The following is a 72,089-nucleotide window of genomic DNA, read 5'->3' as shown; positions in this document are numbered from 1 at the left end:
ATGTGTAGGCAATCTAAGGTCAACCTTTCTATTATGTAATGTTCTAGAATCTTCTGCAAGCCATTTTGGCAAGTTTAAATAGGGTGTTTAGGCTTAGGTTAGAGGAGAATTTGAGAGCAAAACTTAGAGGACTGAGAAATTTTGATGTATATGTTTCTGGAAATGCAAATCTAAATCTAGATTGTGGGTCTTGAATGTATTTTGTATGTAGTTCTAACCAAAATAGTCTTAAAACTAAGCATGTATGCTGATAATTTGAGGGAAAAAAAAAAATCTTGTTCCCTCTCTCTTTGGTTTTGTTCTCTTTGTGTGTATTTTTCCATTTTGTTAACTCTACAAGGTGGTTTGGATTGTTTATCATTAGTTCTTTCTTCACTCCTTGAATCAAGTGGTATCAGAGCTCATGGTTCATTCTTGTGGATGTTGAATCATGTAGAAACCTAAATGAATTTGGGTTGTAGAGTTGTAGATCTATAGATTTGACCTATAACTTGTTGAGGGTTATGATATTGTAGGAACTTGATTGTAAAGATGGTTTGAGGTAGAGGAAATGTTGAAAATATCATGATGGATACATTGAGACAAATTGCACCAAGATTAGATGTTGTAGAGACAACCCAAAGAAGAGGAGTGAACCTTGATGATGTGAGTAATGATGAATAGCAGCACCAAACCCCAATCAAGAACCTAAAGAAGATCAAGATGAGGAAATATTGTTGAGATTATTGTCTAGGGTACATCCAAAGCTAGTTGTAGAAGTTATTCCTTATGATGGAAAATTGGACACCAATGCTATGTCTGATGGGATCTATGATATGGAGAAGTTATTTGAGTAACAAAACAATCCAAATAATAGGAAGGTGAAACTTGTATTTACTAGGTTGAAAGGTCATGCTTCATTATAGTGGGAGAATTTGCAAATTGATAGAAAAAGGAGAGGAAATGAGAAGATCAAGAGTTGGCTGAAAATGGTGAACACATTAAAGGAAAAATTCCTTCATGTTGATTATCCAGCTAGCTTGTTGAGAAAGATGAAAATTTTGAGAAAAAAAGACATGAATGTAAAGGAGTATATTAAGAAATTCTTCAAATTGAACATTAGATCTAGACATGAGGATGATGATTTTGAGAAAATTGCAAGATATCTAAATGAATTGAGATATGACATTCAAGATGAAATAAGTTTTGTGAAATTGGAAAGCGTAGAAGAAGCATACCAATATTCCTTGAAAGATAAGGATAACTTGTCAAAGATGCATGAACAAATACAAAGAGGTAGAGGTGGTAGATTATAGAGAGGAAGAGGTAGATCTTATGGAGAAGGTGACATATCTAATAGTTCTATGTAGGATAAGGGTGAATCTAAATGGTAGAATGATGATAAAGTAAGATCGAGTGAAAAGGTGGTGATTCCTACCAAGGAGGTACTAGTTCTTACTGTGGAAGAGGTAATTATTATTCTACAGGTAGTTTTCAAGGTAATTATTTAAGATGTGGTAAAGAAGGGCATAGATCCTTTGAATGTAGATCCTCTAAAAGTGAGCAAGGTAACAAAAATGTTGTGATTCAAGGAGACATTACAAGTTCACTATAAGGACCCTCATTGTATGTACTTATCAAACATGAATCTTCTGTTAAAACTATTATAAGAGATTGAATTGAATATGAAATAATCCTTTATGATGTGAATGTCTTAATGAAATTTAGATTAGTTGATACATCCATGTTTTAATACTTAGTGATTCATAAGCTACTACATTATCTCAACTATTTAAACTTTAAAATTTCACTAATGATAAGATGAGGTGTTTTCACCCAAAGATGATGACATTGATTATGGTACCTCCATGATTGAGTTATATGCAATTTAGACGGTTCAATATGCACTATGGGTGATGTTATGATGTCTAGGTATATGCATGCCTAATGATGATTATTCTAGTATTTTAATCTAAATTAATGAATAAGTTATGTTATATTGATTATGTGATTTCTGATGATAAAATGAGAGTTTAAACAGTTAGTCATATGAAAGATTCATGTTTTAATTTATGTGATTTCCCTAATAAGTTGTATATATATGTATGTATGTATGTATGTATGTATGTATGTATGTATGTATGTCTGAGATTTTCTTGAGCTACTGATGTGTGCAATGAGTGTGCAGAGATATTTTAGCCAAAAATTATAATAGAAAAATGGAACTAAACCCTATGTACCAATTGTGGAAACTAGGGTTGAGTCTAACAAAAGATGCAGACCCCATTATTCATATTTTGTTTGTATCATGGATTGAAAGAATGTATCATTTTGTAATCTTTAAGTGTTAATGTTTTGTAACAGTGATTTTTCAGTGTCACTTGACACTCATGAATTTTATATGCATTTCAACATGATAGTTAGGGTTACCAAGTAACCTAAAGATCAAATTTGGTCTAGGTTAGTGACCTTTTTAGTAATTAGTTAGTAATCAAGATTAATTACCCTAATTAGGCTTAGTGAATAATTTACTTTTTTGAAGGTTGTTAGAAAGTCCTAAAAATTCCTAAGTTTTCTTACGTCCCAAATTAGTCCTTAAGGCCAAAAAATCATGAAATATAAGTACCTAAGGGGTATGGGTATGGGTTGGGAGCATTTTCCATCCCCCCTAGCCCCTTTTGTTGACTTTTATGGTCACTCAAAAACCCCATTTTTTGTTTACTACGAAAATTAAATGTTTTCATCATAAGTTGGATAACATTAAATCCATCTTGAGGTTAGCCTATGTCTAGTTGAGTTAGAAGACTCTAGAACTTTTAGGCAAGTGAGGGAGTTATTTCTTTTTGGGTGGTTGAGTTTAGGATCTTATTTAGAGGCAAATTTGAGAGGGTTTGAGTGTTCAACCAACCTCTAGTTTTAGAGGGCATATAAGGATTGAAGGAGAAGGAGAGGAAATGAAGCTCATCTCAAATTTGTTCATTTTCCATGACCCATTTTTGAAGGTAGGAATCCCTTAGCTCATGTTGTTCATTTTTTTTTGCATGCTTAAGTTATTCTATTTGCATATATATATTCGTGTGTGTGTTGACTATGTTTGGGAGAGATTGAAATAGGTATTCTTAAATATTTTTCCTTTGTTTTTTGAAGGGATTGTATGGGCTATATTGGCATTACTCACCCTTGGATAGGGAAAAAGTGGCCATGTATGAGAAGAGGTCTTTAGTTGGACTCCAATAGTGTAGAGTCTCTTCTCAAGATAAGAAGAGGGAGAGAGGGTAGGGTATTATGGGACCCTACTTGTCAGCACAAACCAAATTTTGAGTTTTGAAATTTAAGAATAAAAGAATGGTAGTTCTTGAGTTTATAGCCCTGAAAGGGCACCTATTATGGTGTTGTGTCTGATGTCTCTTGTTCAAAAAATCCACCTTCTCCCTAGTCTTGTTCAATGTTGAACCTATAGTGCAAACCTAGATGGTAGAGAATATTGAATTTTTCTTCATGTTGAGTTTGGTTGTCGCCTAGTTAGTTTTCATTCTCTCCATGAGCATTGTGATGTGTTACAGATTTTGTAATGGTTTCCCTATTGTGGAGCCAAGGAGGAAATTTATAATTGTATTAAAATTTAGTTATTTTGAGAGATTTCTCCTCAAGATTGAGAGTGAAATCTTGTGTAAAAATGTTATTTCAACTTATTGTGGAAATGGCAACGATATTGGGTTTTCTTCCTAGTTCTTTCCTAGTAGAGCCTTTGAATTAGGTGGTTCAAAAAAACTAAAAGATTGAGTAATATTCTTGCATATGAGTTTTCTAATATTTTAGTTTTCTTTGCATACATGCTACTTAAAAATTAGATGTAATGATGTTTACCTTATTGCAACATTTTTATGTTTAATAATCATATTCGTTTGGTTTGGATTCATTAGATAAACTGATGATAAATAGTCATGCAATTAAAAGTTCAAAATATGTCAAAGAGAATTTGGTGATACAATTTGTATTTTATTTTTTAAATTTCATAAGTATTAGGAAGCATAATGCTCCTTTTCAAATGTTCAAGTATTAAATTTACCATCTACATTATAAATCAACTTAGAAGAAACAAATACCCTCCCTTCATTAATAAATAAATTTGAAATTTCCATACATAGACAAAAAAAAACACATCTCCAAGAGAAAAAGAGATCACTGGATTTTGTATGGTAGAAAGAATAATTATTTTCCTTGCAACAGAGAATCTAAAAGATTCCATTAATATCCTTGTTGATTTTTATGAACATTTTTTAAATTTGAATAAATAAATAAATAATAAAAGGAAAGGAAATAACATAGGTCAATATCCTAAATATCCTAAGTTTCTAACTACTTAACTTTACATCATAACTCCTTCTAACCTACGCTCACTTACCAAAAAAACTAAAAAACTTTTAAGAATAAATGCTTATCCCCCCTTACCCATTTTAGGCATTGATAAGAGGGCTAAAGGATCTGCATTAAAGAGAAACACTTGCCCCTATGTGAGTTGTCACATCATCTTCCTAGAAAATGAGATTTGGGGAAAATTTGATTCTAGCAGGTTATTTTAAAGTTCAAACTATTCATACCTTTTTACCTTTTCTACCTTCCTCTTACCCTAGGTGATCATCCTCCTTGGGCTGCATGAAGGAATGATTTGATTATAGTTTAGTTTTCAAAATGTGTTTAAAAGGGATAAAAATATGGGGAACTTTCACTTTGTTCGTCCTCCATGCATTTTTTTTCTCTGCCAACATGTAAGTTGTCTTGACCTTGGTCTATGTGTAGGCCTTTCCACTTGGACATGCACTTAGCAAGCACCCCAGCTTAGGAAGTGTGTTTTCCTTGCTTTAGTGGGTAGTTAGCTGGGGTATGGGGTAGTTAGAAATATTAGTGGGTAGGATAGTTAGGTTTGTTTGTAGTCTTTAAATTAAGTATTTTTAAATTTAAGTTAGTTTAAGTTATTAGATAGTTTTGGTATTATTTTAAGTATGATCTTAATTAGTATTTTTTTTGTAATGTTAAGGGGTTAGGTTACTATTGTTAGGAATTAGTTGGTATTTTAAATGAAGTGTTAAAATGTAAATAGTATGTTTTTTTTATTAAGTTATTTTCTAGTGTTTAAATATTAGTTAGTTATAATATGTTAGTAAATTATTTGTTTTATTAAGTTATCATTATTTTGTTAAGTAATGTTGATTAGGTAGCTATTTTTTATTTATTTGTTAGTAATTAATATGCTTTTAAATAATACTTAATACATTTATTTAGCAATATTATTTATATTATGTAATTAGTGTTAGTTAAAAGTTATCTAGTATATATTAAAGTTAGTAGTAAAGATAAATTAATTAGTTTATTTTAGTGTTAATAATTGTATTGTTTTAAATTATAAGTTAGGTGTTAGTTTATAGTTAGAATTCAGTTTAAAATTAAAGCTAGATTATAATTAGTGTTAGATAGTAAAGTTAGAAGTTAGTTGTTAAAAGATTAATGTTAGTTAGCTCGAATTTATTTTGTTGATGTAGTTAAAGTTAGAGGTTAGATGTTAGAAGATAAGTTAGTATTTTCATTTGTCTAAGAAATTAGTTATAATAAAATTACATGCGTAGCATATGTCAGATTTTAAATTAGTAATTGTTAATTTGAATGTTGTATTAATTAAACTTAGCAGTAGAGTTTAGTTAATTAGTTATTTTAATGATGGTGATCATATTGTTTGTTTTAAATTGAAAGTTTGTATTATTTTTATTGTTAAACAAAATTGTTATTAGAATAAAGCTTAAGTCAAGTATATTTATTTTTATGTTAGATGTGACATTTTAGTAGCCCTATGATTTTAATATTTCAAAATAATTTGATCTGTATTCATTTAAATTTTTATTCGAATAATTTAAATATATTGTTCATTAATATTTTGAAATGATATAAAACAACTATCAAAATCAATTTGATAATGAAATGTTTAGATTTAATTATCTATTCATACTTATTAGTTATAAACTTAAATGGAGATGTTAGGACACTGTTAGGGGAACCATGTTGGTGTCTTATAATGTACCTATTCTTAACTGAATCAAACATATCAAACTTTGTGTTGTGATTAACCTTTTTTTTAATATAAAAAATTACGTGTGCTTTTGCCCTCTGTATTTTGGGCATGACATTTTGGTATTAGAGCCCAATTTCATGACTCTTGGGCAGCAATGGGCCTATGTTAAGTGTGGACTTTGAAATCTTACTATACAAAGTAGGGATCTCTCGTTGCAGTATTTTAAGAAGCTAATGTAATTCTTTCTAAAAGATGATACTAATGAGTAAACATAAGTAAAACTTGGAGTTAGTATTAACAATTATAAATGGACAACCATAAATAGATGACCTCATCTTAATCACTAAAAACAACTGATTAGATGCAAGAATGTTATAGTTATATTAAAGTATATTATGATCTCATTAAGAAATCAAAATTATATTTAACATGAGAACCTTGAGAGAAAATTAAATTAAGAACCCTAAAACAACTTTGAATCATGAGAGTGGAAATGAGTACATAACCTAGTGGTTAGTGAAGCAATTTTTCTCATCATCTTTAATAGAACTCACATTTTTTCTGACCTAATCACTCATGGGAGAATTTAATATATATTGTTTCATTAATATTTGAAATGCAAACAAGAACTAATTTGGAATCTACAAGTAACATTTGGAAATCTCAAATGATAGGATTACTAATGTGAGAAGTGGTTCAACAAGAGAGTTAGTTAGGAACATACAAAGAATATGAATATCTTGGGTTGCTATAGGAAATGGAACCATAATCAGGGTATGAATCTATCTAAAATATATGGTGCTAAGAATGAACTTAAATGATGATAAGTATGAAACATGTAGTATTGAATGAGTAAGATGGGAAGATGAAAACTTTTGAGTTACACTAAATTTTTAATTATCAAGTGAATTCTCATAGACTCCGGTATGGAAATTATTGGATCAATGATAACCCTACAATTCAAAGAAGGTAAAGTCATGATGAGGTCATCCACCTAGTACAAACTAAAGGTTTAGGTATCAAAATTAAGTTATAAGAGGATTATAAGCCACAAGGCATGATAAGAATAATGATGATGACTTATATCATCAGTAAGGAGATAGTTGTAAGAGTGAATAAGTAAAAATTGACAAAATCCTAATAATGGTTTTATACCTAACTAGTTGCAACCCTACAAGCTAAGGATGAACTCATAAATCATTTGTGCTCAGGAAATGTGAAATATGGAAGTATTGATAAGAACAATAGCATTTAGTGCATTCTTAGATTATAATTAAAACTTGTGTAAACAATGAGATAAATAAAACGGTGATATATATATAATATATATATATATATATATATATATATATATATATATATATATATATATATATATATATATATATAGACACACACACACACACACACACACACAAAATCATACTAAATTTGGTGAGGTTGATAATACAACTTTAGCCGGTATATTGTGGTAAATTTGACCTAAGAAAGATTATGGGTAGGAGTCCTAATATGTAATTTTGGTGACTTGAGGATAAGAGAAATGGTATTGTAACCACAACTCAAAGTATAACTCTACTGACATTGATGTCCCCACATGTTAGAGTCTTTGAAAAGAAACCAATATAACAAACAAGAGGATTGATGGAGGCTCATTTTAATATCCTTGCATTTGTACTTTTGAGTGAGTTTTGGTCAAGGAAAATCCTCCTAGTACAAAAAACCCTAATTATAGGGTAATGTCAATGAAGATAAATATGTAGTGAGCATGTGGGATCAACCATAGGTTGAGTGACATGGTCTTTAGACCACCATATTATTTCAATTCAAGAGCCCTACAATCTATTTGGAAGACTTAAGATTCCTTAGTTTCCTCAGAGACCTTAGTATGGCTACATTATGTCAGTACTGTAAATTTTGTAAGTAATTGGATTTATTTCCTTACTTATCTATTTCCAAAATTTTTTATTTCAGTGTTCCTTCCCTTTTGCTAGCAATGTGATGTGGGGCTATTTAGCTAACTGTATTATTGATGATTCCATTTTTCCACTAGGTCATGTCTTTATTTCTTGATTAAAATCTTTCTATTGTGGCCATTCTTAAATTTTTTGGCTTTAGACTTTTGCATTAGATGTTTCATCCTGGATGTTGAATTTAAATTTTGATGTACTTTCTTGTAAATTTTATTGGCAAAGTGACATATGTTGGGCCTACCAAAGGGATTCCTAGCAATTAAGTGGATGCACAAAATTAGGGTACAAGGTTATTAAAGAGAGTATTCATGCCCCACCCTTTCCCAAGACTTCAAGAATAGGACTAGTGGTATCCATGGACAATTATGAGCAATGAAATTTCACCCAAGCATACAACTAGATAAAGGTTATGAGTTATGTAATACCCTACCAGAAGATCCTTGGAACAAGGATTCAATTCAAGCCAAGAATTTTTTTTACAAGTATGAATGCACATAACAACATCATATAGGGATCACAAAGATTGCAACAGAAGACTTCACCACAATCCTGACAACTAAGGAATATCTGAATGCCACTAACAAACTGACACACACAAATAGAGGCCAACAATGACCACACACATGATGAGGGCTCAAATAAATGACCACTCATCAGCAAAACACCAAGCTAGGGTATAAATATGGAACCCTGAAATATGGCTAAGTCTAAAATCCTAAAGCCCTGAAATTTGGCTAAGTTTCAATTTCTAAAGCCCTAAAATTTCCTAGAATCTTTATCTTATCTCAGAGAGGTATGCAACCTATCTCAAAAGATTCATCGCATATATTAAAATACATCTTAAGTATAAGTTAAGAAAGACTATTTTGAACTAGAAAGGTGTCAAATCCAATAAGGTGTCCAAAACCAAGTTTTAAAACTTCCTCGGCCAAGCCTAACTGCCCCCTATTTCTCACATGAGAAAGTACATTGGTCTCAAGTTTTGTACAAGACCTTGCATCACTGTGCACAAGAAAGTGCATGGCTTTGTGTGAGGATTCGCTACACACCACGTGAGGATTTGCATCCCTGTACAAGGAAATACATTCTTGTGTGAGGAACTACCTTACCACATGAGAAAACACATCAACACAACAACAAAACAAGAAATAAAAAGCATAATAACATGAAAACCTCCACACTGGGGAGTACTAGATCCACATAAATTAAGAAGTAAACACTCGAGTGGAAAAACAACAAGAAAGGAGGAACATCTATCCATCTAAACCAAAGCAATAAATAATGTACTGAAAGCAAAATCACAGTGTACAAAACAACTAAGTACATGATTCCTTCTGATGTAGGAGCATCCAGAGGTATAAGGGAAATCCTGTGTCAACCAAAAAAATGTACTTAGACTTAGGTTCTATTTCATGTGTTTTCATTTCTGGATACCGATTTGGATCAAATAAAGGTTCCAACTCTCACAGTTCCACTATCAGTGTTCTATGATAGAGTATTTGAACACCTTGGGATACATGTAAATGCCAAAAAAATAGAAGTATGTAATTGAGCCATCATTTTTGGTGAACTAGAAGGTGTAAATTGGTCAAAATATTTTAATTGTAATTTAGAGCATTCTAGAAAAAGAATCAGCTCGAAAGGCCCCACAGTTTGAAAGTTATTGCAATTTTTCAATTTTTGGAGACCTCCTAAGAATGCTTCAAAGTCAGGTTAGGGGAATTAAATGACCTCAAATGGGGCCAAAAAAATGTGGGATGAGAAAAGCTCCTCTATAGAGCTATAGAGTGCTTCGAGAGCTTTCCAAAAATGTAAATGATTCATCGATCGGAGCTACGGTTCAAAAGTTATGCCTCCCAAAAATTTGGTTACCATTTTTTGATTCTTCTAATTTTGTGTTGACTTCTAATGCAACTTCTAGAGCCTTCTATTTGGTCGGTTGGTGCCAAATAGCACTTTCTAGAATGTATTCCTAATCCTTAACCCTCCAGGGTCTATTTAAGAACATTTTTGGCATTGTAAAAGGTAGTTTGGAGTGGAGTTTGAGAGGAGGTACTAAAAGGAGAAATTATCTCTAGACTTATACTGTTGTAAGCCCTTAGGGCATGTTTTGAAGTCTATTTTCTCTGTACTGAATGTAATAGCATATTTGCATAGTTATTACAATTTTCCCTTTCCTGTTGTGTCCATTCTGTGCTTGGGTTGTGTCCCCATCACCTTCCAACCATTAATAGCATCATAAGACCATCATAGATCCCAGCCATCCCCCGTGCATAACATCCCAAGTCACCAATCAGATCATTGATACTATTGTAATAGGGACATCACTACTAAATATGCGACAATATAAGCATAAGAAAATCTAACATTCTAGTAGTAAAGCATAAGATAATCCTTCAAGTAGATAACATCACCTATCATATGTTGATAATCATAATCAGGAAATCTAACATGCTAAACCAATAAGTAATAGATAATCCAATACAATAATTCACATCATCTACTCATATGCTAAACATCATAACATGAGAATACATCAAAAAAACTAACATCATCTAAACATGATATCCAAGCATTCAAATGAAAGCATAAATCATAAGGAAGCATACTCCAGAACCTAAAGTACCAAGTGAAAACATCCATCAATGATTGCACTAGGATAAAAGACCATCTCTATACATCAGTCCCTAGTAGTGGTGAAGGAAGCTACACCTCCCAACCATGTGGCACCCATAGGTCCACACCTACTATGCTGATGGAGATAATGATCCAACCACAAACACACAAAATGACATCCATGGCTAATACTCATGCGAGATAGTATGATGGTTGTAACTACGAACCTAAGACAATGCAAGGAGTATAGGTCCTTGTTAGACACTCAATAGGCTAATAAGTAGGGGCTGACATTATGGAGAGTTTCTTGGCATTGAAAAGCCCAAGCTCAGATCATGGGTCCTCAAACTTAAATGGGTGCTCACACATTGTGTCCTGAAACTTAATCAGGTGCTCATACATTTTATTATCTTAAATTTTATTACCATTCACACATTTATTTAGTTATCACTTATATAAAACTTCCTCTATCATACTAACATTGTGATTGTTAGACTATGAGATAGAATCCCCCTCTATATGCTACCCTACCCTACCCATGCTCATCCTATGACAAATGCCCATGGGCATGCATACTCCCATCCCAACCGCAATGATCATTATTTCTACAAGTACCATAGAGGATTGGGACTCACAAGTTACCTAAAAAATATATGCACACATACTTGTGTGTGACACACAACCATCACAATGATCATAAAACAAGGACTGGACGAGAACACAATGCAAAATATAACACCCAACTGAAAGCAACTCAAGAGGATAGATTCTACATGAATTCCAAAGCCAATAAAATCATACATCATGAAATCACTCTACCAGCCTCAATCCGAGAGTATGGATTCTACATAATTCCAATGAAGTAATAAGACGAAGCATAATGAACTCACTCAATTGGCCTCAATCTGGGAGTATGTATTCCATGTGAATCCTAATGTCCATGAAACAAAAGAAAAGGTCCAAAAGAAACAATAACATCAAGTATAAAAACCACTCAACCGAACACAACGTCGGGAGTATAGATGTGACATGCAGTCCAATGGAAAAAAAGGTGCAACAAAGGTTTGACTAATATCCAATTAGATAATCTAGGTCCACGACCCAACTCATGCCAAGAAAACTCGAGAAAATAGGGCGGCATGCAAAACAAGGTAAAAATCTCCAAATTTAGAAAAACTTCAAAATTAAAACGGATTTGGCCTTTGGGTAAAAAAACTCCAAAAATCCAAAAATAATCAAGTTCAAACACCGTATGAAAAAATGGCCAACATAACAGTGCAAAACCCCAAACCCTCATCCTGAAATACAGAGGAATGTTCATACCTACCCAACCAGGTAGAACTAACATATAGAAATGGAGGGGAACACTAGTTCTCAGCCTCTAAACAAATGGCTACCAAAAAAAGAAGCAAAAGCAGAGCCTGAACAATAAAACAAGAAAGCCCTACCTCATAGCCAAAAATTAAAAAAAGGAATTTGAAACATAAATTAAATAGCCGACAAAAGTAGCTGAAAATCATGGCAATCCAAGGTTCCCTTGAGCTGGATCTAATGAGCTCAACCTCGTGATGATTCCATGCCAGTAGCTCCCACAACGAACAAAAAAATAAATCCTCATGAAGAAGATTTTGGGTTTTACTCTCCAACTTTCTAATTCAAAAGTGAGAAGTGAGGAATTAAATTCCTTTTTGCATATTTATTCACTTTTTGAGTGAATAATCAATTAGGGAAAATAGCTAGCCAACCTAGTTAAACCCTGAATTATCCCAAATGAAAATAGGCTATTCCTATAAATAGGAATTCATCTATGGAAAAGCTGCTAGAAATTAAAATAAATTAATTAAAAAGCCTGAAAACCCAAAAACACATAAATTTTCTTAACAACTTTAGCAAAAAAATGAACCTCTAAATGCATAGACATGCTCACTAGTCTAATCACACAATGCAAATGAGTTTGGATGTAATAATCACCCAAAGGTTTAATTTAAACATTTAATTAAGGATATGTCAACCATATAAGGATGGCATTGGTAAAATATGAATGGTTGAATCACTAACTCCATGTGCCACTACTAGGGATATAAATCCTACACACTAAACAATGTAATCAACTACAATTGCAAATAATAACATAGCTAAAGCAATAAATGCATTAAATAACCTAATTTAACCATTTATTTAATTATATTAAAATAATCTATTTACATCACTCACATTTGCATAAAGCATAACAATGCTGGAATGAAGTAAATAACCATAGCATTAAATCTATCACCTAACATAATCAATGATATGTCCAAATATTGGATAACCAGATATCATAATAAAACACACTGTCATCTCAAAATGGAATCATCATGCAATATGATCAACTGAGCAGCATAGTAGTCTAACATCTATGATACTTAAATCAAGGTATAACATCCAACCCTCAGATCCTCTCAAATGTAAAACATAAGTAACAAATATCTCTCAGATCAAAATTTAACAAGGTAAATGTTCGCAACACATAACCAATGAATCCAACATGGACAATCCATTTCTAGCTATTAAGCATTGAATAATGGTTATTTAAACAACATGAAAAAGGCACTTAAAATACATAAGGAAACACAATTATAAACATGACTAACCATTGCTATAGGAACCTAGTCTAGTGTAGCATGGTGATAGTACATAGTGCAATCTCTACACACATCTCAAGGTAATCATGGAACAACCTCATGATACCACATCGATCCTAGTAAGCACTAACACAAACCTTAGTGTACCATAAATTAGTCAAAGCATATTCAAGGCAACTAATACAAAAATATAAATCAAATCACCCCAATGGTGTAGACCACTCATGGTCACAATCATGATCCCATCTCAAGGAGAGATCAACAAGGTTGCATCCATCATGATGACTCATAGAAGTCAAATGGGAGAGGCACTAAAAATTAACCTAATGGATTTTTTGATGCGAAAGGTGCATGTGTAGTGATGGACTTGATTTATGGCCTATTAAAAAATCAATATATCATGGAAACTCTAAAGGAAAAGAGATTAACCCTACATAAATAACCAAGTTACATTATAAGAAATCTCATTGGAGGGAGTCTCACACAACTATTACCTAATAAGTGGCTATGTGGAATTTGGAATATGTTATTATATTATTATTATTATTATTACACACTCTATAAATGTTTTATACTAGATTAGAATGTTGTTTATATGTGACCTGTATGTTTTAAGGTGTATTTGACCCTAGAAAATGTAACCATATCAGAGTTTTGGATTGGACATCTCTTTTAACAATGGTAATCGGACAAATATGTCATCTCCCTATGTATGTATGTGAATTAATTTATCATTCTTTTAATAAGTGTAAATCTTGGAATGAGCCTAGACAAGATCTAGCATAGAATGAATATTTTAGTTGTACAAATTCCAGGAGGAAGTCAAAGGCTAGTGGGGGTGGATGTAAGGACCCTCCTCATATGTACTTATGAAATATGAATCCTCTGTTAAAATTGTTATAGGAGATTGAATCAGATATGAAGTAATGTTTTATGTTGTGAACACCCTAATGAAATTTAGATCAGTTGATACATCCATGTTTTAATACTTCGTGCTTCAAAAGCTACTACATTATCTCGACTGTTTAAACCTTAAAATTTCACTAACAATAAGATGAGGTGTTTTCACCCAAAGATGATGACATTGATTATGGTAGCTCGATGATTGGGTTATATGCAATTCAAGTGGTTTAGTATGCCCTATGGATGATGTTATGATGTTAGGTATATGCATACCTAACAATGATTATTCTAGTACTTTAATCTAAATAAATGAATAAGTTATGTTATATTGATTATGTGATTTTTGATGACTAAATGAGAGTAGAAATCAATTAAACAGCTAGTTATATGAAATATTCATGTTTTAATTTATGTGATTTTCTTGAGCTACTAATGTGTGCAATCAATTTACAATAATTTTTTGGCCAAAAAATCTAATGTTGAAATGGAACTAAACCTTACATTGCGAAAAATTGGGTTGAGTCTAACAAAAGATATAGACCCCATTGTTTGTATTTTATTTGTATCATGGATTAAATGAATGTATCATTGTGTAATCTTTAAGTGTTAATGTTTTGTAACATTGATTTTTTAGGGTCATTTAACACTGGTGAATTGTATATGCATTCTAGCATGATAGATAGGGTTAACTGAGTTACCTAAAGATCTAAGTTGGTCTAGGTTAGTGACCTTTTTACTAATTAGTTAGTAATCAAGATTAATTACCCAAATTAGGATTAGTGAGTAATTTTCTTTTTTGAGGGTTGTTAGAAAGTCCTAAAAATTCCTAGCTTTTGTTAGGTCCCTAATTAGTTCTTCAGGCCAAAAATTATGAAATCTTAGTACCTAACGGGTATGGGTATGTGTTGGGGGCATTTTTCACTCCCCTATCCCCTTTTGTTGACTTTTATGGTCACTCAAAAACCCCATTTTTGCTTTACTATGAAAATTGAATGTTTTCATCATGAGTTGGATAACTTTAACTCCACCTTGAGGTTAGCCTATATCTAATTGAGTTAGAAGACTTTAGAACTTTTATGCAAGTGGGGGAGTTATTACTTTTTGGGTGGTTGTGTTTAGGATCTTATTTAGAGGCAAATTTGAGAGGGTTTGAGTGTTCACTGAATATCTAATTTTAGAGGGCATTTCAAGATTGAAGGAGAATGAGAGGAAAGGAAGCTCATCTCGAATTTCTTGATTTTTCATAACCCACTTTTGAAGATAGGAATACCTCAGCTCATGTTGTTAATGTTTTGTTGCATGCTTAAGTTATTTTGTTTGCATATGTATGTTTGTGTGTGTGTTGAATATGTTTGGGAGGGATTGAAATAGATTTTCTTAAATGTTTTTCCTTTGTTTTTTCTTTTTTTTTTGAAGGGATTTTATGGAATATATTAGCATTAATCACCCTCAGATTTAGTAGAAGTGGCCATGTAGGAGAGCAGGTCTTTAGTTGGACTCTGATAGTGTAGAGTCTCTTCTTAGGACAAGAGGAGAGAGAGAGAGAGGGTAGGGTGTTATGAGCCCCTACTCATCAGCACAAACCACATTTGATTTTTGGAATATAAGAATGGAAGAATGAAAGTTCTTGAGTTTATAGCCTCGAGAGGGCACCTATTATGGTGTTGTGTCTAACGTCTCTTGTTCAAAAAATCCATGTTCTCCCTAGTCTGGTTCAATGTCAAACCTATAGTACAAACTTGAATGGGAGTGAATGTTGAATTTCTCTTCATGTTGAGTTTGGTTGTCTCCTAGTTATTTTTTTTTCTCTCCATGAGCACCGTGATGTGTTGTAGATTTTGTAATGGTTTCTCTATTGTGGAGCCAAGAAGGAAATTTTGAAGTGTATTAAAATTTAGGTATATTGGAAGATTTCTCCTCGGGATTGAAATCCTATGTAAGAATGTTATTTTAACTTATTTTAGAAATGACAACAATGTCGAGTTTTCTTCCTGGTTCTTTACTAGTGGAACCTTTGAATTAGGTGGTTTAAGAAAACAAAGATTGAGTAATATTTTTGCATATGAGTTTTCTAGTATTTTAGTTTTCTTTACATGTGTGTTACTTAAAAATTAGATGTGATGATGTTTACCTTACTGCAACATTCATATGTTTCATAATCATATTCATTTGATTTGGATTCATTAGATACAATGATGATAAACTATCATGCAATTAAAAGTTTAAAATATGTTAAAGAGAATTCGATGATACGATTGGTGTTCCATTTCGTAAATTTTGTATATATTAGGAAGCATAATGCTCATTTTCAAATGTTCAAGCATTACATTTAACATCTACATTATAAATCAACTTAGAGAAAAAATACCCTGCCCACCCTTGACTAATAAATAAATTTGAAATTTCCATACTTAGACAAAAAAAAAAAAATCTCCAAAAGCAAAAAAAGCTCACTAGATTTTGTATGGTAGAAAGGATAATTATTTTCCTTGCAACAAAGAATCTAAATGAACATTTTTTTAAATTTGAATAAATAAATAAATAACAAAGGGAAAGGAAATAACATAGGTTAATATCCTAAACATCCTAAGTCTCTAACTACTTAACTTTACATCATAACTCCTTCTAAGCTATCCTCACTTACCAAAAAAAAAAAAAAAAAAAACTTTTAAGCATAAATGCTTATCCTCCCTTACCCATTTTAAGTGTTGATCAGAGGCCCAAAGGATCTGCATTAAAGAGCAACACATGCCCCTATGTGAGTTGACACATCATTTTCTTAGTAAATGAGATTTGGGGTAAATTTGATTGGAGCAGGTTGTTTTAAAGTGCAACCTATTCATACCTTTTTACCTTTTCTACCTTCCTCTTACCCCAGGTGATCATCCTCGTAGGGCTGCATGAAGGAATGATTTGATTGTAGTTTAGTTTTCAAAATGTGTTTAAAAGGGATAAAAATCCCTATCGACCAAGTCAAGGAGGTGCATTTATGGTAGAACTTTCACTTTGTTCCTCCTCCATGCATTTTTTTTCTCTGCCAACATGCTGGTTGTCTTGGACCTTGGTCTACGTCCAGGCCTTCTCACTTGGACATGCACTTGGGGAGTGCCCCAACTTGGGAAGTGTGTTTTCCTTGCTTGAGTGGGTAGTTAGGTGGGGTATGCGGTAGTTAGAAATATTAGTGGGTAGGATAGTTAGGTTTATTTGTAGTTTTTAAATAAAGTATTTTTAAATTTAATTTAGTTTAATTTATTAGATAGTTTTAGTATTATTTTAAGTATGTTCTTAATTAGTATTTTTTTTGTAATGTTAAGGGGTTAGGTTACTATTGTTAGGAATTAGTTAGTATTTTAAATGAAGTGTTAAAATGTAAATAGTATGTTTTTTCTTAAGTTAGTTTTTAGTGTTTAAATATTAGTTAGTTATAATATGTTAGTAAATTATTTGTTTTATTAAGTTAGCATTATTTTGTTAAGTAGTTTTTAGTAGGTTGTTGTTTTTTATTTATTTGTTAGTAATTAATATTCTCAAATAATAGTTAACACATTTATTTAGCAATGTTATTTATTTTATGTAATTAGTGTTGGTTAAAAGTTATCTAGTATAAATTGAAGTTAGTAGTAAAGAACTAATTAGTTTATTTTAGTGTTAATAATTGTATTGTTTTAAATTATAAGTTAGGTGTCAGTTCAGGGTTAGGATTCATTTTAAAATTAAAGCTAGATTATAGTTAGTGTTAGATAGTAAAGTTAGAAGTTAGTTGTTAAAAGATTAATGTTAGTTAGATCAAATTTATTTTGTTGATGTAGTTATAGTTAGTGGTTAGATGTTAGAAGATTAGTTTGGATTTTCATTTGTTTAAATAATTAGTTATAATAAAATTAGATGTGTAGCATATGTTAGATTTTGAATTAGTAATTGTTAATTTTAATGTTGTATTAATTAAAGTTAGTAGTAGAGTTTAGTTAATTAATAATTTTAATGATAGGGATCGTGTTGTTTTTTTTTAATTGAAAGTTGGTATTATTTTTATTGTTAAACAACTTTTTTATTAGAATAAAGTTTAAGTCAATATTTATTTTTATGTTGGATGTGACATTTTAGTAGCCATGTGATTTTAATATTTCAAAATAATTTGATCTGTATTCATTTAAATTGTTAATGGAACAATTTAACTATATTGTTCATTAATATTTTAAAATGATATAAAACAAATGTCAAAATTAATTTGATAACGAAATGTTTAGATTTGACAACCTATTCATACTCATTGGTTATAAACTTAAATAGAGATGTCAAGACACTATTAGGGGAGCCATATTGTTGTCTTGCAATGTACCTATGTCTTAACTAAACCAAACATATCAAACTTAGTGTTGTGATTAACCTTTTAAAAAAAAAAAATTACGTGTATTTTTGCTCGCTATATTTTGGGCATGACATTCACCAAGTGGACTTGAGGCTGGAGAAAATCTAATGGTAAGAATAATCTTATGTAATAAGGGAAGTGATAGTGGACCTATCCTAAGGAGAAGTCTTTTCAAGATCAGATGTAAGATGGCTAAAATATGTTGCAAGGTGATTAATGATAGTTGGAGTTCTACAATTTTGGCAACACAAAAGATGGTTACAAAGTTGTAGTTACACAATTTTTGTGTGAATGAGAGAAACAAAATATTATTTCCTTTGATTGAAAGTCTAGATGAAGTCAATTGTACTACTATGAGAGTTTTCATTATTAATGGGAAGCAACTTGAAAAATAAGTGAAGAAGAATCAAATATATTTTCCCATAATTCTCAGAGGACCAAGTTTTAGAGATAATGACTATGCAATAGAAGTTGGTAATTCTTGACTGACAATAGAAACTAATAAAAGCCAAGTGATAGAATAAATTAAAAACTTTCTAAGATGATTATAAATAGATTGTTGTAGAGCATATTCCTAATGGTTTACTACTAGTAAAGAGTATAGTCATTGCATTGATTTGATTCTTGTATCTAGTTTTCTAAATAAAGCACCATATATATTGACACCTATAGAGAATGAAGAACTTAATAGAAAAGTGCATGAGTTGTTGCAAAAAGGTTTGATTAGAGAAAGTTAGGTTCTATGTTTCAAATGTAGCTTCTATATTTGCACCCAAGAAAAATGGAGAATAGAGAATGTGTATTGATTCCAGAGCTATTAACAAGATCACTATGAAATATAGGTTTCCTATGCCAAGGATGGATGACATAATGGATTGTTTGAGTGGAGAAAATTATTTTACCAAGCTTAATTTAATGAGTGGTTATCATCATATCCGACTCAAAGAAGATGATGTTTGGAAGATTCCCTTTAAGAGAAAGGATGGTTTGTATGGATTGTTGGTTATGCCTTTTGGTTTGGCTAATGCACCTATTACTTTAATGAGGTTGACAAATAAAGTTCTAAAATCATTTATGGGTAAGTTTTTCATTATTTATTTAGATGATATTATGATATTCAATAAGCCTAATGAAGAACATCTTGAGCATGTTAGACAAGTATTGCAAAGATTGAAAGAGGAGACGTTGATGATTAATTTGAAAAGGTGTTCTCTTATGCAAGAGGAGATTGTATATTTGGGATTTTTAATTTTAGATGATGGTTTGAGACTGGATCCTAAGAAGCTTAAAAAAAATTTGGAATTTCCCACACCTGAAAATGTTGGTGAGGTAAGATCATTTCATGGTTTGGCTAGTTTTTACAAAAAAAATTATAAGGAATTTTAGTTATGTTTGTAATGAAATGATTGAGACAATGAGAGGAGATAAAAAGGAATTCAATTGGACACATGGAGCTAATAAGAGTTTTGAGACTTTAAAACAAAATGTTGTTGAGTTTCTTATATTGGCTTTGCCTAATTTCAATAAGGTATTTCAAGTTGAATATGATGCAAGTAGTAGTGACATAGGAGATGTATTAAGTCAAGATGGTAAACTTGTTGCTTTCTTTAGTAAAAATTTGAATGACACGAAAAGGAATTATTTTATATATGATGAATATTTTTATGCTATTGTTCATGCCTTGAAGAAGTGGAGACATTATTTCATTCTTCAGAATTTTGTGTTGTATACTGATCATAAAGCTTTATAGTCCTTGGAGAGTCAACATAAATTGAATCAAAGACATATGAAGTTAATGTCATGTCCCCTTTTCAAATAATTAAAAAATAATAATCTTTGCTAAGGTAGGCAGGCCCAAGAAAGTGAAGTTTCGGAAAAAGGGGGTTAATCTTTGGAAACCGTTGGACTAATAAATGAAAATTATTATTAAAATATGTTTCATTAACCTCTCTTGGACATGAGTTATGGTTATCCCCTCTTTTAAGGGGTTTGGAGGCATTTTGGGCTGATTCTAGAACTTGATTTTTGCTCATTCTTTGTTATTCTTCAGAGGCTGCCAAACCTGTGGAGAAGGAGACCCAAGAACGGGAGTTTGCAAGTTTCCAGGGAGACCCAAGAATAGGAGTTTGCAGGTTTCCAAGAAGGCTAAGGATGGGATTTTGAAGCCATTCCATGTGCATGCTCATACAGAGTTTGCCTTTGTGCTAAACAGTGCAGATTTGTGGGTTTCGGGTGTGTTTTTTTGTATGAGTTTGGTGTTTTCAGTTGAGTATTTCATATCAGTTTTGGTTGCTGCTATTTTTTAGACTTTAAGATGTTAAAAGAGAGCTGAATATATGTATTGGGAAATGATTAAACTTCTGAGATAGATTATTAGTGTTTTTTGTGGTATTTTCGGGCATTTTTGTGTTAATTTCGAGAACCCGATGAGCATAGTTTTTGTCCTACATTTGTGAGCTGTTGTGTAAAGTCTATACAGATCTGGAAATGTCATTTTTTAGGTCATTATGCTGCTGAAATTCTTGTAAAAATTTCCACTTTCAGATTTATTAATAATAGGTGAAGCTGTGAAGCTTTTGACACTATTTCTGGCATACCCGATTTGGGGTTTCTTGAGAAATTTGGTGGATCTTTGTGATATTAGTTGTTTGATTTTGAAAATCTAATTAGAGGCGTGAAATATCATGTAAAATTAGAAAAGGGACATTTCAATTAAACATTTGAAGATTTTGACATTTGTGATTAACCATAAAAATGGAGTCACTAATATAGTTGTTGATGCATTGAGAAAAAAATGTTCTTTATTCACTAAAATGAAGGTTGAAGTTCTTGGTTTTTATGAAATCAAAGAGTTGTATGGTATTGAACCTAATTTTTATGAGGCATAGAGAGAGTGTAGAATACCAAATCTAAGAGATCACATAAGTAAGTATGATCAAAAGGAATTTAGTTGTATATACCAAGAAGTTCTATGAGGGTTAATTTTATCAAGGAAAAACATATTGGTGGATTGGCTAAACATTTTTGAATTGATAAGACATTGAGTTTGATGAAAGATAAGTATTATTGGGCACAAATGTATAAGGATGTTCATAATTTTGTAAATATTTGTGGAGTTTTTCAAGCTGCAAAAGGAGTAAGTCAGAATACAAGATTGTATGCACCTCATTTTGTTCTTGAGAAACCTTGGAGTAAAATCAGCATGGATTTTGTACTTGGATTACTTAAGATAGTGAAGGGATATGATTCTATATTTGTTGTTGTGGATAAATTTTATAATATGGCTCATTTCATACCTTGTAAAAAGACATAAGATGCTGAGCATGTTGCTAAGATTTTCTTAAGGAGATTGTCAGATTGCATGGATTACCAAAAGGTATTATTTCTAATAGAGACAGTAAGTTTGTTGGTTATTTTTGGAGAACTTTGTGGAAGAAGATGGATACTAAGTTGAAGTTTAGTTCTACATTCCATCAACAAATAGATGGAAAGACAAAGCTTTTGAATAGAAGCTTGAGTATTTTTTGAGATTCTTAATTGGGAATGAATCACATAATTGGGAAATGCTATTAGCACAAGCTAAGTTTGCATATAATAATTCTGTGAATAGTAGTATAGGAGAGACAACTTTTGAGATTAATATAGGAAAGCAGCCAAGACAAGTATTGAATTTAAGAGATGTTACTAGTAAAGAGAAGAGAAGTGTTGTAGTGGAAGAATTTACTACTTTTATAGAGTCTTTGGATAAGGAAGTGAAGTTGAAGTTGATACAAAGTAATCAAAACTACAAGGAGAATGGTAATAAGTCTAGAAGGAATCATGTTTTTAAAGTTGGTGATGAGGTGATAATTCATTTGAGGAAAGGTAGATTTCATGTTGGAAAATATAGTAAGCTAAAGAAGTTTGGACCTTGTAAATCTTGAGGAATTTTGATAGTGGTAATGCTTATGAAGTTGAGTTACCTAATGACATGGATATATCTCTTATATTCAAAATTTCTGATTTGTATAAATACCATGAGTTAGATGATAAACTTGACATATTATATGATTATCCTAAGAAGAAGATTGAAAAGGTTGAATATATTTTGGATTAGATTTTTTATAGAAGCAAAAGTGGAAAAGATTACTATGAATAGTTGGTGAAGTAGGAGAATAGACTAGTTGAAGATGCTACATGGATTTCTCAATCTAAGTTAGATTCATCTTAGGTTGTGACATCTCAATGTCTCAAGAGAATTGCTCATTTCTACCTTAGTTTTATGATCTAGGAGCATCCTAGGTTGTTGTGTTATCTTTCTCATTTGTGTTCATTCTACTAGTTGTTTGCAAGTTACAGTCATTGTCAAGTTGCAACAATTATCGTGTGCCAACAATTTTTTAGTATCATGCAATTTTTAGTTATCCCAAGTCATGTTAACCTTTTGGTTAGCATGTTATCCCATTTCATTCTTTAGTATTGGAGTTATCTAGTGTGTGTTGAGTTAGACAATATGTGTTGAGCAATCTAGTGTGTATCAACTTATTCAGTATTGGAGGAGTGTTCCTTCATGTGCTAAGTGAGACTATTATGTGTTCTTTATTTTTGTTCTTAGCGGGAGCCGATTTGTGTATTTAATTCTAATCATAAATTTAATGATAAAATCTTATCTTGGGATGTGTGCAAATCATTTTAAGGTCAACCTTTCTATTATGTAATATTCTAGAATATTGTGTAAGCTATTTTGGAAAGTATAAATAGGGTGGTTAGGCTTAGGCTAGTAGAGAAGTTGGGAGAAGAACTTAGAGGACTAATAAATTTTGACGTATATATGTTTGGAAATGAAAATTTGAAGCTAGATCATGGATCTTGAATGTATTTTGTATCTGGTCATAACCCAAAAGGCCTAATAGCTAGACGTGTATGCTGATAATTTGGTAGATCAATAAAATAATTGTGTTCTACCCCTCTTTGGAGTTGATCTCTTTCTATGTTTTCTTTTATTGTGTTAACTTTTCAAGGTGGTTTGGATTATTGGGTGTGCCTTTGGCCCTAGTTCTTCACCCTTTCCTGTCTTAGTCATAAACTTTTATTTTTAGTGGTATCCTAAATGGACATGAGATGACCCAAAATAGGAGAAATTGGTTATACAACGAACCACCTCCCAAAGAGAAAGGACTCCTTAACTACTTCAAAGAAAAATATCCTAACACACATTGTCTTGCTACTAAATAATAGGATTAGTAAGGAGGTGACTTAGATCATGAATAATTAGGCATAAACCACTAGTGGAAGCATATAAAAGGGAAAAGAAGAAAGGCCTTGGTTTACAATTCCTCACAACTGAGTGCACTAGTAAGAATGACATTGAGTTCAACATCCAATATGTAGATTGAAAAGTACTAAAAGGATAGTTATTGGATATTAGTTGGTTGATGCATCTTTGCTCGATGTTTATCCTTGGAAATTATACTTTGATGGATCATACACATGTCATGTATTAGGAGTTGGTATATTGCTATTCATCTCTCAAGGTGTGTACATTCTAGAACTATTGAATTTAAGGTTTCAATGCACCAATAATACATCGAACTATGAGGCCCTTGTTACAGGACTCAAAAAAAATATTGAGTTGAATATAATAGAGCTATAGGTCTTTAGGGAGTCACAATTGATCATTAAATAGGTCTTGAATGAGTACCAAACCAAGGATGACAAGTTTCTACCTTACAAGGAATTAGTTCATCAATTGAAAGAACTCTTTCTTAAGGAAGTAGACATGATAACTACCATTGGCTCACTCCTTGAAATTCCATGGGAAGCTTCATAATATAAATTATTAGTTGAGAAGCTATGCACACTTGCCTATGAGAATCATGCATCAACATAGGGTATGTATCTTGGTTTCTCCCCAATCCCCATGGTACAACAAAATTCATTCTTACCTAAAATATGGTATCATATCGCCCTATCTCACACAAACCCAATGTCAAGACCATATTTGTAGAGAATCCTACTATAAAATTATAGCCAATACCCTATATCATTAAGGTTATCATGATACTCTTGCTAGATGTTTAGAAAAAAGTAAGAGTGCAATGGCACTAAAAGAGGTTCACGCTGGAATTTATAGTGCCCACATGAGTTGTATAGTCCTAGATAAGAAAATATTAAGAGATGGATACTACTGGCCTAATATTGAACATGATGCCTATGAATTTGACAAGAGGTGCTTACAATGTCAGAAACATGTGAACCTAATATGTACTCCAACATAAGATCTACAACCTACTGCACCAACATGCATATTTGCATGGTGAGGATTTGACCTTGTTGGTGTTATGACACCCTTAACTTCAAAAGGCCACAAATGGATCATTACAACCATAAGTTATATTACAAAGTGGTTGAAGTAGTTCTGCTTGTCAATACGACGGGAGTCTAGGTATCTAAGTGTCATGCCCTAAATTTAACAAGGTAAATGACAACCAATTTTTTTTTGAAAGATAAGCTAACGATAATGCATATAGAACTATGCTAGTTATGAGCATTATATCGAACTTGAGGTGTCTGAATAAACTATTCATGTTTCCATGAGGATGTTAATAAGTTACTAGATTGATTATTGAGTTTAGAGATGATAAGGTTAGTTGGTGTAAAGGAACTTGTTTCATTCAAAAAATTTGGACTTCAAGTTTTTCATGGGGTGGCACCTAGTTTTCTATCATTGGTTGAAATTCAAAAATCATAATGATAGATTTAGAGGATGTTATTGTGTTTGAATTTTTAACTTCTATACCCTAAAGTTAGACACTTTATGTATACAAGTGAATTTCAAATTTTGTATCAATGAAGTTGCAATGATTTGATGATTTGGGAATGCGGAGATGTTTTATAGTTGTCTTAAGTGTTCCAAATACAAGTCACAACCTTATTACGTGCCTTGTCTATTTATCATCAATTTCCATTTATTTGTACATATGTACATCCCCTTTAATGAACTTATTACATCGTACCCTTCTCATCTTCAAACATATTGATACATTACTAATTTAACATTATTAAATATTTATTTTATTTTATTTTAAAGATTAATGATTAATTAATTTATTTGAATTTATTTGAATTATATATTTATTTATTCATTATTATTATGATTATTCTTTCGATTTACTAATTGCATCCTACAATTCCATGTCTATTCACCACAATCTGATAATCTAGGTTATGCTTAAATTCACCAAATTACCAAAATAAATATTCATGCCAAATACTAACATGGAATATTCCATCCTCAACATTCCACAATTCCTTTGATAAGAAATTTCCTTATATATCCGAATAATACCAATTAATGAAATACATTTCCCCACCCATCCTAATTATTCTATTAACATACATTATTAATTTAATTAACCTCTAATCATAACTTTAATTCTTTAAACTCAATATCTACAAATTTCTATATCTTAACCTATACCTCTAACCTAAACAACACATGCCCCATCCCATCTTATACATTATTTCAAAATTTTGCTACCCCAAATTCAAATTCTTAGGACATGGGGTCATGTGCCCACTTAATCCTCTTTCCCATTATATCTTAGGTAAGATTATGTCTCTCTCCCTAATATACCTAAAGACAAAAAAAGGTTTTTTCAACCATGATCCCAAGGTATCAGTTTGACATGGACCACTTCCCAATACTAATCCACTCCTCCCCTCTTTCAAATGCATGGGTCCTCCTTCCTAGGTGTTGTGGGTGGTAAAAAATTTGTTTTTGTTTAAACTTGCAAAATACTCCAACCTATTAGGTACCTAGGGAATAATGCTAGTCTTATGTCATGTTAGGAAAGGTATTCATCATTGTCCTTTTCGCATGTAACAAGGCAATGTTGCCTATTGGAGACCACAACCCCCTTCTCCCTTATTTAAAGATGATGAACTTGCTGCAAAAAGGTAACATATAGGATTTAATAGGATTAACCAATGTTTTAATTATTTTTTATAAATATGTTTTCATTTTGGGTTTGGTCCAAGACTTTAAATTTAATATTTATTTGAAATTAATTTATTATTTTGTGGGGACTTCTCATTAGAACTCCTAGTTTTAGCATTAGGTTTCTAGTCTTTACATGATCTATGAATTGACATAGCCCCAAATTGTGTGTGTGTGTGTGTGTGTGTGGGTGGGTGTGTGTGTTTATATGGGTCTATGTTATATTTGTTTAGCTTAAGTTTATTATTACTATTTTTTTCTTCTTGGTTAAGGGGTTGACCATCATGGATCCCTTTTGGGAGAATCCAAGGGATATTCCCTAGATTAAAATATTACACTGTAATAGGGAGGAGACTTGTTTTTCTCTGCCATACAAAATCCAAAGAGTAATTTATGCATATACAAGCATATTCATTTTATGAAGTCTTATATTATGATTTCTACCCATTCTTCTCCTTGATAAAATGTTTTGTCACACGAGATTGTTTTAGTTATTAATGTTTAACATCATTCTTAACATACTAATTAATGCATCTTCTTGTGGGTTCTATGGAAGTCTATTTACTTATTAAATTTTAAATTTTATGATTCTTATTCTACAAATCTGCATGTAGCAATAACTTTGAATTTTGTAACACATAAAATGAACCATCAAAATTTGACAACATGTAGACTTACAATGCAATCATCTATGTTTTGATTTAAATAAACTATATAAAATAAACATAACCATTATTAAATATCTCCACCAATTTATTTATAACAAGAAGTGTCTCATTTACATGATTCTCCAAATTACATCAAACCACATAATATAAAAACTTACAGTAAATATTTCCTTACAAGTAACCATATACAATTTCTCAATTTATCCTTACATCTTTTCAACAATATACAATAATATGAAAATTTCATTTTACATCACATTGATAAACAACATGGGGACATAACATCACAACAACTTTGGTGATAACATGGGAAGTTTGCACACTTGATTTTGCTAACATTTTCAAGGGTGAAACCCTAATATCTTCAAAGAATCCATCTTCACAAAACTTGCAAACACACACAAACTAGAAACCATGGAGACTTACCTCCCATACATGGCTCTATGAAGCTATGCACCAAGTAGGGGAACCAAGGTCCAAATGGGATACACACATATATCACATTTGATAATGCATGAGAAACATACAAGACCACACATAACACTCCCTTCCAAGGTTTACACATTGATTCACCATTGAAATCATTATCACATTGGGTGAAGTTGGACTCTTCAAAGAGGAGGTGCCATTACAAAACATAAACATCATGTTGCAATTGCATTTTTCCCCTCAAGGTCATCATAAAAAACTCCTCCTTCTTACACACAAAAACCCTTGTATCTCCCAAAACAACAAAGGTATATGGATTCAATGGAGCCCATACTCCATGAAAGAAAAACAACTCCTCATCATGAGGTAAATTTTCTCAACTACAATGTTGAGCTCAATTAATCCCTTCACCCAAGGCTTCTCTTCCATCCCAAGGGTGAGTGAAGCCTTCACACCCATGATCACATTCGACAAGAAAATCAAGAAGGGAAGCCAAGAAATTTACATGAAAGCAATACACATTCACATTGCCACAACACAATACCAAAATCCATAATACAAGGATTCACAAATACAGTGCATGCTCTCTTGACAAATACTCTATGCTTGCAGATTTAATTTGCAAAGAAAGAAAATGAACATGGTTTTCAAACATTAACCTTAGTCCAAGCTAAAGGCAATGATAGTTGTTGTAGAGCTCCCTTAATATCCTTCCAAAACCTAATTGTCTCTAAACTTAGAGAGTGGGTGAACATCCCACTAATTTGTCACCACTCCTCTAAAAATACTCTCTGTTAACCTTTTCTAGTAGGAACAACAAGTCCCTTATTTCTTACATTGTTGTCCCTTCAAAAAGAGAAGTTTGACCAAGTGTGATTGTGAGGGTATACTCATGAAGAAACCCTAAATTTCGAATTGGTTCGATAGTGCATTGTTTAAGGGGTCCCCTAAGTTAGCTAAGAATGAAAATGGTTGAGTTTAGGCCCCTAACATGTTATACTACCATGTGGATTGCTTACTTTCAATAAAATGACACTTTAGGGTCAAATTTAGGCCTCCTAAAATCCTTGACAAGTTTGAATTCAGAAATCAATATGATGGTGATTTATTCTAACACTCTCTCCCAAGGGGGTGTATTTAAACATTTATTGAAAAAAAAAATTGAGATTAAGTGACCTTATGACCAACACCCTAGGTGACATGTCATCAACACATTGGCAATTACAAGTGTCAAGTGACACATTAAAATACATTACACATCACCATGAAATGTCCCTAATGCATCTTTATGATTAAGCATTTCCTCATACAAGAAAAATTATATTACAAAACAAAATACTTTCACAATGAGGCTTTTGAATCTTCCAAAGATTTGTCTTGGTTAAATTTTGTTTACATAGCTTTGGAACTTATTCCCCACAACAATTTCCATGGTTCCACTTCTTACATATTAAACTCGAGCATTAGTAGTCCAAGGAAGCCATATAAAATGTATATCATAAGTGCATAATTTCAAATTTTACAAAATTCATATTGACATTATTCAAATCAAATTCCCTTTTGTAATAATTTTAATTAAATCATTCAAGATGTTAAAATCTCAAATATGCATATCATAAACCATCATAATAAATTTAACATCCATCTTCATATCATAAATCCTCCAAATAAATTGAACATCTATCTACATATCATAAATCATAATAATCAAATTAACTTGTATCTACATATCATAAATCATCATAGTCAAATTAACATTTCACATCACATTATAATCTAATTCTATTATGTCATAAATTTTTATTCATATGCATTCGATCATTGCATACATAGAATCATGTTCTTAGTACATATCATAGATGAAAAACATTACTATAATGTCAAAATCAATAGATAAAATGGGTAAAAGCATAGATCTGTGTCACCATTTGTGATACCAAAACCTGTTTTGGTCAAATCTCATTTCTCTATCAAAACTCTTTTTTTTTCAAAAACAAAAAATACCCTTTTATAGATCTCATATTCAATATCATCATTATATAAATTTTTGAGTGTTTTGATTAGTTATAATATGTTATAATCTCAATGTAATATAAGTTGATATTTCAACATTTCAGAAGATTCTCCCTCAAAAAAGGAAAAAAAATAGTAAATCATATCAAAAAAATTAAAAAATTATATTTATCTCTAGAGGAGAGAATCCTCTTCACGAATATGTAATTTTTTTTCAAGAAGGTATAGATTTGACAGAAAAGTTTTGACGGCAGGAAAAAATGTTGGATTCTAATAAGGTTGAACTTGAGTACTTATAAAAAAGAAAATATACATCAAAAATAATTATTTCTTTTTTTGTGCACTATCTATACATGTCATCTATAAGATATTTTCAAATCAGAACAAAAAAAGATGATTTGCATATACTTGTTTGACGGGAACTACACCCTATACTTTTTACAGTTAAAAAAGGAACTTCAAAATAAAATAAAATGAATAAATTCTTACTCAAAAAAATTATAAAAATTATAGTTATAAAATTCATCCAATTCTACACATTTCATCAGTTTACATCGTCTTCATATTTTAAACACAAATACCCTTTTTTTTGTCACTAATGTTGAACTGTCACATTCTGATATCACATTTCTTTATAAAAGGTGACACAGGTTTGTGCTTTTACCCAAACAAGCTAGTATCCATCTAAGTCTCGAATAACTATCAAAATATCAAAGTTTGAAATATCAAAATTCAATTAAAATATCTATGCTATGACATGTCAAGCTGAGGCCTCACACTAAGTTCATCCTCTACCACATTGTTTGTTAGTTTGGTATCCCTTCCACCATCTTTACAGATCACCAAGGCAACTTTGAAAATTTTAATATGGAAGAGTTGTGCTCCTGCCTTCATATGCACCATCTATTTTCCAACCCATATTTACCACAAGTTAATGGTCAATCTAAGGCAACCGACAAAACCCCACTCAAAATCCTCATAAAGGTTGTCAATAATTTTGGCCATGATTGGCATTTGAAAACTAATAATTTCCTATGGGTCTAATACACATCATTCCAAACATCCACATGCACAACACCATGCTCCCTATTCTATGGTGTTGAAGCTATATTGACAATTTAGGTTGATCTCCCTTCCTTACACATATCTTTAAAAGGAAAAATATCAAATGAGGACTACAAAGCTTCTAGACTCAATAATTAGATTTTTTTGATGAAAAAAGAAAACATATTTATAACCACCTCATAGTCTATCAAAACCACCTAGAATTTTTTTTTAATAAAAAGGTTCATCCTTATACATTCAGCTGGGTGACATGGTACTAAAAGAGAACATGAAAGTCTAAGTTGGCGAAGAGGAGAAGGGAAAATTTGAGATGACTTGGCTAGGCTCATTTTTTGTTAGAAAATATTTTATCTCAAGAGAATATTAACATTCAAAAATAAAAGGTGAACATCTAGATGATCCTTCCAATATCATTCATATCAAGAAGTTCTATGCTTAAGCCACTTAGTATATCTTGCTAGCACTGAATAAAGAAAAAACATAATAAAAAATCTCTTGAAAAAATTATCATTAAAGTGATAACTTGGCAATTTAGGAACTTTTTGAAGAAAAAATAATCAAAAACTAAATGTTCCCCAAATCCAAATGGGAGTTCAAGAATATTGTATTTATATGGACCTACTATTCAAACAAAAATCAATATGTTTTAGGCTAGGAAGGTGAAGATGCCGAGGAAAATTAGTTTGACTATATTATGGAAGTGATAATTAGTAGATCATATTTAGTCTAGTGAAGGATAAGAGGAAAAGGAATTAGGGGCTAGTGCATAGAAACATAAGCAATTTGTAGTTGGTGTCATTTTACCTAGGATGTAATGAATCTTTACCTATTATAGATTTCACCATGGAATTATCATGTTTTAGATACCTCCTCCCTTGAAAATAAACTAATTAGGCATACCTTTCCCAATAGGAAGCTAGATAATCACAATCTATTCTCATAAGGCCTAGAATATTTAGATGCTTGCAAAACTAAGGCCACAAATCTGTTATCTCTAGAAAAAATAAGTGTTTCTACCATTTCTTGTCAATTGTGAATTTTTTCACACTCTAGACCTCCTCGAGTTCTTTTATAGGACTTAACATATTATCTCTACTCCCCCTATGAATATTTTTTCTCTCAATATTCTCAAGCTTTCTACTAAGGTAAAGGACTACAAGAGCAATTCAAAAGTCCAAAAAAATCCAAAAAAATCTAAAAAATATCCAAAGACATCCAAAAAATTCCAAACAAATCTTTAAAACATCCAAAAATGTCAAAACAATCCAAAAGCAAAATCCAAATAAATCTTTAAAATATCTATTTAAAAAAAAAATCCAAATATTTGTATTATTTATTTAAATATATTTTCAATCAAATTAACCATTGATCTAATGTCAAGTTGGTGTCAATATATAATTACTACTCCTTTAGGATGGGTTTGCATACCTTGGCCAGTTTTATATGAAATCAATGGTGAAGCCCTATATTGAATATACATTTAAATATTTTATTAAGATCTCAATACCTTTAAACAAATATATCGACACTATCTTGAAAGACTTTATGATACATTTGTCACATCTCAAAAATCCTTGTCCTAGTATCTCTCAAAAAAGATGTTAATAATGTCCCTATAGACCAAAAGATTAAGAAGAATTGATGTTATGTCTTGAAAGATGCTTGTAAGCTTGGAAAATTCTGGCACAATAGGGATAGTGGAAATAATGTTGCCTAAGCCTACTACCATCCCTCTCTCTTTAATCAATATGAATCAAGATGGATTATAGAACTTATTTATGTTGGAAAGGCCATGACTAAGCAATTTTATCAAGCAAATATATCAATGCTCTATTGTAAGGCCTCATAACCCAAAATTCCAATGCTTGGGTTTTAACATAATTCTAGGATTTGGAAAATTAGGCACCACTCATATTATTGCAGAGATACATTGCACTCTTTCATCATCATCCAAATAGGCCATTATTTTCATAAACAATAATAATACTGCTAGAAATATATAAGACAAGACTAATTACTAATCACGAGAAGCAAAATAAGGGGAAGAATGCATGAAGGAGTTGAATGCTTGACTCTTGGAGCTAGCAGGGCCCTAGAATAAGTAAGTGTTGAGTTTGAGAGGTTGCATTAATTTCCAATAACATATATAGGCCTCCTAGATTTCCTTTTGAGGACCAAACACCTAATTTAGGCCCTCAAGCATCTTTTTCATGCCCTAGTGCCTTTTGCTAGCAATATGGTTAGATAGATATTTTTACAGTTATCATTTATGGAAACATATATTTAGCATATTATTTATGCATTTAGAGATATAAAATTGTCTAAGTGTTGTTTACATCACCACAAAGAGAAGATGTGATGTGTATAGATGACTCAAGGAGAGTTAGCTTATGCACATTTGAGGAAAGATCTATGATAGTGTCATGATGACGTACACTAGTATGTAGGTGTGTATAGACAATACAACATGAGATATGATTGAAATACCAATTCAAGTATTTCATAGTATAAAACAAAGCATAGTAGAGAATTGGATTATAGGAATTGAGAATATATTTTGGTCAAAAAATAATTACTAACTCATGATGAGCTGACTATTTGGATATTATTCAATAAGTAATTTTATATTATGCCAAGCATGTGAAAGCATGAAGGTTGAGTAAGTAGAGAGTTGTGAATATGCGAGGTATAAGTAAAGATCTTGTCTTGTAAAAATAAATCTACAACATATGTATGATCTATGAATTATATGTGACCAATATGTATTTTATGAGATGATGTATTAACTTCATCTGATGTATGATCTGAGTAAGTACAAAATACAATAGACAAAAAATATTATATGTGTTTCTATCCTTGTTAAGAAATGAATTGTATAATTATATGTTAGAATGATGGGCTCTTCTTGTATACTTTGTATTTTATCTACCAACTCCTCATTGAGTTGAAGAAACTCCTAACAAGGTTGAGGCTTCTAACAAGTCCTAGTCCTCTAATGAAGAATTGAGATACTATATGTACTTCATAGACTCCTAATAGGTTCAATATCCTTAACAAGATCTTATTGCTTAGTGAATCATCTTATAGGTATCATCTCCATAGGGGTTATCTCTTGGTCAGGGTTTCCCTAGTTAAAAAATAATGGTTTTATGAGTTCTCTATGTATATTCTTATATTTACTATTCATCATTGTTGGTTTACTTTCATGTGTAAGTTTTAAAGTAATTAACAATATTCAGTTGTGGGAAAAAGTTTGTAGAATATTGATTCAACCCCCTCCACCTCTCAGTATTATCTATTTCTAACAATTGGTATTAGAGCCTAGTTACTCTAAAGAAGTTTAACAACTTGAATTAGATCCATATAGATATGAAACAATTGAAGAAAAACCTTGAAGAAGCTCTTGAAAGGATTGACCTTCTTAATAGAGAAAGAGATAAACTGAAAGATAGATATGAAGATGCAAAAATTTTCTTTGGTAAACTAAAAGACAAGATTGATGATCTAAAATCTAGAAAGGAATCAATTGTGTGGATTAGTGACAATGAAGTAGGAAATCTCCAAAAATAAAATGAGATTTTGAAACATGAACTAAAAATTGTTGAACTTAAAATTAAGAATTTAGACCTTAGATCCTAGCCAAGTCAAGTTACATCTGAACTAGATACTATCAATATTGAGCATGTAGAATTAGAAAAATACAATATCATTCTTGAAAGGAGAATTGACACTAGCTATGCAAAAATTAGAGAAACTTTATTCCAATAGTGAGAAGATAGATGAACACAAATTTCACCAGAGACCTTATTATAAGATAGGACTTGGATATATGATTGAATAGAAATTGGCAAAGAAATTTAAAATCAAAAGATAACTAGATCAAGTTATTGAATCCCATAAGGAATCTGATATGAGTAAGGTAGAATCAAACACATCTACTAAAGTATTGAAGGAGGGCTTGTGTAGGATCATGGTCAACCAAACTATGCTCTTGAGTGGCAAGTAAAATTCAACTAATCAGTTTTAAGTTAATTTGACATGAAATTTTCTACTTGTTGTAAACTTTATATCAAAAAGTTGAGAGAAAATAATCTCTAGGAAATTGAATTTCGTTTCTAAGCTACTAGGCCTTATTTGGAAAATAATAATAATAATAATAAAATAATAATAAAATAAATTAAAAAATTGGTCAAAATTTTGAATGTTTATGTAATAATACAAATACTTGAGGACAAAAATAAATATTAGACATATGTCTGACCACCTTAATCTAACTCAAATAATAATATATTTTAATAATATTCTAGATAAAAGAAGTAGACTCATTCTTGGATGTGAGATTTATTTTTATGTATTATTATTTCAAACAAATAAATAATTATTGATCTTCTTCTCGAGTATTTTTGGAATTAAAAATCTTGTGTCTAACCACCTTAACTAATTGAAAACTCTACGTATTTAATTTTTATTTTTCTTTCATATAGTAGAAAAAGCATAGAATGTGATGCATCTTTTGGACTTCAAAAATGTTCTACCATTTGACATTTATAGTTGTTTTTCAAGCAGCATGTCAATCAATGCTTTATACATAACTCCTTTAGAAAATAAATAATAATTACTCACCAAACTCATAATTTGACAAACCTTACGTTTATGAAAATCTAAGAACATTATTAAGAAATCCTTTTCATTTCATCAAATTTTGGTGAAAAAAAGTCATCAACTACATGTTTAAAGTAAGAAACACAGAAGAATAGGCCAAAATTATTTTTTTGGGTCATTTTAAAGTTGGCCATATATGGTTGATACCAAAAGATAAAGTAGGCTTTATAAATGTATTAATTTTTTTTTATTTAGCATCGAGATGGGTGGGAAGAAAGTTGGAATAGATTTTGAAATGATTTGAGGCATTTCAGAACTACATATTTTTTAGATATCCACTTTTTGGCACACCATAATCCTGCACATACCCAAGAATTTGAGTTGATTGAATTTTAGCAAAGCATGATGAACTTAAGAAAACAAAACAAGTTGATAAATCTAAGCAAGATGAACCATCCAAGGAAGTATGACATGAGTTCAGAGGAAGATGCTTCATATGGAATGAAGTTAGATGTATGAAAAGAGATTGCACAGATAAGTCTTTTAAGCCTATTACTAATTTATATTATTATAACTGGCATGGTTATGGACATAAAGTGAGTTTAAGAAACCTAAATTTGATGTAATAATGAAAATAATAGAATGTTTACGAATACTAACCTTGTAGGTAATGAAAGAGGGAGATCACAAAACATATCCAATAGTGGAGAGAAATCTAATGGAGAAAGAAACTAGTTTGTCTATTACAATTGTAGCAATCCTAGACACATTGTAAAAATTTCAAAGAACCTAAAATTTAGAATTGAACAAATGAGAGGAGAAATGCACTTGTATGTTAGTTATGTAATAATAGTAGACACATAGAAAGATATTGTAGGATGTGTTGGTCAAATTCACATTTGGAAAAATTATGAAGATTTAGTGAAAAATCATTTGAGTTTTTAAATATTGTAGATTAGGGTTTTGTTCCTTGTATTTTTCAAACCGTTAGATTGCCCTAGTTTTGGAAAACCCTCAAAGTATTTTCAGAAAAATGTTTTAATGATATATCTTTTGACCTAAGGAAGGGCTTGCGCAAGCATGAGTTCATTTTATTTTTTTTAAAACCTTACATGGCTATGCTTGGCTTGAAAATTGCTTAATCATTTTATTAGGAAATACCTCTAATAACACAAAGTTTTTATAATCATTGATCTTGTTCAGATCAACGAGTATCACATGCCTACAATTTTGAGATGCAAGGTTTTTAAATAATGTGGGCATGCGACATGGTGACACATAGCTCTTTCTTTTATAAATTCCAATAAATCATAAAAGGAGTCATCAGTTGTTAGAAACTTTTGCAGCTTTGTCAGTACTTTTGTGCACATTCTAGATTTTTTGTGATATCATTGGTTGAGTCACCAATAGACATGTGCCTTTATCACAAAGAAGCATCAACCATTGATTTCATTTGAATCAAGGGCTACCACTTACCTGCAAGAAGGAGATGGTCATTAGATAAATAATGTGAGGAAGTGAAAATTGGACAAGTGGCAAGGTCTAACAAGATGGGCCCACCAATCTCAAGGATGAATGTCTTTCGTGGCAAGTGTCAAACAAGTTGGAATGGTTGGAGAATTTTATTCGTCACTTTGCCCAATGTGGTGATAAGGATACATGATACTATAACTATTGATCTATCAAGTATCAAAGGCCAGTGCATGCCCACAATTTGAAGTTGCACGAGAGATAAATAATGTGGGCAAGTGGTTTTTTGACATGTGGCAAGGTGGGGTCAGATAGTTTTAATTGTATACTACAGTGTACCACACTATAAAATGATTGTTGACATGTACTATTGGATGTGCCATTGAAGAAGTTTGACTATCGAATGAAAGTGAAGTCCTATCAGTCGTAGATCTTTCAAAGATCTATAGTTAGAACAATCCCACATTATGAAGCTGCAAGTCAGATAGAAAAAGTGAGCATGGGCCTTTGTGACTTGTTTCATAGTGGGGACAAATTATGGAAGAATACTGAGTCACGCCATGAGGTCTACCACTTGTGCTTAGCTAGAAATACTTATGATGTGGGCGTAGAAAGTGTCAAAAATTAATGCAATAGTCAGATGAATCAGAATACATAGATTGAAAACAATCATTTCATTGGCCCAAGTAGATGATGTAATTGTAGAATGTAGAGTTTTTTCTGATCGTTGATCTTATCCTAATCAATGAAGGGCACTTGTCTACAATTTGAACTTGAGTGAAGTTTAAGAAAAGTGAGAATGCACCATGTAGACACGTGTCCATGGTGACATCTAAATTTTTTAACTCAGAAGCTATGTAGGTTATAATCAGTGTCGTCGCTGATCTTTTGAGGATTGATGACTAGCGCAAGCCCACAATTTTAAAATTCTCATTATATAAGAAATGTGAGAATACACCAGTGCAACATGTGGACTGAATGATGTCAAGTACCTATTCACTCAGAAGAAGATATGGGATCTATTGGCGTGGAATGTTGTCAAAAAGTGCAAACTCATATGGAGGTTTCCCATTGGTCAATATAGTTGATTGGATTTTGTTCAAATGTGAATTAATCTGATTGTCGATCTTGTCTTGATCAACAAATGGTGCTTCCCCGCAATTCTAAGGTGTGAGGAATTTAAATAATGCGAGCTAGCGCTATTGTGACATGTAGCCTTTTTTTAAAAGCCATAAAGCTTGTTGTTTTTAAATCAGAGTCGTCCAATCTGTTGAAAATCGATGGATATGATTCAAATTTGGTTTCAATTTGGAGGTAACAGTTACTAAGAGTAAATATGATTTAGATTTCATGTGTGCAATTTCAATGTATGAAAAGAACCCACGATCTCACCATTAATGAATCACCAAAGCACAGAAAGAACATCAGGGCATACAAAGTTTTCAGAGCCAAGGCACAAAAATTCTTAGCTAGCACTCCATTAAAATTATAGAAGATATCACATAGTGTAGAAGTGCAAGTTCTAGCAGATAAGTACTCTGTGACTTTCTAAGAAATTTAAAGTATTTGTTGTTGTGAAATTTCTAGGGTTTTATTCAAAATGCCTCCCCAAAAAGAGTTCACCGGGTAAAAAGATTATTTGAAACATTCGGTGCATGATGACTTTATTTAACAATTCCCCTTATTGGTACATGAAATAACTAAGGGGAGGGAACTCATTCCAAAACACCCAAGAGTAGTTGTAGCAGAAGGTTTTTATGATAAAGGTAATTGGGTAAGAGATGCCCAGGTTTCCATGGGGGGTCTGGAGTTGTTTAAGAAATGGTTTTCAAAATGAAAATTGGACAATCCTATGAGTAATGTATGGGAGTTCCATATTAGTAAATTAACAGTCCCCACAGTTTTCTTTGATAGTGATTTATTGATGGATCTAGCAAATAAATATGATCCAATTACAGGGTGGGTTAAAAACCATGTTGGAGTGAATCTATTTAGGGTTTGTCCTTAATTATTTAGTGAGGTTTTCAACCTCAATCCTAACCATGCCATACATGAAACTATTGACACATATGACCTTCAAGCAAGGTATGATGCACAAAGAATTTACCTAAGAATAGGGCCACTGCAAGAGTATGCTGCTAAAATTGGCACTTTGCCTATAATTACAGCTAGTACCCCAAAGCCATTGTTCAGAAGACATTTCAACTTGAGAGCTCAAGCATTGTATTTTTCTCTTTGCAAGATTTTTGGGAAAGATGAAGTTGATGAAATTCTAGGCTATATTGTCCTTATCATGGCTCAAACTATTCAATTTGGAATGAGTACTATTCTGGATTTTACTACTTTTCTTGCAAAATAAATTCACAATGGCCTAGTGGGGATAACAAGGGGAAAAGTGGGCAAACCATTCTGTTGGTATTCATTTCTTATGCATGTATGCTTGTACAAGGGATTCACCTTTTTCTCCAAGGGTATGGAGCTAGAAACAACCAAGGATGGAGAAAGGAATCCAATGCAGCTATGGAGTTTAGATATGACTTCAAAAGCTATAGATGCTAGCTATGTGAGATTTGATAGCTACTTTTCTTCAAATCTTAGGTTTCTCTTGAAAGGTGACAACCAAGAAATTCCACAAGCTTTGTTAGAATTGGTTAGACCTAAGGACCATGCACATGGAATATTGGTTAGTCATAATTGGGGGGATATAATCCCTTATAATGTTTCAACTATAATAAGAGTATATAGTTTTGTGGGAAAGCCACATGTGTTGCCATTTCATGTGCCCTTGAAGATAGGGATCGTCGAGCTCTTATGGAAAATAGGCACTATAGATGAGAGGGAATTGTCTAAGAAGGGAACCTTCTTTCCAATTGTTACTGTAGTGCAGGATTTTGTCTTTGTCAGGAAAGGGTGGAAGCACCTTAATTTGTTTTTGGATAGATATAAAATGGTAGAGTCTCATACCAGATTCATTTATCCTAAAGGATTCTATGACCTCTTAAGAGAGAGAGGGTGAAAGCTTCTCACATGGTACAACAAGTCTACTATCCAGAGGATATAATCAGAAATATTTTCACTTTGTAGGAACAAGAATTGAGGAAATAAAAATGGATAGTATTCAGTAAGACCGTAGACTTCATTAATGCTTTTGACCCCTAGTATGACCCATTGAAAGATAAGAAATATTGGGGAGCTAAAATGCAAGTATTAAAGAATAATTTTTCTATAATAATTCAAACTATGAATGTGAAGAAATCCATATATGTTAAGACAGATCTAGACAAGGCTATAGAGATACAAAGAAGAATAAGCAGTAGAAATATGGTGGCTCCTGGCTAGTATACATTGTAGAGAAGGGTAGGCTATGTCATGATTCAAAATGTGCAATAGGCACCCCTTCATCAAAAGCCAAGGTCAAGAAGTCCATCTGCACCCAGCTCTCCAAAAAGGAAAAAATTAGAGTGGGGGTCTTCTTCTTCTCAAAAAGAACAATACTCCCCAAGACAATCCCCAATCTAGAAAGATGATGAAGCATCTCTAAGGGAGCAGCTTAGAAAAATGGGTGGAGAAGGGAATGTGATTGTTACTTCTATATATATGGATGTTGAAGAACCACAAGAACCTCCTATACCTTCCTTGGACCTAACCTTTGCTGATTACCAAGGTAAGGAAATTGATCCAATAGTTTCCCAGGCTTTTGAAAGGTTTATAAATTATGAGAATTTTGTAAATTCTAGGGCTTTCACACAATTTTTGTGGAGATTAAACATGAGCAATTTTGAGAAAACCTGTGAGAAGATAAAAGAAGAACAACTAGACAAACTTGATTTAGATAATAAGGAAGAGGTAAAATCTAAATTTTTGAATGATTTTGCCCAGTTTACTCCTGATACTAGGAGGCAAATAGTTAGATAGTCAAGATTCCTCCTTTTGCCAGAATGGGATATAGAAAATGCCATTGTTTTTTATTTAGTAAGAAAATAGAGGGATGTTCAACTGAGGGTTGCTGAAGAAATACTACAAGCTCATAGAGGAGTCAAATTTAGTGATGACCACCAAGCCATTGTTATATGGTCCATGGATAAAAGGGAGAATACCAGAATGCATGAGATTCCCACTACAGAGCATATTGGTGCATTGACAATGTTCAGGGCTGGTGAGGTACGTAGTAAACAAATAATTGGAATGGCATCAGAGATGCTAAAATTTTGTAGCATAGTGTCTAGCCAAGAGGAAGATAAGTTTTTACAACTCAATGCTAGGTTTGAAGAAGTTTTGAAAGCATATGAGGAAAGGGGTATGTAGATATGGTCACTGGAAAACAAAGTATCTCAAATGGAGAAGGTCCTTAAGAAAAGAAAAGTAGGAGAATCTAGTAGACCCAGGATTTTATAACCTCCTGGGCCACCTATTGAACCCTTCAAGTCCACTCCAATTATTGAGATGCCTGATACTACAGAAAGGCCTCAGTTCTATACTGTAGAGGACTTTGAAGAAGAGAAGAATAAGTTGTATGAAATGCATGTAGAGCTTAACAATTAGCATGAAGAAAAACTGAGGAAGGGTATCATGTATTTAATAGACAAGATAGATTGGCCCACATTTTTTGATCAATTATCAAGGATTTAAGTAATCAAGGATGAATTGAAGCAAAATGAAGCTATATTCAGACCCATTGTACAGAAATGGACAGAGAGAAGTTTAGATATCGCTGCTATGTGTATATCTGTTATTCATCTAACATATCATCAGATAGAAGGAATTTTTGATTTACTAAATAAGGTGCAAGGTTTTGATGATAAGAAAGAATCTTTGTATAGAAGATTAACTAATTGTTTTTCCAAGTATTTTGCAAAATTTTTTGATTTATTTCCTTGTACTCTAAAGTCAGTTGATAAAATAAAGGAAAAGGAAGAATGGAAGAGGGAGCTAGATGAAGCCTTCTGTGAGAGAATAAATAAGGTTATAAATGAAGTAGGCCATCTATTATGGGCAATGAAAAATGAGGAGTTGGGAAAAGTATAGTTATTCTATAATATCATCAGAAAGGATTTTGTTGATTTAGAGGCAAATCCAAATTCTTTAGTAACTGTACAAAGAGAAATTCTAAATTTTGATTGGCTGAAGGACACTATTTACAATAAATAGAAGGAAGAATTTATGTCTATAGAATAGATAGAAGGAGATGATGAAGTGGAAGATGATGAAAAAGAAGAGAGTACAAAAGTAGAAGCCACCTCTGCTACTGATGATAAAGACAGAGAGGATCCTCAGATAATGGGAGATGACTCATCACTATCACATTTGATGGCCACCTATCCTGAGGAACCAGAACAATAAAGGAATCTGATCAAAGTATTCTTTCCTTTCCAAAGGAAATAATAGAAGTGGAGCCACAAAGGAGAGTTCAATGTATCAATGTTTCTATTATTTATAGTTTTGTCCTTTTGTTACAGATGTATATAAAAATCTTTCTTGAAGGACACTTGTTAGTCACATTTGCCCTTTTCTTGTTGCAACTCATGCCTATATAAATGAGTTTTTAAGGAAATGTGATGGTCTGAATTTTGTACAATTTTAAGCCTTTGAGAGAATACAGTCAGTCCAATAGTGTGTAGCTATTCTGAGTTTATTCTCTAGCTATACTTTCTGAAGATATATTGAAATGAAAAAACCAACAAGTTGTTCTTGGCTATTCTTTGAATTCTATTGGTTATTATATTAGTCATCTAAAAGGATAATACAAAGGGGCATTTACACTATATTTGTGTCATTAATTTTTGTCTCCTTTTTATGGGTTTGTTTACTTTGAGGTCATTTTAAATAAAGTTTAATTTGGCTAAATGCAATATGGATGGGTTGTATGTTGATATCACTGTTACTTTTAATTCAAGGAATTATAGAAATGCTTCAATGAATTAGTAAGGTTTATGATTTTATAGAAAGGATATTTCATAAGAATGGAAATGGGTGATTACAATTGATTAATTCATTTACAAGTTAATCGAATTAGATCTCCCACCAATAGTAAATTTTCTACCCAATGGATAAGGCATTGGTCATATAAGTTAGAAGTGAACAAGGATAAATTCCACTACTGCATATCATAACAATTATAAAATCAAAATCATTTTTCATTCAATATTGTTCAAAGTTATAAATGCTGGTCAATACTCATTTATATCTGTTCTCTGAATCTTAGGTAGCTACTATTGTTAGTAATATTTATAAATTCAAGGAGAATGATGACCAAATCTGCTGATAAGGGATGCATACAACTTTGAGAATATTAAAGGAAGCAAAATAAACTACTTGTGTTAGTAGGTAATAGATGAGAATCAGAATGAAACTAAAAGAATCTCTACACAGCAGTTTGCACTATGAATCATCCCTAGGTTCACCAACCTTGGTTTAGTAGAGCTAGAAGAGTAGGAAACCATCCTTTGGTTTCGTTGAAGTTGGGTCCAAATGGTTTACTTATATAATTGATAATAGGAATTGGATGATCCTTAGGTTATATGAGTGTTATCATTTTGGTAATGAACATTTTATTGTTCAGTAGTTTTCAAAACCCAAGAGGATGGACAAAAAGAAACTTTAGTAGGAATCCCAACCACATAAGGAACAACAACATAAATGATAGAAGGAATGATCATTTTAGTTATAACAATAAAAAAGAAGCAATAAAGCAATATGTTGATGAGTTCAAGGAAGAATTTATGACAACTAAGAACCTAGAAATCTCTTATACAGATTTTTAGGAATAGTAAATTGATGCACTAGATAAGACATTGAAGTCACAGATTGTGTGCGACTCATCTTACATCAATTAACCAGTTTCAAAAGAGGTAGTGCATTATTTGGTTAAAAATGATGTTAGAGAGGGATTTAGAAGTTGCATAGCTAATAGAAGGTAAAGGGAAAAAAGAGAAAGCTATGGTCAAGTGTGCAAGTCTAGATATAATCTTAGTGAGTAGGAATTTAGAGAACAAACTTAATGGTAACTAGATCTAGTATTTGAGTTTGTGGTAGATAAAAATTTAATGTGTAGTATGATTTGAAATGATTTAAGGATTAGAAACAATATTTTATGTACCATTTGTTAATGTGAAGTTTCTAGAGCGAACTAAAGAGCAATTTCACAAAAAATTGAAGTGCGAAGAGAAGTTTGTGAAGTGCAAAGTTGCAAAAGCCCTAAAACATAATTTTAAGGTTTTTTACATAGCTAAAGATAATTTTTTTCAAGTGAATATAGTATAATTGGAATGGCTAGTTAGGCCCTCTATGATGTGAGTGATAGACCATGGTATGTGTTTAGTAAACATCCATTTATCTCACTTTTGGATGACCTATTGGGTGAATATAAGTTATGAAGAATGTGGTTTGAGATGAGGATATTAGAAGTTATATCCACTATAAGATTGAAAACATAGGAGATGAAGATATTCTCAAAGATTTGGGAACGATGTGTAAAAGGGACTTATCCTTGAAATCTGAGTATGCACACAAGGGCAAGTTGGAACTAGTGAAGTATATGTTTTATACAACATTTGATAATCATGATTGGACCTAAATTATTCTTAGTACACAATGATTTGTTTTGGCTAGGTGATCTATAGATAGTTATTTACAATGACCTAATTCATAAGGTCACAAGATTGAGTAGTAAGGGATATAATCCTATCAATGAGATGAATGTAAGAAGATGGTTGAGACAATCCTAAACACAAGTTTTGATGGAAGAAACATGAAGATAGATTCCCTTCAAAACAAAGGAGTAAATTTATTAAGAAATATATTAGGGTAAAATTTCAACCATGGATCAAGGGTTAACTTGGTATGAGCTTGATTTTTACATGTAACTTATGTAATGATACTTCAAGGGAGAAAAGTAAATCTATGTGTAATTATTAGACTACAATTATTGGATAACATTGCTAAAGTGAAGAAAGAAAAGAGTACGGGTTTTAGATTTGATTCCCTATTGACTCATTTATTTTTTTATGCAACGAGGAAGTTTCCTAGAGTGACAAATTTGGATAGCAATGATTGCACAATGAATATAGTGACTCAATGCTATAGATAAAAGTTGGAGAGTGTCAAATTTTTTGACATTGATAGAATGATGAAAAGCTTCTAGCTAGAAATGAAATAGAGGTATAGAATAGTAGAAAAGTAGAAGGATTATATATGCTTCATGGTGGAGATAGACAACACTTGTGTGGAAGCTATGGTACCAAGGGTCAAGGTCATTGAACCCATGGGATATGAAATGAGCACAAAGCTCATACAAGGGTATGCACATATCATTCTCTAATCAGAGAAGGAAAAAAAGCTCCCTAGATAGTGAACCTATGAGGAAAACACGAGAATAGGTCACTCAAAGATACACAACAAGGAAAGAAAGAAGAAAGTAGAAAGGTGATAAATTATAGTAGAGAGGAATTCAATGAAGTCAAAGGAATTACACTCGAAATGAAAGATAACAAATAATTTGAAGTGTTAGAAGCACCTCCTATTATTGTTGTAGGACTAAATAGGAGGTGTGACAATAGCACAACCATGTGCACATGCCCCTATTTCACCATATTCAACACTTGAGCAAGTGCAACCTATAAGAACAAATAGTGATCAACCAAGGAGGTAACAAGAGGTGGAAGCACCTACATCATAGAGGAAGTGAGAGAGATTAGTAAAGGTTAAGCAAGAACCTAAACCATCATCAAAGAAAATGGTCAATTATACCACCAATGTACAAGGAAAGAGAAGGAAATCAATGTAGATTACTGAATGTGAAAGTTCTAAGAATGAACCTAGAGAAAGATTAGTAGTGCAAAATACATAGGAAACTAAAACAATTGCTGGAAAGAGAGCATGGAAACCAAACGTAGAGAACCTAAACATGATAATAATTAATGACAAAAATTTTGTAGAGTTAAAAAAGTATTATAATCTGTATAGTAATATGGATAGAAGGCAATTAGAAAATACCATTGTAAAAAACATGATTTTGAGAAATAAGAAGTTTAAGAATATTAAAAATAAGATACCTCAAGACCTATATAATAGACTAGTAAACATGAATAAAAGAGTGTTAGAAATCATTAGAATAATTGAGATGGGGGTGAATTAGTTATTCAAGGTCTAGATGTGCCAATAAAACTTTTTACTCACCTTAGTGAACCCATTAAACATTCATGCATCCAAGCTAATCACTCAAACTTGTAGGTTATTAACAAATCAACATGCAAAAACAAAACATGAAACATCAACACACATAACGCAATGATTTAACATGGAAACCCAATTTGGGAAAAACTAGTAGTAACATGTTACTCCTTTCTCACTCTTTTGAAGTGATGCCTAGTGAAAGACCAACCTTGTTAAAGGTTACAACACACACTGTTAAATGTGACCCAATTAAGGGATTTCAATCACCCTATTAGAAGTGATCTTGGTTAAAAGACTTTGGGCCATTGACTTGGAATGCAAACCTATTAAAGGATTTTCTAATGACTATTAGGTCAACCTTAGTCCAAAGGATTTTACCCTAAATAATAAAATTGTTAGAGAGTAACAATAGAGCTTTAATCTAATACAACTTACAACTTATCTTGTAGATTTTAGATCTCAATTCAATTCTCAATCTTTCTTGGCTTTGAATCTCTACAGTTTTGATAGCTTGTTTACACTTCAAGCTTTTATCTCCTTGAGCCTTTTTCTTGTTGTATCAATGCAGTCACTCTTGTGGTAACTTGATGAACTAGAATCTTTGTCTCCGTTCTTCTAGGGTCTTTTTTGACCTTCTCAATGTCTTCTCCTTGACACCACACTCTCCAACTATTTGCTTCATGAAATTTTTTTTTTTAAATAGAAAATTAGAATACTTTTTTTGCTCTATTTTCTATTGTCCAAATTAGGGTTTGGATGGAATAGGTAGGATATAGTGTATCTACCCCTTATCTTGTCTCTTCTAGAGACTTCTCCTAGAATCCATTTGAAATTTCCTAAAAATGGCTAACCTCAAATTATGTACCACGAGCTCATCATCCTTATCATCTACCTAGTTCAAAAAATTCAAGACAACAAATTTGTCGGCTCAGATTTGATAAATCTTTAACTTTTCTAATAATGTAGTAGCTGGACATTATTAACCTTCTAATGCTTGAAACATACTACATTGCTTAGTATCTATTGTGTTTTCACTTAGCATCAACTATAATTTATCGATGCTTGGCACCTATTGCATTTATCTTAGCACTAACTATATTGCTCAGCACACACTAGAGAATTGGCATGAACTAACTTTTCTTGGCACCTACTATCAACTTTGGTCAAGCTTTGTAGAGAGTCTTAGTATTACCTATTCTTTTGAATTTTCTAAATGCGGCCATCCTTTGTATCTCCAAGTATATTATCAATACATCATTTCACTATTGTCTTAACTAATCCTTTTACTTCATTACTTAATCATAACTCAACCTTTTCTCTAGGTGTTATCATTACATCTTATTGATTAAATCATCATCATCAATCAACTAAGTGATAATACTTGGATCTTATAAGAAATTTCTAGCAAATAGTAGGTTTGACATTAGTGACAAAACAATGATTGAAACATATGTTCTTCTTCAACAACCTCCCTCTTTGGCATTGATTGAAAACCAAACTGATCAACCAAGTTACCTGAATGGTAAAATATTTCGTTTGACCAAATTGGCTAGTTAAAATAGCAAGACAATGCCAAAAAGAAATTTTTTATTTAAAACTACTTCTTTTATCAATAGTTTCCAACTTCTTATGACTCCCTCTAACTTTATTTTCTTATAGCTCCCTCTTTCAAGATAGATTAGCATAATCATCTCCTTTTTTGATACATTATCTCTTTTCTCCCTCTTTGATTTGTCATCTTCATATCCTTCTGCTATGTTTCCTTGTGTTTTTTCTCCCTCTTAGCTAGTCTATTTCTCCTTCTCTAACTATTCCTTTAGATTTTATTAGTTTATGCTATTTCTCCCTCTTTAACAACAACGCCAAAGACATAACATTTCAACATCTTTAACATGCAGATATAGAATTTGTAGTAGCTTCAATTTATTCCTATGTCACCTTTTTTGTGACTGGTTTTGAATTTCAACACTTCAATTATTTTATCCAATAGCTAAAGTAAGATCCTCCGCATCAATTTGTGTCATTTGGAAATCAACCTATTTGATGCAAGGAAGTCTTATTGTTACATAAACAACCTTTGATAGGGTATCACCCCTAACTTACCTCTTAGATATTCATATGCATACATAGGTAATGCTTTTGTTAAGATGTCAACAATTTTTTCCTTTGAATTGACATACTCCATGTTCACCTCTTTGTCTTCAACTAGCTCTCTTACATAATGATACTTGATTGCAATGTTCTTTTTATTGGCATGCATCACTAGATTTTTTGATATATTAATGGTACAAGTATTATCACAATAAAGTATCATAGGATACCCTTGAGTAGATGCTTAATCCATATAATATTTATATAGTTTATAGAAGCTACAACATATTCAAGTTTATTTGTGGATTGTGAGGTACAACTTTGCTTTTTACTAGTCCAAGTAACTAGTCTATTGCCTAAGAAGAGTGCTCCTCCACTAGTGCTTTTCCTACCATCTATATTTCCTCCCCAATCATCATTAGTGTAGGCTCTTAAATAAAACTTTTCATTCTTCTTATACTAGAGGCAAAAGTCTTATGTTCCTTTTAAGTGCCTCATTATTCCTTTCACTTCCATTAGATGATTTTCTCTTGGATTTGTAGAAAATCTTGCAACTATTGCAATAGACAATGGAATATTAAGTCTGTTGTGTACAACATATTGTAACTTACGAAACATTGACCTATATTATGTTTGATTAACTTCAGCTGACTCATCATTCTTTGATAAATTATGTCCAATTATCATGGGTGTACTTACTAGTTTTGAATCTTCTAGTCTAAATGTTTTTAGTATCTCCTTGATGTACTTTACTGGGAACAAATATGCCATACCTAATTTTACAAACTTGTAACTCAACAAAGAATTTGATCTCACCAAAAATTGACATATCAAACTCATGCTTCATCTAATTAGAAAAATCCTTGCATAGAGCATCCTTTCCTCCAAATATTATGCCATCAACAAAGATTTCAGATAATAGTATGTCTTGATGTATACATTGTTGTTATCATTAGTTCTCTCAAATTGAATCTTCACAAAATACTTGTGAATTCTTTTGTACCATGTTCTTGGTGCTTGTTTCAAACCACAAATTTCTTTATAAAGTTTACATACCATATCCTTGTTCTTTTCATCAAGAAATCCCTCTGGCTATTCTATGTAGACTTCTTCTTCTAATATACCATTTAGAAATGTAGACTTAACATTCATCTGGTAGACTTTGAATCCTTTGTAGGAAGTATATGCAAGTAGAGTTCTCACTCCTTCCATTCTTGCAATAGGGGAAAATATTTATCCATAGTCTATTCCTTCATTGCAACATAGACTACCTCATCATCATGTTCATTAGAATCATTTTCTTTCACAATGTAGCACTTTTTGCCTTTTTCTTTGTACTCTTTGTTGTCTTCATTTCTTATGCCTTTGTATTTCTCATTTCCTTTGCAGTTTCTCTTTTCTAGACACCTAGAAAAAATATGTCCAAATTCATTGCAATTAAAATAAAGGATGGGTAGCTTACCTTTAAATTTTCCTTTTCCTCTATGGAATCTTCTCACTAGTAGTGCTTCTAGTTGATTGACATCTTCTTCATCAATTTCACTATCATTGGACAAATGTTTTATCCTTCTCTTATTCCGCTACTTCTTTTTATCAGAATCTTTCAACAACAATTTAGCCTTGAAAGTAGATTCAAGATTTTATGGCGTGTAGTTCTCAAAGTTGGATAACTCAAAAGTAGTGAGCCTAGCTACTAGAACTTCACGTCTTAGATTGTTCCCTAGAATGCATCTTAATTCTTTGATAGAAGATACTCTAATAGCATAGACATGCAATAATGTTCTTGAGACTTTTCTTAGAATAGTGTCATCGCCTATATGACCAATTGCACCTTTTATTGTGCTAACAACATTTTTTATTTTAGCAACATATTGAGAAATGTTCTCAGCTTCCTCCATTTTCATGTCATCAAATTTACCTCTGAGGCTCTTTGAATTGGCTCTTTGTATATTTTTATCTCCTCTATAGGTATTTTTCAAGGCTTCCCACATCTTGTATATAGTGTTACATCCCTTGATGTCATAAAATTTTGCATAGCTAAGGACACAGGCAATCTCCAACATTGCCTGATTGTGCTCTTTATTTTTCTCCATATCTTCAATAGTAAGCACTCCAATTGGATCAATATGTTCCACTATAATTGAGGATTTTGTATGAATCTCCTATTCCTCCAAGATGAAATCACATTAGACTTTTCACTATAGGGAAGTTTTCTTTGTTAAGCTTGGGTACTTCTCTCTTGGACATCTTGATCTTTATGCTTCTAGTACCTTCGAACTAGTTCAATCAACCAATGTCTCTAATACCAATTGTTAGAAATATTTATAATAACTAAGAGGAGGATTGAATCAATTATTCAAGATCTAGATGCACCAATAAAACCTTTTACTTAGCTTAGTGAACCAATTAAACATTCATGCATCCAAGATAATCACTCAAACTTATAGGTTATTGATAAATCAACATGTAGGAATAAAAATAAAACATTAACAAAAATATCATAGTGATTTAATGTGGAAACCCAATTTGAGAAAAACCACTAGTAACATGCTACTCCTTTCTCACTCTTTCAAAGTGATGCCCTATGAGAGGCGAACCCTGTTAAAGTTTAAAACATAGACTATTAAATGTGACCTGATTAAAGGATTTCAATCACCCTATTAGAAGTGAGTCTAGTTAAGGACTTTAGGCCATTCGCTTGGAATTCCACCTTGTTGAAGGATTTTATAGTAATTGTTAAGTCAACCTTAGTCCAAAGGATTTTACCCTAACCAATACAATTGTTAGAGAGTTACAATACAACTTCGATCTGATACAACTTACAACTTATCTTTCAGATTTCAGATCTCAAATCAGTTCTCAATTCTTCTTCGCTTTCAATCTTTGTAGTTCTGACAGCTTGTTCGCTCTTCGAGATTTTCTCTCCTTAAGCCTTTTGCTTGTTGTGCCAATGCAGTCACTCCTATGGTAACTTAAAAAATAAGTGTATTTGTCTTTGTTCTTCCTTGGTCTTTTCTAACCTTCTTAGTGTCTTTTGCTTGACACCACTTTCTCCAACTACTTGCTTCATGACTAGACATTCCTTAAATAGGAAATTAGAATACTTTTCTTGCTCTATTTTCCATCATCCAAATTAGGGTTTGGATGGATTAGGTACGATACAATGTATCTACCCCTTATCTTGTCTCTTCCAGAAACTTCTCCTAGGATCCACTCGAAATCACCTAAAAATGGTTATCCTCAAATTCTAAACCACCACCTCATCATCCTTATCTTCCCCTTGGTTCAAAAAATTCAAGATACCAAACTTGTTGGCTCAGATTTGGCAAATCTTTGACTTTTCTAATAATACAATAGCTTGGCATTATTAACTTTGTGATTCTTGACACATACTACATTGATTGGCATCTATTGTGTTTTTACTTAGCATCAACTACAATTTACTGATGCTTGACACCTATTGCATTTTTCTTGGCATTATGTGTGTTACTCAGCACACACTAGAATTTTCTTTTACTTGGCACCAACTGATATTTTTCTTGGCATGAACTAACTTTTCTCAACACCTACTATCAAATTTGGTTAGTCTTTGCAAAAAATCTTAGTATTACCTATTCTTCTAAAGTTTCTAAGTGTAGCCAACCTTTGTATCTGCAAGTATATTATCAATACATCATTTAACCATTGTCTTAATTGATCCTTATACTTCATTAAATAATTATAACTCAACCTTTCCTCTAGGTTCTATTGTTATATCTTATTGATTAAATCCTCATCATGAATCAACTAAGTGATAGTACTTGGATCCTATAAGAAATTGTCTTTCTAGTAAATAATAGGTTTGGCATTAGAGACAAAAAAATGATTGAAACATATGTTCTTCTTAATCAATCTCCCTTTTTCAATAATGATATTTTTAATCATATTTCAACAAAGAGTATTAAAAGAAGATTTGATTTTGAGGATAACAATGATAAATATACTATGTGAAGTTGACTCTAAGGAGGACTCAAATAGGAGTTTGAAGGTTATTGAGCCCTTGTTGAGGAACAAAAGAAAATTAATTCTTCTGATGGGAGGCAATTATGAGGATGTTAGGAAGGAGACAAAAGAGGAAATTTTCAAATTCATGACTATAATGCATGAGGTAAGTGTGCAGTCAAAGTATGATAGCCCAATGTATGTGGAAGAACACACACTATCTAGTGATGAGGGAGAAGTAGAAGAGAAAAAATAGGCACTTTTACCATCACATATTGTTATGGGCACTGAATTCATACAAGTGGATAGTAAGCACATAACTATAGATGCAAAGGAGAATTCTTTTGCATAATATGGAGCAAATATTGTTGGAAATATGAAAAATATAATAGCATACTTTAGCTTTGATGAAGATTAAGAAGAGAAGAAGAAAGAAGCAGAGAGGATAATAGAGGCAAAAAGGATAGAGAAAAATAAGAAAATAAAAGAAGAAGATCATACAATAAAAAGGTAAGAGAAGAAAAGAGAAAGAAAGAGGAGGAAGAAAAGATGAATAAAGAAAATGAGGAAAGGAAGATGAAAGCTGAAGAAGATGCAAGGAAAGAAGCTAAAATATTGGTAGAAGAGAAGAAGAAGATAGAATACAAATAAATTACACATATTCATATAGTAACCCTAATCATATAAGTAGTAGTATTTGTGCCATTAGATAATGATGATGATGATGATGATGATGATGATGATGATGATAAAAAAAGGTTTGATGAGCTCACTGAGAAAGTTATTTTAAAAAATAAAATTAGTAAAGTCTTTGGAGAATACAGTAACTAAAGTTTTGGACTGAATATAGAAGATAGTCAACAAAATTATAGCTAATCTAGACTTACAGGTAAATGCCAAAGAGTTGATGAAAATCTTTGATGAATATTTCACAACTTTAGCAAAAGTAGCTTCATTACAAGTACACGCAAAGCATGATTCATCACTATTTGATATAGTATGTAGTAATGTGAAAAATGACTTGAAAGCACTTGGTAGAAGCATCACGAAACTTAGAAAACACATTGATGAAGGGAATAGATTGTATGGATAGTACATATTGTCATACAAATATCTAACTAAGTCTGAGAGGAAAATTATGGGTAAGATGAGTGAACTTGAATCACTCATTGCAAAATTATTTCTCCTAGAAATAAGCATTGGAGAGTGGAGAACAAAAGTGGAGAAGATCCAAAAGTTTGATTAGAGGCTTGTAATTTGTCAAGGAGAAGACAATCAAATAGATTCTCTAGTCTTGGAGAAATTTTTTCACCAAAGATAAGTACTTTGTAGAAGTAGCTAAAGGCATGTCTTGCAGCAAAGACTTCCTATGAAAAATTTGCATATACTAACTTGAGCATAGTTGAAGTGGCATCTTATACACTATGCACACTAATAAGTATTTCTTATTTAGTGAAGGAAAACTAGAAGAAATAAGTAGATAGGATAAAACTTGTTTATGTAGATTGTTTTTTCCCAGAATGAGAAGTTGATCAACAAGAAGCTACATAGTTTTGGATATACTTTTTGAAACCTTTGCCATTGATGTCAAAGTAGGAGTACTATGTAAAGAAAATTTGTATGTATTTTATATGTAAGGGGGAGTAGAATTAAGTACTTATGTATAAATGTAAAGGAGTGATAAGGAATGTAGTGATCCATCAAAACATGAATAAAATTGTTATGTTTTGAAGGCAATTTTGTATAGTTACTTTTTTTTTTTTTTTATGTATGACATCATTTTGGGACTTAGCCAATTTTTCAAAAAATTTCCATCAATTAAAAAGGGGGAGATTGTTGAAAATATAGGTAGATAGATGTTTTGAGAGTTGTCATTTATGCCAACATATCTTTAACATTTCATTTATGCATTTATAGATAGAAAAATTTCTTAGTATTAGACAGTTTGTAGTAGCACAAAGAGAAGATGTGATGTGTATAGAAGATTCATTGAGAGTTAGCTTATTTTTAGTTGAGGAAAGATCTATGATATTTTCATGATGACATGTACTAGTGCACAAGTGTTTATAGATAGTATAACATGAGAGATGATTGAAATACCAATACACGTATTTAATAATGTAGAACAAAGCATAGAAGAGAATTGGATTGCACAACTTGAGGAATTATTTTGGTGAATCAATAATTAGTAAGTCATGATGAGAAAAATATGTGGATATTATTCCATAAGTTATTTTATATTATTCTAAGCATGTGAAATCGTGAAGGCCAATTAAACAATGAATTATGAATATGCAAGGTATAAGTAAAGATCTTATCTTGTGAAGATAACTATGTGACATATGTAGGATTTATGTAGTATCTGTGATTGATTTGAATTTGATGAGATGATATGTGAACTACATCTAATGTATGATCAGAGCAAGTGCAAAATATAGTAGACCAAAAGTATTTTATGTATATCTATTCTTTTGAAGAAATAAATTGTATAATTGCATGTTAGGGATGTGGGTTCTTCTTGCATAATTTGTATTTAATCTACCGAATTCTAATAGTGTTGAGGCTTCTAAAAAGGACTTGAGACACTATATGTACTTCATAGACTTGTAATAGGGTCAATATCTAATGCAGAGTGGCATGCAAAAGGTGATGGATTCCCACAAAACTGATTCAAACTCCCAAGGTTCCTATTAGGTTCTAAGACACCTTAAAGGGCAAATACCACAAATATGGAATAGACCCTCAACTATCTCTTTGAACCCCACAAAGTGTTTCAACAGACTCAAAATGACATGTATAAATAGGTTTTACAATCCCAAAACCAAGTTCATGCACAAATCCAAGTTACCCCTCTTGACTAGGCTACTCTCTTCTTCGGATCAGCAGACCCTGTTTTCTTGACTTTTCTTCCAAACTTTACAAAACAACAAGCAGAAAAAATATGATTTTTAGATACCCTTTTTAGATTTTTATAACATATTAAAAAATCAGATATCACTATTTTGGAAAGATTGTACGGAATAGGACAGTTTTGTCTCAAAATTAGGCCTTTTAAGCCACTTTTACAAAGCAAGTACCCTTCAAACTTGTCCCCTGACTCTCAAACTTTCTACAATATGGTATTTTGATGTCAAACTAAGGATTCCTCAATATTTCTTCCAAGTTGACCTTTCTAGGCACGATTTCCAACAAACCCTCTCATTAAATGGCATAAAACAAGGGCTTTACAGTTCTCCCACTTCCAATCACTTCTAGAATCTGTTCAAAGATGGAACACCATATTTATGGCATGCCCTAACTCCAGCAAATGTAAAAACCCTACCTCCTTAAGGTAGATTCTCTGCTGCTATACTTGTCCCTTTGGATTTTCCTTTTTTTTTCACACCTTAATTGCTTTGGTGGCCACCAATCACTGGTTAAATGCTCAATACAAGGTTAGTAATCATAATACATGTTAAATGGATGGTATTACATGAAGAAACAATAAACATTTCATGGAAATACCATGATTAATCAAAGAAAACTGTCAAAAATGCCTAAAATATGACTGTTACAGCCAACAGTATGGAATTTTGATGACCAAATCTTCAAATCTGAGTGCAAAACCCTGTGAATCACCTCAATACATATCTAAAATGATATTACCATTCATTACAATATCAAAAAATGCTTACAAAACAAAGGATTCTTCAAATTGCTCTTGAAATGAAGCACTTTTATTGCAAATTCTATAACAGTCCGTACTATCTTAAGGTACAGGCCGTACCAACACACATATATATGTTCAGTAGATAGTTCTCAACCTCCTTAACTAACTCCAATTCGTTTCACTACCTACCCCTTTATAAAATTTAAATTAGAAGGTTTCCCTCCAAAACGGCTTTTATGCAAAATTTGAATTTTTTAAAGCATGAAACTATGTCTAAAGGGACTTATTGACTATTTTAACGTATGCAACGACTTGGGGTTGTTATGACATACTACTAGACCCTAACTAATGACTTCTCTACCTTAAACAACCACTAGATCCCATTCCAAGGATCAATTACAACTCTTCAACATTGGAATCAGCCCATACATCATACAAAACTATAACCTTTTGTTCTTTCAAAAACCATGATGGGTTGTGAAATAGACCAATTGATATCATGAGATGCTCCAAGACCTCTATATGTCCTTGAATCTCCAATGTGCCCTGGATGAGTATGGGATGCTCCTGCATCAATATCCTTAACAAGATCCGATTGTTTAGTGAATCATCTTGTAGATATCATCCCCACCAAGCTTTTACCTTGGCTAGCATTTCCCTAGTTAACAAATAATGGTGTTATGAGTTCTCTATGTGCATGGTTATATTTACTATTTATCATTGTTGGTTTACTTACATCTACAACTTATAAAGTAATTAACAATATTCAATTGTGGGAAATTTTTTAATATTGATTCACGCCCCCCCCCCCCCCCCCCCCCCCCGCCCCCCAACAAGCATCTCAGTATTATCAATTTCTAACACCTTTTTTAAGATGCTTTCCTTTTTACCATCCTTGAAATGTTTGTCTCTACCCAAACATAGTGCCACTACAAAATTGGGGTCAAATTGTGATAATAATTAATGAGGGTTATGTGATTTGGGGTCATTTCCATGCATGTTTTCTTGTAATTTTCCCTGAAAAAGTTGCGATACTGATGTTGGCATTGTAATGGAAATGATGCTGAGAGTATTAAAAACTAAAATAAATTAAATGACATAAATTATTACTGATTTGGTTTGATTTTTGATAGATGCTCGTGAAAGAGTGTGTAGAGCTCTGAATGAGGGTGAAGGGCTATGAATGTTTTTATTCCATTGTCATTGGAGTATTTCATTTCTCTGATCTCTATATTTCATTAATGTGCCCTTGCTCTATGATTTCATTGTTGTGTATCTTTGCATTTCATTTTCATGCACTCACTCTATAATTTGGTCACCACACCCTTGCAATTTCTACATTTTGTTGTTGTACCCTTGCTCTTTGATTTTGTTGTCATGCCCTTGTTCTACAATTTTGTTTCCATGTTGTGCCCTTGTGATGTGATTTCATTGTTGTCTCATGCCCTTTCTCTATGATTTCATTGTTGTACTCTAGATCTACAATTTTCTTCAAGAGACCTATGTAATTTTTCATTTCTCTTCCTTCTAAATAGTTATCTCTTTGTATTTCCTTCTAAACATGTATATTTAGAGATCTTTTAAAAGATTCTTATTACATCATAACACAACCACAAAATTGGTCCATCTACATACATATTCAAAAATTTAAATAATAAAACAATAAAACTCTTTCAACATCTGCTAAGTGACCTACCTCAAGATCCTCCACAAAAAAATTGCAAACCACAAAAAATGGGATGTCGCAAGAAATTTTACAAAAACATATCATACAAGATATTAGTAGAAAGAAACTAGCCATAACATAGTTAAATGGGTCTAGTTGTTGATTAGCTGGGTTGATTATAAATTCTTGTAGAACTATCATCAGATTAGGTACAATAAAATGAATAATCAATTGTTTCTAGCTAGTAGGATCAAATACCATTTTCCAAGGTGATAAAATTACATATGCAAGGACTTGAAGAATCACTTCAGTGAAAATTTTTGTATAAGGATTTGAAGGCGCAAGTTTTACTTCTGTGTAAATGCCATAATCATGACGCTCATTCCCTTGTAGAAGCCTCTACCACAATGATGTTATCCCTAAACTATGCATAGGATGTTGAAGTGGTTCCCATCCTTGGAACATTCTTATAAGAATTTGATACATGGGATCATTGTAGGGAGACTACAAAAATACTTGAAGCACTCTAATGAGCATTTGATATTTGGACAATAAATTCTCAAAGACACTTGCAAGTGATTCCAATGTCATAGTACCTACTACAACACTTTCCTAGATTCTATCTAGTGGATCTCATAATATCCTCTATGTTCTCTAGCTATTGTATCTATCATGCAATCTCTTTCTAAAGTCACTCCTTCTAATTTATTTTCTAAAGATACTCCTTATCCTTCAATCTCATGCCTTAAATTTTGATTATCAAACTTCTTAATATATGCCTCTATAAAATCAACTTCACATTGAGTTGTAACTCTAGCATAGGTATTTGATCATCGATAGCTTTCATTTTAGAATTCAAATTTTGATGGTTGGTTAACACCCTCAATTTTAGACTTCTCATGTCAATCACTTTCTATAGTGTTTCAACACCATGTTCTTTCTTTTGAGCTAATAGTTCTTTAGGTGTATTTTTTTGTAAAACATTAATTTTTTTGAACAATGGTAAACTCTTAGAATGTGCATTTTTGTTTTCAATTATGTATTTATATATAGTAATGAATAATGATAATGTTTTCATGTATGTCAAAGTAATAACTAACATTACCATTGGATCATATAATAATGAAGTAATCAATCTAACTAATCAACAACCAAACCAATTTAACTGGTGTTTCCAATTTCATAGTACCTACTACAAAACTTTCCTAGATTCTATCCAGTGGCTCCCATAATATTCTCTATGTTGTCTAGTTGTTGTTTTTGTCATGCAATCTCTTTCAAAGTCACTTCTTCTCCTTCTCTTTTTAAAGCCCCTCCTTCTCCTTCACTCTCATACCTTAAATTTTGACTATCAAAATTCTAAATATTGATCTATAGGTTATCTAAAATCAACTTCATGTTGTTTTGTAACTCTAGCATAGGTATTTGATCATTGATAGCTTTCATTTTAGCATTCAAGTTTTCAAGATTGGTAAACACCCTCACTTGTGGACCTCTCATGTCAAGCACATTTTGTACTATTTCAACACCATGTTGTTTCTTCCGAGCTAAATTTTTTTAGGTGCATTTTCTTGTAAAACATTAATTTTGTTGAACAATTGTAAACTCTTAGAATATGCATTGTTATTTTCATGTATGTATGTATGTATATATGTATGTATTTATATATGTATACATATATATATGTATGTATGCACGCATGCATGTATATAGAGAGATCTTTAGATTGTGGATTATGGATTATATAAATAAATAAACAGATTTTTTTTTTAAAGACATAAAATTAATCATTCCCCATTTGTTTGATTGATTGTGGAGAGTTGCACCCAAAAGAGGGTGGAGAGCTCCAAAAAAAGGTGGAGATATCTGAACATTGGTGGAGATCAGTGAAGATTTAGGATTTTATTTTCATTCCCTTATGATCATTGCATTTCCATGTTGTGTTGTGCCCTTGTGATCTTTGTGCTCTTTCTCTATGATTTTCTTCAAGGGGAGAAGAGGTACATATGTAAATGTTATTTTTCTTTCCTTCTAAACATGTATCTCTTGTTCATATATAATAGCTTTGGTCAGATTCAAGGATAACTTATTATGATGATTGAATGCATATGTGCATGTATGTATGTATATTAGTTCACTATGCCAATTCCTTTACATGCATAGATACACACTTGCATAGTACATGTGCTAAATTAAACTAATCATTCATGTCTTGAATTTACACAAGAAATTATCCTTGCATATAATCAAAATTATTCATAACAAACTATGTATGTAAAAATCTATACTTAAAGATTATGGTATCTCTTCATGATTGAGCAAAGATCTTATGCATAATATCATCCAAGTAATGATTGAACCCATTCACATTAAGTCATAATAGGATCAAGAAGACGATCCATTTAAGTTACTTCATACTTGTTTTATTAAATATTTTGTTTAACATAATTAGTAATGCTAGAATTATAAAGCTACAACTAGTACTCTTGTTTATCTTTTTTAATCATATACATTTAAGACATATTTTTTCTTGAAATTAAATTGTATATTTGTTAGCACTAAAACACAGATATAGATCTCTACTATTTATCTATTTTAGTTTCAAGATCTTCATATTTTCTATCACTAGAATAAAATATAGAACATTTGGATGTATTTTGGTTCATAGTAGTCCATTCATAACAAATCAAAATCAAAGTTCACATTTCAAAGGCCAAAGGTTCTGAACATAAGAATAGTGATTCAAAGTGTTCATTCATCAATCTAAATGTAGAGTTCAATAGTTCAAGTTTGACAATTCCAAGTAGCCCACACGATTTTAGAAGACCAAGTCCAGTGATTTGTATCTAGCAATTTGATGACATAGAAATTCAATATGGGGAAGGATATATTGGCATCACAAACAAATCATCCCATATCCATAAAAAAAATCTAATCTTTTGTAAGTATCTCTCCTCTAAAGACCCAATACATGGAGCCATTATCATCATGAGTAGACTCACTCTCCTCAAATGTATGTATGTATGTATGTATATATGTATGATGTATGTATGTGTATATGTGTTAATGTATGTATATATATGTATGTATGTATCTCTACATCTTTTTGTCTTGCCCTTGTGATCTCTATATATGTATTTATGTATGTATGTTGTTGGAAATATTCAAGATATGATATGTTACTAAGAGGGGAGGGGTGAATCAATAACATCAAAAATTTTTAAACAATTTAGCACTTTAACCATATATACTATTCTCAATTCATTCATTTAATCTACTGCATATATGAGAGAACAAACATTTATAACACATGTACACAGTGATTTGGTGACCCAAAAACCTTCCAAATAGAAAGTAAAATTGGGGTGGGGATGATACCCACAAAACTTTGTTACTGCAGTATGAAGTTGGCCTGTTAAGGCTTACATTGACCACTTCTGGTGATCTACCCTCTTAGGAGCAAAAAGGACAGCTAGGTCCACCTTGTTAGAGGATTTACAAACATACACTGAACTATGCACTCAGTTAGGAGATTTATACAAAGACTATTAAGTCTACCCCGTTAAAGGATTTACAAAACTAATTCACCTATTAGGATGAAATAATGGATCTACTTACAAACTTGATTTTAGGATTAGATCCTTGAAGTATAGATCACCTCTTGTGACTGATGAATCTTTACTGCTCCTTGTAGACCTTGTTGAATATTCTACTCTTCTGCTGATTCGTATTTTCACTTCAAAACATTACATGCCTCTCTTAGTACTCTCATCTTTTCATTGTAAATGATATAATGCATTACATATATATCATTCCAATAATTACAATTGCAAGGTAGGCTAAAACACAAGTGAACAAAACATTACTGAGTTAGCCAAACAGTAGAAAACTCGAGTTCACTGAACTGACTCGATGACCTTCTGATACTTGGCATTCACTACATTACTCGTCATCATCATGAACTCAATAGAAGTGAAGGCTCAGTCCATACTAATTACTTGACATAGTTCTAAACTCAATAACCATTGGAGACTCAATAGATATAGTATCACTTGGTAAAAACTGAATCCTTTTTTTACCTTGCTTTCACTTGGTAAACACTACACTTTAATTACTCTATAAAAATTGCACTTCCATCACTCGGTAAACACTGTGCTTCCATCACTTGGTAAACACTGCACTTTCATTACTCTGTAAATACTATTCTTCCATCACTTGGTAAACATTGTAGATGCTCAGTATGAACTACTTAAGTGATGAACCTATAAGATAACCATTGAATGCTCGGTATACACTATAGATGCTCAGTGTAAACTGTGAAGCTGAGTGAGTGTAGGAAACTAAGTGCTGAGCTTGGTAGCTATACTAATATGGATAAGTGTTGTCACTAATGGAAATAATAAATTAATGCCAACAATCTCCCCCTTTGGCATTAGTGACAAAACACTTATAAGCCAAAACATATGTACATTACCTAACTCAATGAATTTTTGTTTTTCAAAATTGATCTTGGTAGAACTACTGCATATACATTTCTATATACCTTGTTGATGACTTATAATGTATATACAATGATGCTTATGTACACATGCTAATTCTAATGAGTGCTAACTCCCCCTATCACTTATAGTGATAACTCTTCCTCATTTATTATGCAGAAACTCTGAATCTCTCCCCCTTTTTGACAATAATGCCAAAGGACTACATATATACAATTTATATGGCTACACCAAAGTGAGATAGAAATTCTTGATGTACCTTAAGGATGGTTGCAAAAGTACTATCCCAAGTCTGCTACAAAATTTGACAGGTGGAGAGAGCAATTTGAACTTCTACTGATAATTGGATCAAGTGATCAACCACTAAGAAGTTCTGATCTTGGACCAATTTTTTCCAATGAACAAGATGTTTTTGCATTGTGTCCATGATAGGAAGGATCATTTTCTCGATGTCTATGAGTATAGACCAGATCCTAGCTTCCTCTCTTAATAGTTTTGCTTGTACATCTACTAAATATCTGATCTTGGTGTGATGGGAGGTTGTGGAGGAGTCCACCTTCAACTTGGATGCACTTGATTTCATATCAATGTCAATCTTATTTAACTTATCCTTTATTTCTTTGGTAAAACCAAAAATATCACAAAGTTTAGCAAAAAGTGATGCTGCATTATTAAAAGAATTTTCAAAATTTCCCAAAAATGTTGACAATTCAACTTGGTTTATTGCTATCTTTTGAGAAATATACTCTACCACCTTATTATCAAATTTCTTTTTAGCTTTCTCAATAAGTTTCTTGTGTTCAGAAAAATCCTCATTAAATTTATGTACAGCCTCTTCTAACTGAATCAAAATGTGTTGAGTAAAATCTACTTCAACACCTATGGAATCTATAATTATATTCTTGGAATTTTCAACTATTCTATATTCCTTATCCCTTTGTAATCTTAACTGTTTCTATGTAGCTTTCATCTCTATGAGTTGACTAGCTAACCTCATCTCTTCAATGGTAGCATTGTCATAATCAATCTTCGAAATCGCTATCTATGTGTCTAAGTCAATATCTTCTGTAATTTCCTTTCTAGTGATCAAAAGTTTTAATGGATGCTTTTGTTTGACTTCTGTAATGATTGGTTTGACCTTAGGAATAGACACAATAGTGGAGATAGAAGGGATAGCAGTGATAACTGGGATAGGACTTGAGAATTGAATGCCAATAGAAGTATTAATTGGATCAAACATATTTCCCAAAAATGGTATCATACTTGGTAAAGTACCTATAGTAGAATCTGAGCTGATTGGAGTGGAAGTGGATATAGATGATGCTAATGGAAGAAAAATTGTAGAACTTATTGGAATTGATGGAGACAAAATTGTGGAACTTACTGGTACACTCACTGATGGTGAAGGAGCTGAGGAGGTTGGCTCAGTAGCTGAAGAAGTGACTGACAACTTGGTAGATGAAGTTCTTGACACATCTATTTTAGATACTTGGAGTTGGGAGGTGGCCAATGAATATTGAGCAATTGATGTGGCAATTGTGCTCACAATCTTGCTTCTAGAAGCTATCTCCATAGTGGATGTAATAGTCTTTGGTGGAGAGTGAGGAAGGGATGCAATCACTTCTGCTGTAATTTTAACTAGATCATCTTCATCTTTTCCCTCCTTATGTGCTTCTTCCTCCTTGTCTTCTTCCTCTTTTTCTTTCATTATTTCATGTATCTCTCCTAGAGTAACTATGATGGATGGAGTGGTATCAAAATCATCACTGTCACTGTTGTCATCATCCTTGATTTCAATAAGGTCATCACTGGGATTTTGCAGATGATAGATGTTCTTCCACATGTTATTTGCATCATTTACAACATGCTCAATGTCCTTAATTAAAATCAAACATGTGTGAAATCTAATCATCATTTTACCTTCATGTTTCTTCATAGTTGCCTTAATGTCTAGTCTAGTGAGACTCGGTAGAAGATTCCTTAGGGATTGCTCATATATGTCTTTTTTCATTTGGGTGGCTAACTCCCATCTTGGTTGCAATCTCTCCAATAGCTCTTTGGAGATTTGAGGGGCAAGCTAGTCTGGGGAGTATTTTCATTTACCCATCTTATTGAGTACCAGTTCCTCAATCTACATTTTCTCAGTATCAGTTCTTGTTTTACATTTCAATGCCTTGAAATTTATGATGCTAGAACCCTCTTCTAATTGTTTAAGCCTTTCCTCAAATGTGAGTGGAGGCCTAACAAGTATAGGTTCCTTCTTTCCTTTTCTAGTTCTTCTAGAGAATACTATAGTAGGCTTCTTCTTAGGTTTGGTAATAATTGCCTTACCTTTCTTCTTTGGTAGTTCCTCTTCAAATTCATGTTCTTATATTTCTTCCCCTCCTTCTTCTTCATCACCTTCTTCATCCTTACCTTTTCCTTCTGTAAGCATAAGAGGGTTGGTAGCAATTTTCAACTTAGCTATCTTCCACTTGCCTTTGCTTATAGCCTAAGGTATTTTGATTTCAAGCTCAATTCTAGCCTTTGCCTCATCATATGTTCCAAAAATTTGTTGCTTTGGGTCTACTAGCTCATTCACTAGTGTTTCAATAATTTCCCTGGTCTCATCAATATTAATCTCATAAGGAAGAGGTTTCACCCATCCAACTCGGCGTCTGACTGCCTGAATGTATACTTAATCACAATCAACCATAAAGCATACATCATCTTTGTAGTCTTCAACCAATTTTGGTGGAATTTAGAAACTATTATTCATCCTTTCCTTGAAATCTTCAAAATAATTATCCATGATGCTATCAAAATTTTCACCCATTTTTGCTACAAACTCATTAATCTGATAAAGAATGGGAATATCTTTTCTCCACACTATAGTTCCTTTAGATGGAAAGAATTTTTGAATATAGAAGAATAAACAAGTCAACAGAGAACCAAATTTATAGGGATTGTTCTTTGAAGTCCTTATATTATCCATGTTCTTGTTTAATTATTTCAATAGTAATTCTGACAGGTCAAATTCAAGGTTCTTTAAAATTTTGAAGGCCAAATCCACAACCTCATAGGGTACACTATTCAATCGACTAGAGCTATAGATTTTGTGGGCAATGACATGAGTGCCAAATCTTAGTTTAACATCAGATACAGTGCTAACCTTCAAACCTCTACCATCCCATTCAGCTAGGATTTCCTTCTGTAACTCATCTCATCTAGGGTTTTGGTAACCTTCACTTTGTTGAGCATAGGGAGACCTATGATTTTGTGAATCATCTTCTTTGTGATTAACACTAGCTGCTCTAACCATAGTTGCCCATTGTGCACCTGACTCAAAATATATCTAATCCACTTAGTTTGGAAGCTTCTTGGCATATGCGAGATATGAGTCAAGCCTTTGGTTTCAAGATGCTTATGTTCGGGTTTCAAAGAAGCATCAAAACTTATTTCTCCTAGGGCATTGTCCATCTCTAGGTTTCCAATCTCTTGAACAGAGCATTAAAAATGTGTATGAATATTGTTTATAAGGAGTACCTTTGGTGGAATTTGAGATTGAGCACCATTAGGGTCAAGTGATTCTACAATGGCTAGAATAATTTTGAAGTTGGGTGCTTTCCATTATGTATCCTTTACTAGCATCTCTAAACCCTTCTTTGCCTTGGTGTCATTGCTACTCCTGAATGCCATTGATGCTTAGTAAAAGATAGAAATTTTTTGAACAAATCTTTTTCTAGAAAATCGCTTGGAATCACTTAGAATTGCTTGAATTTCACATGAAAATTTCTTAGCTCTGAAATCATGATGAAGAATGAAATCAAATTCTGCTCTTTTGATGAAAATTTTGTCATTAATGATTGGTACAAAGGTAGCTAAGATTACATAGTGCTTGACAGGTTTTCATTGACTTTCTTAGTAGAAGCTTGCAACTTAGTGATTGAACAAAACTTTTGTTACTCCCAACCTAGCTCAATAAGGTCTTCAACCGACTTTCCTAGGTAGATGCAACTCAGCAAAAGATACGCTTTCTTTGATCTTTGTGTATCTAGAATACTGATTTGATCATTTTGCTTTCTTTTATTTTGGAACTACTTGAGATATTACTAGAAGATGTAGTTCCATATAATTATTTTATGGATCTAACTGGAGATGGTGGAGTCACCCATTTCTTGAGTGACATTGCCATCATTTGTACTATTTTTCTCGGTAGATTTTGGAATCCACTATTGCCTCATCTACTTTTGAATGTTATTAGCTTTACTTTTTTTTTCATCTTCAACTCTTCCTATGTTCATGCAGTTTTTAGCTATATGACTAAGTTTAGTGCATGTAAAACACCTTACAGTAGTGCCCTTCCTTCTATGATGTCTTGCACAGTCTTTTCCAATGTGTCCATATTCTCCACAATAATGACATCTACACCAAGTATTGTAGTCCCATCCAAATATTGCTTTAACAAGTTGTTCAGCTAGATTGAATGATTTGGATCTACATTGGAATTCCTTGTGACCATGCTTCATGCATTTGTGACTTTTCTCCAAACTTTGTTTTCTCCTTGCATTCATTAGATTTATGACCATGCTAACTGCAATTATAGCATTTACCATTGAATTTAGCTTTTCCATTACTTCAACATTTGTTTGATGTATGACCTAACTTACCACAGTGATTGCAAGTAGGTCTTTGATTCTTTTGGGAACCTTCTTTGGAGCTTTCACCTTCTTCCTTATAACCAAGTCTAGCTTTACCTTATTTTCTATGAAGATTCTACTCACTTTGTTGATTTAATTGAGTAATGTCTTCTTGAGATTTAATCATTCTTTCATTGATTTTTTTTCCAATGATTAATTCATTTTTCAAACTTCCATTGATTTGTCTTTCAAATCTCAAGTTGCTTTGTCAGCTTTCATTGATTTGTCTTTTAGTGAATAGATCATTCCTCAAGCTTTCATTTTCAAATCTCAGATTCATAATTTCTTCATTTGCATTAGATAGTTGATCCACAAGATTTTCATGCTAAAGAGATTGATTATTTCTTGCTTCTAAGTCTTCATTTGCCTTGTTTCTCTATTCCAAAACTTCACATAGTCTGATTGATTGAATTTCTTGTTCTCTTTTAAGCTTTCTTACTTCTTCCTACAGAGAGCCATTCATTGCTAGGAGTTCCTTGATTGCCTCATTTTCTTCATTTGAGCTACTTGATGGTAAAAGGTCTTCAATATTTTCTTCAACATACTGATGGTCATTCATTTGTCTTGCAAGTTCCTTCCTTCTCTTCAGGGATTGAGAAAGATGCTCCTTTGCTTCTTTGAGTTTAGCCATGGCCATTTCCAGATCTAGCTTTTCATTTTCAATAGCTTTTTCAAGTCTAAATATCTCCATTTTCCTTGATCTTTGCTCAAGCTATCAAACTTTATCCTGAGAACCACAATGCTCTGATACCAATTGTTGGAAATATTCAAGATATGATATGTTATTAAGATGGAAGGGGTGAATCAGTAACATCAAAACTTTCAAAACAATTCAGTACTTTAACCATATATACTATTCTTAATTCATTCATTTAATCTACTGCATATATGAGAGAACAAACATTTATAACACATGTACACAGTGATTTGGTGACCCAGAAACCTTCCAGATAGAAAGTAAAAGTGGGGTAGGGATGATACCCACAAAACTTCGTTACTGCAGTATGAAGATGGCCTATTAAGGCTTACATTGACCACTTCTGGTGATCTACCCTGTTAGGAGCAATAAGGACTGCTAAGTCCACCTTGTTAGAGGATTTACAAACATACACTAAAGTATGCACTTGGTTCGGAGATTTATACAAAGACTGTTAAGTCTACCCTATTAAAGGATTTACAAAATTGATTCACAAGTTAGGATGAAATAGTGGATCTACTTACAAACTTGATTTTCTAATTAGATTCTTAAAGTATAGATCACCTCTTATGACTAATGAATCTTTACTGCTCTTCTGCTGATTCGTATTTTCACTTCAAAACATTACATGCCTCTCTTAGTACTCTCATCCATTCATTGTAAATGATATAATACATTACATATATATCATTCCAATAATTACAATTGCAAGGTCAACTAAAACACAAGTGAACAAAATATTACTGAGTCGGCCAAATAGTAGAAAAATTGGATTCACTAAACTGACTTGGTGACCTTTTGATACTTGGTGTCCACTGCATTACTCGACATCATCATGCACTCGATAAAAGTGAAGCCTTGGTCCGTACTAATCACTTGACATAGTTCTAAACTTGATAACCATTGGAGACTCGATCGATATAGTATCACTCGGTAAAAATTGAATCCTTTGTTTACCTTGCTTTCACTCGGTAAAGACTACAGTTTCATTACTTAGTAAACATTGTGCTTCCATCACTCGGTAAATACTACACTTTCATCACTTGCTCAAAACTGCACTTTCATTACTTGGTAAATACTACACATTTATCACTCAGTAAACACCGTAGATGCTCAGTGTAAACTACGAAGCTTGGTATGAACTACTTAAGTGATGAACCTATAAGGTAACCATTGAATGCTCGGTATACACTGTAGATGCTTTGTGTAAAATGTGAAGCTTGGTGAGTGTAGGAAACTGAGTGCTAAGCTCAGTAGCTATACTAATATGGATAAGTGTTGTGACTAATGGCAATAATAACTTAATGCCAACAGTATGTATGTACATACATACATACATATATATATATATATATATATATATATATATATATATATATATATATGTGTATATGTATATATGTGTATGTATACATGCATACACACACATTTTTTTCTATGTATGTATGTATGTATGTATATAAATAGAGAGATCTTTGTACATATATATACACACATACATAGACACACACATATGTGGGGAAATATAAAGAGATGAATGTTTAGTGGAAAAGAAAAGAATATTTACGTAGGTACCTCTTCTCCCTTTGAAGAAAATCATAGAGCACTACTACATTAGGGTCTAAATACACCACTATTGCAAATTACCACCACAATTTGACCTCAAATATTATAGTGAATAGGGCACACAAATCATAATGGCATGAAATGCGAACAAAATAGAAGAGAAAGGGCATGAAGATAAAGGACATCACAAAAAAATGTTGATATCAGAAGGGCATGACAATAAAATGTAGCGATCACAAGGGCACACCAATGAAATCATAGATCTCCATTAATCTCCACCAAGAGCACAACAAAAAAATGTGGAGGTCATAAGGGCACAAAAATGAAATATAGTGATCACAAGGTCTTGTCAATGAAATCTCCACCAGCAATTAGAGCTCTCCACCCTCTTTTGCATTCAACTCTTCATAAGCAAAACAAATGTGGAATGATTTATGCCATTTTATTATTATTATATATATCTAAAATGAACTTCATATTGTGCTGGAACACTGGCATAGGTGTTCTTAGAATTTCAACATTCAAGTTTTCAAGTTTTCTCTTCATTATACAATCCATTCCACCCTAAAAACTAACTTGTTACTTCATTAAAATCAAGACTTGAACAAAACCAATAATACAAAACCTATTGCCACTTTGAAAAAAATTGTTTCCTCCAACATTACAAACATATGATAAGGGAATAGCACGTGCTAGAGCCATAACCTAGTTAAATTTTTCTAGTTCATGACTAGCTAGGTTGATTACAAATTCCTATAGTACTATCATCAGATTAGGTACAATAAAATGAACAATTAATTGTTCCCAACTACCAAGATCAAATAAATTTTTCCAAGGTTATAAAATTGCATATGCAGATGCATTATTTGCATGCTAGACATGAAATGCACTTCCCAATTTATAATGAATGGTTGGATATAAAGGCTCCATATGCTGGCCCAATAATGGAAACTAAGGATATAACCGTGCATGTATTGAAGTTAATTTTCATATCACTATATGATCTAGAATTTTATGAAGTACTAAATCTAGTAGTAACTTCTCCCATATCTCCAAAAAATGTAGCATAGGTTTAGGGTCCCTTGGCTCCCAGGAATTTGTAGCTCATAGGTTTAGGGTAGTAACTCCTTACACTCAACTTTTCACTAAAGTTATTCTCTCTACCATGATGACATTACCTCTAAACCATCCAAAGGATGTTGAAGTGGTTCCCAACCTTGAAATACTCTTACAAGAAATGGTAAAGAAAATATAGATGCAATGCATGATAAATTGCACAACTTGTAGTCTTTGTGTTAAAGCATGTAGCTTTGGTCTGACAATAACTGTAATCAACAAATATACACACACACACACACACACTAGTATGATGCACATACTATAATATATGTGCATATGTATAATAGCAGTATATGAAAAAATGAACAGTTGAAATTGATGATCATATATATGTTGTCTAAGATCACATTCAAGGCATGATTGAAACTTATTATAATTCCTTTGATTTTAGAACACTATTATTCTATATTAATTGGGTTGTAGTTCTTAATGATCAGTAATACACAATTAAGACTTTTGTTAAGTCTATACAAATTAGGTTTGATAAACCATCACTAAACAAGTGTGATTGTGAATGTCCATGTATCCATTCAAAGACATGACCATTCACCAACATACTCATCCATGTGATTGTGAATGTTCATGTCTCCATTTGGAGACATGCCCATTAACCATTACAAATCAATGTTCATACCTGTAATAGTTTTTTTTAATAGTCAGTTTTGAATATGAAATCTAGTAAAAAAAACTTTATACTTTATATATATAAAGAGATATTTTTTAAGGTATTATTTTAAATAGCACATTAGAAAAATTGATCCAGCTGCATACATATTCTAAAATCCAAATAATAAAACAATAAAACTCACTCATCTTGTGCTAAGTGACTTAGCTCAAGATCCTACACAAAAATAATATAGGATAAAAGTAGAAAGTTGTGCCACCTTTTAGGCTAACTTATCAGAACAACTAAATTTGAGTATTTCTATCTAAAAATCAATTTTGTCCAGGTATATGATCTAGATAAATTTATTCGAGCTGAGTTATATATGGTCTTACACTTTTCCAATTGGAAATGTCTATTAAATGCATGTTTTATGCTAGTTTGTATCCAATTACTAAAGAAATATAATTATGTCAGAGAAGTGGTATTTCAATAACTCTTACTTTTTTTTTAATGATTTTTCTTAATAACATATAAACATCATTTTATAGAGCTTAGATTCAAGAATATTCTCATATAGAGCTTTTTTTTTTAATTAGATATGATATATTATAATTAAAAAATTCTACAACCATGTATTTTAGAACATGAAAAGATGTCAATTTTGAGAATGAAAAAATATTAAATCATACCAAGAAAAACTAAAAATTATATGACATTTTAGAGGAGAGAGTCCTCTTTTAGAATGTATATTTTTTCTCCCAGTTGGAATAGATTTGTCTCAAAAAATGTGGTGGGAGATGAAAACTATCAATTTTAGGTGAGTTGAAATTTGAATCATTTTATAAGAGAAAATATAGGTATAAAACCTAATTTTTATTTTTGAATATTCTAGCTATATATGTTATCTATAACATAGTCTAAGATTAGAGGGAAATAAGTTTATTTCCATCTAGTTTTGTCGTGGGAACTAGACCCCTAATTTTCATCACTTTTTAGTAGCTAAAAAGTTGTTTATAAGGATTAGTAAAATATATCAATTCTTATTCCAAACAATTATTAAAAGTTATATTCTAAACTTCATCCATTTCTACACATTTCATTAGTTTACTTCATTTTCAAATTCAAAATAATAATACCATTTTTATGTCATTGAAGTTGAACGATTATATTTTTGTTAGCCTTTTCATTTACAAAAGGGTGACATGGGTTTGTGCTTTTACCCTACAAACTAGAAAAAATGGGCAATGTTCACAAGAAATTTTATAAAAATGTATAATAGCTGATATTTTTAGAAAGAAACAAGGCATAACCATAATCATTTATTCACAAATAACAGATTAGATACAATTTTTTGAGGTGATAAAATTGCATATACAAGTGTGTGTGTGTGTGTGTGTGTGTGTGTGTGTGTGTGTGTGTATGTTTGTATGCATATCTATGCATCTATATATGTATATGTGTGTGTGTGTGTGTGTGTGTGTGTGTGTACATACATACATACATACATAGACACATATATTTGTGTTTATATATGTATGCACATTATATATAGGGAGATCTTGTTGATTATGGAGATCAATGGAGTCTAGGATTTCATTATCATGCCCTTGT

The sequence above is a fragment of the Cupressus sempervirens genome, chromosome 9 (assembly GCF_028749045.1).
Source record: "Cupressus sempervirens isolate cs-2001-9-10 chromosome 9, ASM2874904v1, whole genome shotgun sequence".
Classification (NCBI taxonomy): Eukaryota; Viridiplantae; Streptophyta; class Pinopsida; order Cupressales; family Cupressaceae; genus Cupressus; species Cupressus sempervirens.
Note: the sequence above shows the minus strand (reverse complement) of the source record.